The 72089-nt window shown below is 45.4% G+C and overlaps 1 protein-coding gene across 2 annotated transcripts; it reads right to left on the bottom strand.

The window, feature by feature from the left end:
- Nucleotides 1-16872: 16872 nt before the first annotated feature.
- LOC119974833 (carbonic anhydrase 4-like) lies at nt 16873-49413 on the bottom strand. Of its 2 annotated transcripts, XM_038814106.1 has the most exons (8): nt 49163-49409; nt 36094-36129; nt 32771-32938; nt 26825-26970; nt 25357-25449; nt 24752-24818; nt 20870-21030; nt 16873-18844 (listed from the first exon to the last, which is right to left on the bottom strand). In XM_038814106.1, exons 1-8 carry the CDS (start codon nt 49221-49223, stop codon nt 18668-18670), a joined length of 909 nt encoding a protein of 302 aa, XP_038670034.1. In that variant the 5' UTR covers nt 49224-49409; the 3' UTR covers nt 16873-18667. The 2 variants fall into 2 exon arrangements, with proteins under 2 accessions (XP_038670034.1, XP_038670035.1); XM_038814107.1 differs by lacking the exon at nt 32771-32938 and having other exon boundaries at nt 49163-49413.
- Nucleotides 49414-72089: the final 22676 nt, after the last annotated feature.

The raw sequence follows: 72089 nt of genomic DNA on the forward strand, positions 1-72089 counted from the left end.
CAAAAAACACTCCAGCGCCCTGGGTGCCCATTGGGCATGGAAATCCACGATGGTGACAGCAGATTCTGCAAGCTCCCTCTTCAGGGACATCCGGCTGCAAATAAAGCCACAGTAGAGGAGCAGACAGCCAGGCTGGAGGACAGCCCCATCCCCCTCGATTGCCCACTGCCTGGACCTGTTTATGGCAGGTTTGACCTGACCCCTGCCCGCATTTGTAGGTGGATTAATACCCATCTCCTGTTTAACAATACGCTTGCCTTAAAAATACAATAGCCCTTCACAATCATTTAATAAGAGTGACTGCCATTGGACATGAACAATCTAATTAATAAGACACTGCCAACTGAGTGCTCATGTAAGTCCTCAGCCTGCTACAATGTTCCAGTGAAACCCAACACAAGCTTAATAAACAGCACCTTATGATGAGGCACTTTACTTCCTTCTGGACTCAACATTTGGCTCAACAATTTCAGGCTCTGTCCTCCATTTTGATACTTCTTTTTTTGCCATGCACCTGGCTGAATCTTGTTCAGAACTGTTCATTATTCTGCCATTCGCGATCACTCTGGACAAAATACTTTGGGCTGGATTCTTCCGCTCCGCCCACCGCAAGATCGGCACGGGTGAGACGCGGACAATGGAAAAGTCCATTGACCTCGGAAGAGATTCTCCAGTCTCCCGGCGGTGCGGCCGGAGAATCCCGCCCTTTGTTTCTTTACTGCAACAACCATTACCACACCCGTTGATTTTTATTCCCGAACATCGTTGTCATTTAGTTTCTCCCACCTTCTACCCTATCCCAGATCTCCACATTTGCCCTTTCTCCATCCCTTTTCTTTTTTTTTTATAAATTTAGAGTACCCAATTATTTTTTCCAATTAAGGGGCAATTTTAGCGTGGCCAATTCACCTAAGCTGCACATCTTTTGGGTTGTGGGGGCGAAACCCACGCAGACACGGGGAGAATGTGCAAACTCCACACGGACAGTGACCCAGGGCCGGGATTTGAACCCGGGTCCTCAGCGCCGTAGGCAGCAATGCTAACCACTGTGCCACCGTGCTGCCCTTCTCCATCCCTTTTCAATGACATACAACCCATCATATTTCTGCCTTCCTTCAGTTCTGAAGGACAGTCATATTGGACTCGAAACGTCGACTCTCTTTCTTTCTCCGCAGATGCTGCCAGACCTGTTCAGCATTTCCAGCACTCTCTGCTTTTATTTTGGATTTCCAGCATTTTCAGTATTCTGCTATTATTTTAGGATGGATACGTTCTGAAGGCAAATGATGAATAGAGAGAAGACTATAGGAGAGAGGTGAAAGTTAATTTCGAGATGAGATGAGTTGACGCAGATAGTGACGCATTGACAAAGTGATGTCCAAGTTTGGAAGGTGGAAAATAGGAAGCAGGAAAGGCAAGATCAAGGAAAGAAAGGCCTAAGAGGAATCAGGAGGTGAAACATGGTGATAGAATTAATAGGTTCAGGCCCAGAGCAGGAGCCAAAATACACACACAAATATTCCTGGCAAAGATTTAAAGAGACATAATGTCTTCACAAACAAAGGACTTTCCCCTTGTATAAAATGCATGACAAATTATAGTCAGCACATTTAGTGACCTAATGTTACAGTGAAATGCTACAATATCCAATTGAACAGCTGTTAACCCATTGGTGCAAAACTTCACTGGATCAGCAAATTCATCAAACAGTGAAGCTTCCCACAAAGCAAAACTCTCGAAAATCCACAGAGGTTGTTATTCCTGTTACTGTGAGTTTGGTGCTCCATGGCTTCAGTGGGTAAAGGTTCTGACATTTGGTTTGTGCTCATTCGCTGATGTTTTCCCGGGAACTCTGCAGTGAAAACTTGGCCTTTAAATCTTGACCAGGTGACGCCTCAGATGTGAGGCTGAAATGTGATCTGAAATGATCACGCCAAAGTGATCCTCAATCTCAAAAAACTAACAGACCATTGTGATCACTACGCAGTGTGTTGGCATTCTGCGGCGCGCACATTATTTGCGTATGAGTAATTCATGTGGAGAAAATGGAGGGAGAAGAGTTTTCTCCCACTCCCTTCATGAAATGCAGGCAAGTTCAATAAATCGTTCATCAAAATGCGAGAAACAGCGGCAATGTGAACAGTTGTCAGCTACACCCGGTGGCGGTACTCATCTCTGAATCAGAGAATTGTCGGTTTAAGACCTGCTCTCAAGGCTTGAGCACATACCTTGGCGATGTGCAGCACTGGGGGAGTGCTGCACATTCCGAGTGCCATCTTTCAGTTGAAACCTTAAACAAGATTCCACCTCAGGTGAACCTGCAAACTCCAATGACACTATTTCAAAAAGGACAGGGTGAATCCCGCCCTGTCTTACCCAGCACTGAATCCTGAACCAACAAGACATCCCGGCCCAGCATACGTAGGGGAATGGGGCCGGAGAGGGCATTTCCAACTATTCTATCTCAATTTCCTGTTCATCCATGTGGCACTAAAAACAGGGGTGTGTGCTCATCCACCATCAATAAAGTTGAAGTGGTAACTCGCATTGGTCTCCTCCTCGTCTGAGATGCTCTCCGAAAAGGGGCCCAGTTTCAGAGACACAACGGGTAAGTGAGATTTTATCAACCTTTATCAGTTGATTAGGCACCCAACAATTTCCAAAAAGTCCAATAGCCACCAGATCATGGTACAAAACACTGTGGCACCATGTCTGGCCTGGGATGTATTGGTATCATGTTATTGGTCTGGGTTGATGAAATTGACTATTTCAAACAAGACGTTTAATCTTGCAGAGTGCTACTTCTGTCTGACAGCTGGCAAAAAGGTGTGGAGAAAAACTGGTCTCGTCTCTTGCTCCTGTTCACAATTGTGTGGCTTCATTGAACTTTTATGGAAAGTACTAAATCAAGTGTTTTGGCAGATTTAATAAGCCCTTCCTTTTTTATTACTATGGGCTGTAATCAAACATTGCTCAATAAATTCCGTGGTATCATCTTTTATATGGATATTCTTTATTTACTCGAATTTACTCTTTCTTTATGACCACACGATGTGTGTGACTTTGTCACCTTGATGGGTTTTCAGCACATCTCTTAAAAGAGTTACATGGCAAGGCATAAAGGAAGGTGAGCAATGTTCTGGTTAGTGCATGGGGTTGGAAGATTAGCTTCCAGTTAAACAGCACATTGAGATTGCAAAGAGTCAAATTCAGCCTTAGCCAAACAGCCAGTAAGGGTAACAATTAACAAGAGGATCGAGTTTGTCCTGAGGGCCGATCTTGAATCTAGACAGTGTTCACAAAGGACAAAAACGTCTGCAATTCTTTTTCTCTTCTTTTAATAAATCAAGGTGGAAACTATTAGGCCCCTGGAGATTTATCTTAAATTGATTATTTGTTCACTTAGATTAAATACAATAAATTCATCCTCTTGCATCGCTGGTATTCTGGCAGCTTCCTCAATTATGCAAATGGATCTAAAACATTTATTTACCCAGAACCATTTCCTTATCCACCTGCACTCACCTTTAAAAACCCCACATACTCATTTATCACCCTGTCTCTCAATTTGCTTTCAAAAATGTTGCTAACGTTTGCACGTTATGTTATAGGACTGGATTATTGAGTCATAGAACTGAATTATCAAAGAGCTTTTGCGGTGCAGGAGAGACTTAAAGGTCACGACCCCGGATGTCACATTGGATACTGATGGGATAGTTTTGAGTTTTCAAAATACCGGTGGAGGGGTTGGGATGGGGGGGGTGGAGGGGTTGTGATGGGGGGTGGAAGGGTGGGGGGGGAACATGGTGACTACCAATTAACAGCGCGCTAGCTTCCTTAAGGAATTGTTAAGGAGCCTTTCCATTAATGAGTGACCTTTTCCTTTTCTCAGCGAGTCTGAACAGAATTGGGCATGTTAGTGCGCAGCCAATCGGGTTCACCAAGGAGCCCAAGAAAATGTCTTCGGTTTTGTTCTCAACTCTAATCTGTGGAGCTAACTACCTCCCGGCTGATTTCCACTCCTAACCTTCTCTTCCAGGACTACTTTCTACCTCGTTCCATCCTCCGTGGCCTTCTGAGGAGCTGTCCACTACAAGCGTGAAGACGATACTCTGGGCTGAATAATATGTGGCTCACACCCAGAGGGGTGGGGGGGGGGCGGCTTTATTCCGTCCCCACCATCAAACTGCATTATATAAAACTGCAATCATGCAAATTCGTGCTAGAGGCTGGGTTTCTAACCCACAAGGCCAAATGTCATTTTGCAGTCACTTAATCTGTGCTGGAGGTTGTGGATCCCGGCGTCCAAAGCCTTTGCCATGACGAGGGAGCTCGCGACCACTCATTTAAAGGGTCACCTGACATCGGACATTGGCAGGTGAGTGAACAAACGTGTGCCTTCTCCATACATACAGTGAATTTATTTTGAGGGTATAATATCAGACTTGGTTTCAATCTTTTTTTGAAATGTACATGGTCCAAGTTGAACTGACCACAGATATTGTACAATTTGAACATGAACGAGCTTTCATGATCTTAACATAGAGGAGCTGTCTAGTTCTGGCATGTTTTCCTCCCTAAATGGCCGAGGCAAAGGAATGAGGGGAAAGGCAGGAAAGGACAAGGACAGCCCAAAGGTTTGATGAGGAATCCCTCCATGCCCTGGCTGTGTGCACCAGGCGAGAACAATTAAAGCCAACAGGCGGTAAGAGGAGACCTTGCTTCGTGGGACGGGCAGCCCGGGGAGGTCACCAACCTGGTCATAGTGCCTCACGCCTTGACGCAATGTTAGAAGAGGCTGGGCGACCTGTTAAAGTTGTCCAGGCTGAGAAAGTCCTCAGTATGTGCATCCTTGTGCCAGCAAACTATAGGGAAGGATCGGGAATGCTGGAGCCTTGTGAAGATGTCTGAGGTCTAAGGTAGCATTTTACAGCAATGGCACTGTTCGTAGCGTCAATGCCTCAGTGGAGTTATCATGGTAGTTCCGTGGGTGGAGTAGGGTGGAATAGCCCGTACTGATGAAGGTGCACAGTGCCTTGACTGCCAAGCATTGTGATGATCAGGCATTTCTCTGTCCCCTTGGAGGCGGAATAACATCCATAACATAACAGTGTTAGTCATTGCAATGTTACATCATGTTTCAGGAAAGATGTGCCCACAGTGTCAGGGAGTGAAGCATCCTGGAGGTGGAGGTCCAGGCCTAATGCTGGATGAGTAGGAGTTTCTCCTGCTCACCTCAGCAGAACCTGCGCAATCCATTGACCGAGCTGAGATTGGAGGCTCTGGTCAGCTTGCAAGTTGGGAAACAGATGGGGAGAGGGCAAGTGGAAGGGGGATTGATGTTTGCTATGCTTTCACAAATATAATAATTGTCACCTCAGTGCTTGAAGCCAGGGAAGCTTCCTCGTAGATACCATTTGATGTTGCTGCAAGTGTGATTTATTGGTTGAAATTCGTCATGTGAACATAGTAACACACAAGCACACACAATAGGAGCAGGAGTAGGCCACTCGGCCCCACTGCAACATTCAATAAGATTATGGCTGATTTTAATCTCCCACCTACCCCTGACACCTTTCGCTCCCTTTTTTTTTATCAGCAATCTATCTATCTTTGCCTTAAAAATAATCAAAACCTCTGCTTCCACTGTCTTTTGAGGAAAGAAGTTTCAAAGACAAACCACCCTGAGAGAAACAAATTCTTCTCATCTCTGCCTTCAATGGACCACCCTTTATTTTTAAACAGCAACCCCAGTTCTAGATTCTACCACAAGAGGAAACATCCTCTCCGCATCCACCCTGTCAAAACACCTCAGAATCTTATCTGTTTCTATCAAGTCACCCCTCACCCTTCCAACCTCTAACAGATAGAAGCCTAGCCTGTCCAATCTTTCTGCAAAAGACAACCCATGCATTCCTGGTATTAATCTAGTCAACATTCTCTGAACTGCTTCCAATGCATTGACATCCTTCCTTAAATTCGGAGACCAATACGGAACATAATACACTAGGGGCAGTACGGTAGCATTGTGGAAAACAGCTAACTGAGAATGGCTAGCCAGTGGAAACCAGAAGCGATAGAAGTTAAATCATGAAAAGCACGGTAGCATTGTGGATAGCACAATTGCTTCACAGCTCCAGGGTCCCAGGTTCGATTCCGGCTTGGGTCACTGTCTGTGCGGAGTCTGCACATCCTCCCCGTGTCTGCGTGGGTTTCCTCCGGGTGCTCCGCTTTCCTCCCACAGTCCAAAGATGTGCAGATTAGGTGGATTGGCCATGATAAATTGCCCTTAGTGTCCAAAATTGCCCTTAGCGTTGGGTGGGGTTACTGGGTTATGGGGATAGGGTGGAGGTGTTGATCTTGGGTAGGGTGCTCTTTCCAAGAGCCGGTGCGGACTCGATGGGCCGAATGGCCTCCTTCTGCACTGTAAATGTCTATCTATGTGGTCTCTTCAATTATCTGCACATTTGAAACATCACCTCCTACTTTTATATTCAACTCCCCTCGCAATAAACAACAGCGATCTATTAGCTTTCCTAATTACTTGCTGTACTGCATAACAGTCTTTCTCAATTAGTGCACGAGGACACTCCGATCCCTCTGAATCTTAGAGTTCTGCAATCTCTCATCGTTTACATAATATGCTTCTCTTCCTGCCAAAATGGACAATTTGCCCACAATATGCCCCATTTGGCAGAGCTTTGCCCACTCACTTAACTGACCTATGAATGTCTCAGCCGCACTGTGGATGGTCACCAAAGTCATCCATGGGCAAATGGTGTAGCAGACCTGGAGCTTCTCTCTTGTGCAGAAGCAAGTGAGGGGGCCGCACTATTCCAGAGCACTCGGAAACATTTGACGAAATCTCCACAATAGCCACCAAGCGAGTCGCAGGTGTAGATTTAGTGTTTCTGTTCACTATATGGGTGGGATTTACTGACTACCCCGCTGTTGTCATTAGGATTTTGCGTTGACAGCACCCCTCGTGGCCAAGAAACCCATACGCCAGCGTGGGGCCGGTATTTCCCGCCTTCGTGAACAGCCGGTAAATCCCACCCTCTGTCTCATATTGATTATGTTAATAAACCTAATGTTTACAATGCCTCATGCAGAAATTCATTCAACATGTAATTTTCCTTGAACTTCTTTTGGCAGATAAACGTGAGTTTAATAATGGGAGGCGGGGCAGGATGCTCAAATGTCAAGGACTCGAAACGGTGAATGATAAGACGCTGCCACGAATCTCACGGTCCACACGACAAAATGTTGAGGCAAATGCAGTGCCTGCATTTCTGAGGTTTGGACTTCAGAACCAATTGGAAATTTTCCTTTATCTAGGCTTCCTTTGTATCACAGCCATTCTTGCAATCACATCCCGGGTGTCACACCTCTATATCAGGGTTCCCCCCACCTCATCTTCCCCTCATCCTCAGATCAATGACTGCAATTTGTCATCCCCTCTTCCTCAAGGGCATCCTCTCTCCGAATGGTGAGGTTATGCCAAGACCATGAGTGGCACTGATAATTTTTTTAACTCAATTCATGGGATGTAGGTTTCACTGGCTAGGCCAGCATTTATTGCCCATCTCTAATTGCCCTTGAGGAGCTGGCGGTGAACTGTCTTTTTGAATCACTGCAGTCCATGTGGTGTAGGTAGGCCCACAGTGCTGTCAGAGAACGAGTTCCAGAATTTTGATCCAGTGACATTGAAGGAACGGTGATATATTTCCAAGTCAGGTTGGTGAGTGGCTTGGAGGGGAACTTCCAGGCGGTGGTGTTCCCATGTGTCAGTTGCCCTTGTCCTTCTAGATGGTAGAGGTCGTCTGAGACGCCTTGGTGAGTGACAGAGGATAGTTCTTGCCCCGAATGCCGGCTCACCAGCTGATTCGCCGGGACTGCCCTTGCCAACCCCCCACTAACAAGGTCGAGCTGCACTTAAGCTGCACTTGCTCAGCCAACCCCAGCCAGCTCTCGACAATGGTGTCGAGGAGATCAACCCCAAGATTGGCTCCCCCAATGCATTCCCCCCACCCCCACCCTCACCCTCCCATGATGGCCCACCTCTGCAGAGGATCCCCCACGCTCTGCCGAGCACTGGAGTGGCATACCCAGCACACCCGGGCTCTTTACCTGTGAGCAAAGATGGCTACTCACCTCCTCAGCTCCCCACAGAAGCTCTTCTGAGAGGTTCACGTTTTTAAAAAGGAGTACTGATTGGTGCCAACGTGATCACTTGCTGGGGAGGTCGCTGAATGACTTGTGCCCTTAGTCTCAGAAATTGAGAATTCCCCCCCATATGTTTGAGCCGGCAAGTTTGGACGTCAGGTTTAGGGGATGGGAGAAGGAGGAGCTGCAAGGGATAAGGGATTTTTTTTTGGAAGGACGATTTGCGAGCTTGGAGGAGCGGTCAGATAAATTTGGGCTTTCGCCGTTGAATGCGTTGAGGTATCTTCGCAACCTCGCAAAAAATGACCTTTCCAACATTCCCTGTGGTGCCGCCATCCTCGTCGCTGGAGAGGGTTTTTTCGCTTGCAGGGATGGGGAAGGGGAGTACCTCAGAGATTTATGGAAGGATTATGGTGGAGGACGCAGTATCGATGGAATGGATTAAGGTCAAATGGGAGGAGGATTTGGGGGTGGAATTGGAGGATGGGGTGTGGTGTGAGGCTCTGCAGAGGGTGAATGTTACATCTTTGTGTGCAAAATTAGGGTTAATACAGTTGAAGGTTGTGCATAGGGCTCATTTGACTACTTCGAGGATTAAAAGGTTGTTTGCGGGAGTGGAGGATTTAAAAAAATTACTTTTTCTTAATTTTCTAATTAAGGGGTAATTTAGCATGGCCAATCCACCTACCCTGCACATCTTTGGGTTGTAGGGGTGAGACCGACGCAGACACGGGGATAATGTGCAAACTCCGCACGGACAGTGACCCGGGTTTGGGATCGAACCCAGGTCCTCAGCGCCATGATGCAGCAGTGCTAACCACTGTGTTGCCATGCCACCCTGGAGGGAGTGGAGGATAAGTATGAACCGTGTGGTCATGTCTGGTCATGTCTTAAGCGTGGGAGGTTCTGGGTCTCCTTCTTTAGCACCATGTTGGTGATTCTGCAAACTGAAGGGAAGCCCTTGGGGGCGATATTTGGGGTATGAGACCTGCCGGAACTGCAGACTGAGGCGGGGGCTGATGTTCTGGCCTTCGTCTCACTGATTGCGGATCATGATGGGGTGGAGGTCAGACACTCCACCCAGTCCCCCGGTAAGGCTGGTGGATCTTATGGGGTTTTTATACCTCGAGAAGGTCAAGTACACCGCAAGGAGGTAATTGTGGGGTGGCAGCCGTTTATTCTGTATTTTAAAGAGCTGGTCATCATTAGTTGTGAGGAAGGGGGGGGGGGGGGGGGCATGGGAGAGGAGGGAGTTGGGAGGGCTTTTTGTTTGTTGAGGGTTTTTTCGATTAGAGGAGATGTGGGGCGGTGAGGGAATAGTTTTGGACTGTTTAGTATTGCTCTATTGCGATGTATAAAATTGAAAATGTTGAATAAATTTTTTTTCTTGAATGGTTCAGCTAGAGACGATAAATCTGGTTAACAAGATTATAGTTTTAAAAAAACAGGAACCCCCGCTGTGAAACACACGCTCCACGTGTTTTATTGCTCTCACCATGTTTAATTTGAGAGGTTAGCAAGCTTAAATATTTCATTTAATTACATTTGAATAAGGTTGGGTGGGGTCTCAGTTTCGAGCCCTGCCTGCCAGCCACAATATCTAAATCAGATGTGATGACATCAGGAATGTGACCCGATGCCAATGTGGGCAATAATATGTCGGCGCAGGGACTTAACAGTCCTATTTTCCGAAAGTTATATTCAATGCTTCATCTCCACAAGGTCTGTACGGTGGAGATTCCTACCAATACTGCCATAGACTGATGCATCTGCAACAGTTAGATTGGTGGGGATGAGGCCAAGTGTGTGTTTTAAGATCCTCGACCAGACCCCAACATTTGTTCAGCTACCAGACAAAAACTCCAAACATTTTTTTTATATCTGTAAATCTTTGAGGAAAAGATACTTCACCCCAGAGTGATGACGCTAAACAATAGGTATCTGTTCTCCTAAAGCCAAGTTTAATTTAAACACAAAATTATCCCCATTAACATCAAAGAAAATAGCTTTAAAAGTATCAGTTAAGCAGTTCATATTAAAAAGGAAACACTTACATTTACTGTCTATACCTGCGACTAACTCCAATTAAGCAACACAATTAAGGTCAAATGCAATAAATAAAATTAACAAAACAGATGTATTTGCTCAGTTGTATAGAGACATTTGGAGAGAGATACCCTTTCAGGAGCAGAAGCAGTACAACTCTGTTCGTCCTATCAGCATTTCACGAAATGAAATGAAATGAAAATGAAATGAAATGAAAATGAAATGAAATGAAAATGAAATGAAATGAAAATCGCTTATTCTCTCGAGTAGGCTTCAATGAAGTTACTGTGAAAAGCCCCTAGTCGCCACATTCCGGCGCCTGTCTGGGGAGGCTGGTATGAGAATATGCTGTTCAACTTAAAATCATTCTGTCTTGTCAGACTTAAAACCGATGACGAACTACTAAACTACAGGCTCCTCCCATCACTTACATCATCTGCATCCCACTAAGATGTTACATGACCTGATTAGCTCGGACTAAATACAACCTCTCAAATTATCTACTCTCCAGGGAATCTCCAGCAATCATAAAAATGTTCCATTCTTCCATTAGCACTCTGTATGTAAATGATTAGAATCAATCATGACCTCCCCTTTTACAACTTCCTAATTACAGCTTTAATACTAATAAACTTTATTATTGTCACAAGTAGGCTTATATTAACACTGCAATGAAATTACTGTGAAAATCTGGATACCTTAACCTAGGATCTTTAATAATATTACTGCAAAAAATATATAACTTAACCCAGATTTAATAACATTACTGCAACAGATATAAAATTTAATATGTATATCAATTTCTTACATTCATCACATTTTTTCCTTCTTATTATTTCTCACCAATCTGGACATATCTCCTTTAGGACTTGGTTAATAATGGATGTGGGTGAGGGCAGCACAGTGGCACAGTGGATAGCACTACTGTCTCTCAGCACCGAGCTCCCAGGTTCGATCGCGGCTCTGAGTCACTGTCCGTGTGGAGCTTGCACATTCTCCCCATGTTTGCATGGGTTCCACCCTCACAACCCAAAGATGTGCAGGGTAGGTGGATTGGCCACACTAAATTGTCCTTTAATTGGAAAAAAAAAATTGGACACTCTGAATGTACTTTAAAAAGTAATGGATGTGGTCATCATTGGGGCGGGATGGGGACCTGGGGCTGAAATAGTGTTCGGCAATTCGGCCAGAGAATCCCCATTCACGACCGAATGGGGGGGCATCGCCGCTTTTGCGATGCTCCACTCCGTCCAAAGCGACATTGCCTGAGGCCTGCCTCCCAATACACCACCCCCAACCGACCGAGTTCCCGATGGCGTTGGTTGTGTCTCATCCGTCGGGAACTCGGCGTGGTTGCTGCGGACTCAGTCCAGCGCCACAACAGTCGGGGGAGGGCAGATCCACCGGCAGGGAGGGCTTTGCCAGTGGCTGGGGCACTTTGAGGGTGGTCCGGGGCGCGCCAGGTAGCCAAAGGGGGTGCACTATCTCGCAGGCCGGGTCCACGAGCAGCCAGCGCCATGTTGCATGGTGCAGCCGCTGCAGGCCGCTGCTGTGCGCATGCGTGGCATGGACCCGGCAATTCTCCGGGCCAGGTGCTCGGCGCTGCCTTGATGCTAGCCCCCAGCCAAACGGAAAATCGGGGGCCGTTTTATGCCATTTTGGCTGTCATAAAACGCCACTGTTTCCACGCCGGCGAGGCCTCAAAATCGAGCCTCAAAACCGGAGGATCCAGCCCATCATTTGTTGCCCATCCCCAACTGCCCTTGAACTGACTGGCTTGCTAGGTGATTTCAGCGGGCAGTTAAGAGCCGATCACGTTACTGTTAACAGTTTCAGAAATACACCACTCAACCGTCTTTATGGAGATAAAGCATGCCCTTAATTTGGTGTATCCAGGGAGGTGGTTGGCATAGTGATATTGTCACCGGACTAGTAATCCAGAGACCCAGGTAATGCTCTGGGGTTCCGAGTTCGAATCTCACAAGGGCAGATGGTGAAATTTGAATTCAATAAAAATCTGGAATTAAAAGCCTAATGATGACCACAAAGCCATTGTCGATTGTCGTTAAAAACCCATCTGGTTCACTAATGTCCTTCATGTGACACCAGACCCACACAGCGATGTGGTGGACTCTTAACTATCCCCCACTGAAATGGCCTAACAAGCCACTCAGTTCAAGGGCAATTAGGGATCAGCAACAAATGCTAGCCCAGCCAGCAATGCCCACATCCCAAGAATGAATGTTTAAAAACTGCTCCCCGAGGACTCTGAGAATCATCCCACTGGGATTGGATCCAATCACCATCTGTCACCGGGCAGAGTACAGCATTTTGGCCAATTCAAACTGAGTCCCACCCCTTCCGTCTCTCTGTTACTGAAAAGTCTGAGGTCTCCTGTTCAAACTAGCAGAGACAGCACAGTATTCTCGCCTGTTAACTTCTGAATTCCTCACTGCTGGTTGACTTAGACATAGAACATAGTGCGGGGGCGGGGGAGACCATTCGGCCCATCGAGTCTGCACCAACCCACTTAAGCCCTCACTTCAAACCCTATCCCCGTAACCCAATAACCCCTCCTAAACTTTTTGGTCACTAGGGCAATTTATCCTGGCCAATCCACCTAACCTGCACGTCTTTGGACTGTGGGAGGAAACCGGAGCACCCGGAGGAAACCCACGCACACACGGGGAGAACATGCAGACTCTGCACAGACAGTGACCCAGCAGGGAATCAAACCTGGGACCCTGGCGCTGTGAAGCCACAGTGTTAGCCACTTGTGCTACCGTGCTGCCCATTAATCATCTGTGGATAAAAAATGATGGCAAAATAAAAGAAAGGGGAAGAGAATAAACAGGAAGGAGCCTTACAATAATTGACTTTAAATTACACCATGTTGCCAAAATGGGATTTTAACACATTTCACTGATGCTGGGTCTCCAGCAAAATGGGTTTAACGATATTGTTATGCTTCCAACCCTGTGTGCTGGCACTTTAAGGAGACCCTTTTTCTGCTGCAACATTTTATTCAAGTAACAGCTGCAGTAAACATTTTAACAATTAAGAGGAAAAGATAAGGTAATGGTGAAAATAAAGGTCATTGAAACACACCCGATTACACCAACCCACCCTCGCAGCCGGACTGCACCAACCCACCCTCGCAGCCGGACTGCACCAACCGACCCTCGCAGCCGGACTGCACCAACCCACCCTCGCAGCCGGACTGCACCAACCCACCCTCGCAGCCGGACTGCACCAACCCACCCTCGCAGCCGGACTGCACCAACCCACCCTCGCAGCCGGACTGCACCAACCCACCCTCGCAGCCGGACTGCACCAACCCACCCTCGCAGCCGGACTGCACCAACCCACCCTCGCAGCCTGACTGCACCAACCCACCCTCGCAGCCTGACTGCACCTACCCACCCTCGCAGCCTGACTGCACCAACCCACCCTCACAGCCGGACTGCACCAACCCACCCTCGCAGCCTGACTGCACATACCCACCCTCGCAGCCTGACTGCACATACCCACCCTCGCAGCCTGACTGCACATACCCACCCTCGCAGCCTGACTGCACATACCCACCCTCGCAGCCTGACTGCACATACCCACCCTCGCAGCCTGACTGCACATACCCACCCTCGCAGCCTGACTGCACATACCCACCCTCGCAGCCTGACTGCACATACCCACCCTCGCAGCCTGACTGCACATACCCACCCTTGCAGCCGGAGTTCTCCAACTCACCCTCGCAGCCTGACTGCACCAGCCCACCCTCGCGTTATCTGATTGCCTTCACATCCCCTGATTGCACCAATCCATCCTCGCAGCCCTGTACTGCTCTTCTCACCTGGTCTGGCCTTCATGGGACATCAGATCCACAGCAACGTGCTAGACTCTTAACTGCACTAGAAATCTCATTGCTCCTCCAACCCACCCCATGCATCTTCTTACTCCTTTTGAATTACCCACCGTCACATAAAACATCCAGTAATGAGTTCCATTCTCACACTACACCCGAATAAAACCTGCCATTCGCATATTTTCTTGAGCCGCTGCCTGCTAATGAAATCATAGATTTTGCTTAAACTTAAAAAAGTGAAACAATATCAGAGTCTGGCTTACTCAATAAAGGTTTTGTAACAATGAGAATATCTCTTACTAGCCAAGGGGCCCTCTAATATAATCAGTTACTTGACAAACAACTGCAGGAACCAGGTAGCTTGCACATTTCTTTATTGATTTAAAAAAAAGTCAGAAAATTAACTGGAAAAATATCTGGTTCGAAAAGTTTTAAAATATTTTTCATTTACATATCGATAGCGATAATCCAGTTCTCACTAATGTCGTGATACATCCATACTGTTAAAATTACAAACTTTTGCGAACCTTATTTACATGTTTGCATGAATTACATTTTGCAAATGTACAGAAATATTACAGGATTTCTTTACTGCTCACATATTTAAAAGAATAACAGTTCGCATTTGCCATATCTTGCCATTAACATACGACATCAAATGATACTGGCAGTAACATTTCCCCAAAACCAACCATTTTAACCTTGGTCAAACTTATGCAAACTATTCAATGAAGCCTTTGTTTATTGCTCCTAACAGTGGGACATCTCTTTTGCTTTGTTGCCACTTCACTTAAGGTTGAATACACAAGTGTTCGAAAGCAGCTGATCACAACTATGCTGCTCTTCACCAGTGTCATGTCTGCTGAAACTCTTGAAATGATTGAGGTTATGCCACTCTTTTGTACTCCCTCTTGCTCTCCTCCCCTCAAGGCTTCCGGCACAAGCCCAAATGATAGCACTGCAAGAGCCAGTGAAAAATATTTCCTTCCCCATCCAGCATGTTATCATTCACATTTATACAGGTATAGAGAATCATCAATGGCTCAGTGTTACAAAGGTTTTACAAATTAACACCTCTGTCCCATGTTTCTCAATCTGTGTAGCATGCAAGTCACTTTTTTGAGATACCAAATGAGATACCAAATTACGCGTTAACAACCGCCGTAAACAACCAGCTGTTTTGCGGTTTCTAATCACGGTAATAAGCAGTTAACTAACGCGTAACACATAACGGTCGAATACATTCTACCATTAGCCACTATGGAGAAAAGATCTGCCAAGAAATATACTGCCAAATTGAAGCTGCAAGTCATTGGCCGCAATTAGAAGATAACGTCTCAAAGTGGGTGTCTGAAAATCGGGAAAATGGTTATATTATAACTCGATCTAAAATTAGACTTTATGCTTTACGAGAAGCAAGAAAGATGGGCATTCGTGAGTTTACTGCAAGTCCTGGATGGTGTACGCGGTTCATGAAAAGACATGACTTTGTGTTAAGAAGAAAAACAAAAATTGCACAGAGACTCCCAAAAGAATAAGAAAAAGTGACTAGTTTTCAAACATTTGTAATCAAACATCGCAAAGCTAACAGCTATCAGTTATCGTACATTGGAAACATGGATGAAACACCCGTGAATTTTGATATGCCATCAAACTCAACTGTTAATAAAGTCGGTGAGAAAAGTACTTTTATCAAAACTACAGGGCATGAAAAGACACATTTTACGGTTGTACTAACGTGTATGGCAGATGGGACGAAACTTCCTCCAATGGTTATCTTTAAACGGAAATTAATGCCCAAAGTAAAATTTCCAAATGGTATCGTTGTCTATGTCCATGAAAAAGGTTGGATGAACGATAATGGTTGCAAGATTTAGCTGAAGAGAGCTTGGGAATCAAGAGCAGGTGGTTTACGACGCCCAAAAAGTTTACTTGTGTGGGATATGTTTAGGTCACATCGCGTGGATTCTGTTGTGAAAGCTGTTCGCGAATCAAACACCGATATAGCAATCGTTCCAGCTGGCTTGACTAGCGTCGTTCAGCCACTTGACGTATCCATTAATAAGCCATTTAAAGACAATATAAGAAAGAAATGGAATGACTGGATGATGGAAGGAGAGAAATCATTTACGAAGGGAGGGAATATGAAGGCTCCGGATTTGCCTCTACGGTGTTTGTGGGTAAAAGAAGCATGGGCTGAGATAGATGCAGATTTGATTGTTAAAGCATTTTAAAAATGTGGAATAGCAAATGCTTTGGATGGAAGTGAAGATGATGCTATATTCGAAGATGCAGGAGAAGAGGATGAAAATATTGAAGACCTGGAAGATGATCAGTATGACGACTGCCTCGATGAAGAAGAATTCCAAGCTTTATTTGATGATGACACTGATAGCAATGAAAGCGAATTTGACGGATATTAGTTAACCTGCAAAAGTTTGTTTTAATAGTTTTTTTATTAAAGTTTGTTAATTAACCTACATATGTATTACTGTTTTATATTTCATTATGTCCATAATAATGTCCATTTGACTTTCCGATACGGTCTGCTTAACAGCCTAATCTTGACCAGTACTTCACACCCGAAATTTTGTATCTCGCGTATCATGCGACCCCCCCAAATTCAGGTCAAAATTTAGGTCTTCAAAGGTCGCATGTTACGCGAGTATATACGGTACATATAAGTGAAAAGAGCTCCATGCTTACCCAAATTGCGTACACAGTGACGATACAAATATATTACTAAACCATCATAACCACTGTGGCACCGAGGCTTTTTGTTCTCCAATTTTGTTTAAAATTCTGAGTTACTGAGTGTACGCTAATGAGACCAGCAACATACATTCAATGGAGAGCTAACCAGGTTGGCAATTTGCTTACACTGGGACAATATCCTTCTCCCGTCTGTTTTACGAGTCACTTGCTGCCATCTGTTAGGTCTCTTGATTTACCATTCCCTGCAGATGGTTCTGGGACCCCCCCACCCAAGTCTCAGACTTCCACCAATGTAACTCTGTATCTAACTGCCATGAGGGTATGTACAAGTATCTCAGGTCAGCTTGCTCAACTGTTCTCCCTTCCCTGCCTCGCAGAGTCGCCACAACCACAACCTTGCTCGGTCGGTGCCTCTCTCCGATGGCCTGTCTGAAATTTCACACTCAGCCCCAGGAAACACGAGTCTATAAAAAGGTCAGTTACAGCACGAGCATTGCCTGGCTCAACCCACTGGAATATTAATAAGCTCTGCCAAAGTAGAGCATCATTTGGTTTAATAAAAATTGATCTAGACTGTTGAAACAAGCACATGTAACTTCTGTAATCAAATAAACTGAACAAAAAGAGAGAAAGAGCAAGCATTAGTTAACAATGGGAAATTAATATATTTAATATTCCATAACAAATGGTCATCTAGACTGAATATTTGATTCAATTTGTGCTGCTTTATGAAGGTGGTGAATATTCGATTTCAGAAAGATGCCAATATCTTTGAATTATCATGAATGACTGAACTAAAAATTAATTTTTAAGCACAAAGAAAATCTATTCGACCTATATCAGGTACTCACGAGGGATGGTACTAAATATTGAAAAATGTTTGAAGTATGTATTTAAAGAAACCAGGGCGCAATCCTCAGAATACAAGGTTGACACCCAGGGGTCTGCAAGGTGGAGAGGGTACTTCCATCTGACGGGGGTGTCAATGTTTGTTTTAAAAATCCTCATCATCCCCCTGGCTTATTTGCTAGTTATTTTAAAATCTACACCTTCTGAATACCAATCAGTACGCCAGCAGAATGTTTCTATTCATCTGCTCTTATCAAAAGCACCCATAATTGTGAACACCTTTGTTAAATCTTCCCTTAACATTCTCTGCTCAGAGGAGGTCTATTCCAGCTTCTACATGACGGAGCTCCTAATACCTGGCATCATTCTAGAAAATCTCCTCTGCACATACTGCAAAGCCTTGCGTATCAAAATAACTTCCTCAGTCCAATGGTCAAAAAATCACCATGCCCTCATTCTGCCAAGGGTGGGTGGGAATCTAATTAAAATCTACTGCCGCTAAAGATCACCCCCTCCCTCCCCCATTATCTTTGTTTACCGCTATGAAATGGTGTCTGTTGGATTGACCCACTGGACAAAACCTCTGAGATAAGAGATGGCTGGACAGCTGGTTGACGTTTCAGGAACCAAACATGGTCACTGGTTTTTTTTTTGGCAGGGTGTGGTTTATAAGTTCAAGCGCTTCATTTTCCTTCAATTTGCAATATTTTAATCTATTGTGATTATTACAGCGCTCTTCACTATTGTGTGGCATGTGTGAAAAATTGACTTCTGTTGTGAAGGGCAATAGCTTGATTGAAGCAAAACATGTTCTGATGAGGTTTCCTCTTTAAACAATGTGATGACAGGACTGACTTTATTCCCTTTTCACTTCAAAAAGTTTCCCAAATGAGAACCAAAATGTCGGTCACTGTTAATCAGTACAGATTGCGATATTTATAATGATGGTGTTCCTCTTTTAAATCCATTGGCCGGAAGAAGAAAATCCACTTTTCTTGTGACAAATGTTGTGATCTGCAGGTAGGTTGCTCAGTTGAATATAGACGTCCAGACTGCAAGCCCCACTGATAACCCTACAGCACTGAAAAGTCTGACAGCTGAACCGGTCACATAGACTGCACGATCATTTAGGTTTTGGACAGGCCTGAAGTTTAATTTCATGTGCTTTGAATCGCTGAAGTAAAGATTTTCAGAAAATGCGTTGAGCTGAAACAAAATAAAGTAAATGTTAAGTTTTCAGACGGCAATAATTTTATCTGACATGCCAGTTCTGGGGAATATTTTCTTCATATCCGTTAAGAATGCTTCAAACAATTTATTGTTGCATGGTGTGACAAATGGAGGCTTTGAGGAATATTGGATTCCAAATATTGGACAAATAAAGGGTTAAAAGCCATGGGTTATGGTGTGCTTGACTGCAGTGGTCATGTTTTTTTTTAAAATCCTGTTTTGTAGTGACTGGGAGCTTTTAGGAGCCAGAAGAATGTGCTTTTCAATCTGGGCTAAAGTATTGTGGTTTAACTGGGGACGTCCATGGAGAGTTAATTTATCTTGCAGCTTGGGGTGGATATGTCATTGCTGGGCGGTGCGAAGAGATTCAGAGAGTGTTTTTGCAAAAGCTTTGGAGAGCATTTGAAGTCTGATCTGGCAATCTTTGTTTCGACCACAAGTAAAAGCAGTTTTCTCTCAGTAGGATAATTACAAAATGAGCAATAATATTTAAAGCAGAGCAGTCTTGTCTGAGCACAAGGAAGAAGCTGAAACACGCCAGGTGAACCAGCTTTTAGAATATATTCAGCCAGAGTCTGAAGGGGTTCTAACAGGAGCCAATAAACTGTTTTGTAAAGCAAGGATTACTCTATGCCAGGTTAATTTAAAACTGAATTAAGAGCTGTATGTTTCTTTTCTTGTTGTTTAATGGAGAACTGAGTAGGATCGTTCAAGGGGTAATCGTAAACTGTTCTTCGGTGTGAAGTTTAAAAATTTAAGATTATATTTATAATATAGTTTTGTTTTTTAAAATAACAAATCACTGTTCCTATATGGAATCAATCATTCTTTCTGCACAGTCTTAGAAAATGAACTAATAAAGACAATAAAAGTTACATTTTAAAAATGGGCATTATAAACCTGCAATAAAGATTTGCATCTTATCTAAAACAGTGGCCAAAAAATCCAATCTAACAATTTATAGATCTGAAGAGATTTGCTACCATTGTCAGCAGCAACCAGTGAAAATTTGATTATATTGCTGTGGTAGTCGGTATTAGGGGTATTACGGTACCCAGGTTGATGCTGTAAGACCACTGGTGTGGGCGGTACGTGAGACAGCAATATCATTGGTGAAGCCTGCCTGCTGGTTCCGCCCAGTAAGGCGGAGTATAAGAGCCTGTGTCTCCCTAGCAGCTGCATTCTGTGCCTGCACTGCTGGGGGAAACATCTAGTCCAATAAAGCCTTAAATGGTCATCCAATCTCGCTTCTGGAGTCATTGATCGAGCATCAGTGGGATTTGATGAACATTATTCATTTGAATGGCAGAGAAAATTGGGCAAGAGTATATAAGGGGTGCCAGTCAGACGTTGTCCATTTTCACATTGCCACTGAAGTTCAAAACTCAAGGGAATGATTGTTCCAAATGAAATAAATCACGTCATTTAATGATCCGCACATTTCTCCCAATTACTTGTTCACATGATTATTCTCCTCAAATGGAATTGCTTTTCACGAAAAGCTCAAGAGCTCCTGTGAACTGAGAACATCAAGTAGCTTCACCATGAGAACTCAAAGGGACACCCACTGAGCCACACCATGACAAGCAGTTTCCTTCCAACTTGGAGTTGCAGCACACTGCAATCACTCCACAAATTAAACATAGCAAACATTTCAAAAGTTTGGCAGTTGTGGCCCTCAGAACGTTCACAGCAATCACTTGGTGAAATCCATTTGCCTGACTAATTAGGCATTAAAATCAACTGGCACCTCAGACAGTGCAGAACTCCCTCAGTAATCTTCTGAAATGCCAGCCTAAATCCTTTGCTCAATTCCTTGGAGTCTTCCTTCCCTCAAACTGGCCTCTTGTCACGCCGCAGAAAAATTGCCCCCCCCGCCCCCCCTCTTTTTTTGTCCCTTTAAGGAGATCGAAGAAAATGAGAAAAAAAATAACAGTGGAAATCTTTCTCAAGCAAGTCCTGGCAGATACTTTACCCAAGACCTCAGCACACACACCATACCTGACTCTTGCTGATAGGAATGGTTTCTTCAAATACTGTCCAGATTACTACCTGATTACAGGTGGGGGTAGTTAATGAACCACGGTAGCGGTAGTATTTATGAAGTTCTTCGTCTGGAATTATCTTACTTAATGGAAAAGGTTCCAGCCATGTCTTGTTACCTGAATAAAAATGAGCAAAGAATAAACAGCTTGAATATTAGAGAGAAATGATAATAAGGAAACATTTTGTAATTTGTGCGAAGAAGATTAGCTCATGTTAAATCCATCTTTTTATCAAAGCTATTCAGCAACTTGCTTTAGTGGGCAAACAATGTCATTAAAGCGGTGGGGGGGGGGGGGGGGGAGAAACGTGTTGAAGGTTGCCTCTTGTGGTTTGGAGTTGCTGTATAAAATAAATTCGATGAGGGTCATTTTAAACTAAAAAAAAAGGATGGGTTGTGTGAGCCCCCCCAAGAGTCTGGTTTTCCACTCAACAACAAGGCACTGGACCAAATTATCCATCATACTCTGCAGTCAGGTTGAATTCAAGTCTGGTGTGTTTCCACAGCAAGGTGATCAGCATATGTGATTGTTTGCAAGACAAGAAGTTTAGAAAGAACAAACTTCTTCAGTCGTTCTGTGCTGTACCGTTCTGTGTTCTCTAGCTTGATCTTGGTTTCGGACAAAGCTCGGCACAACATCGAGGGCTGAAGGCCTGTTCTGTGCTGTACTGTTCTATGTTCTTTAAACTGAAAGCCTCTACCAGATCAGAGGAGGTTGAACCAATAGCCAAGAGTTGCAAATAAAAAGCTATTTGACAGACCCAAGGAGCTTTGCAATCAGATTCTAAGAACTGCTGTATAACAGCTGATGTGTCAAACATTCACCGAAATCTCTCCTTCACCCTGTCTGTTAACTGCATAATGCCTGAAGAACCTGAGTAACTTTGCTGCAGCTGAATGCAAGAGCATTCTAGTGTAGGAATGTGGGGTATTGCTCCATGAAAGAGCTAAGTGCCTTTACAGCAGTGCTTGTGGGCCAGGAGCAGCATAGTATCAGATCCTCCTCCCTACAAGCACCCAGGATTTAAAGTCCTCCAACCCTCTGAAAACAAAGACAGCCTCACAATCAGGCTTGTGCCAGGACGAGGGGATCAGCATCCTACCCTGGAATTGGGGTTTGAACCCCTTCCTCCTGAGCATTCTCCACTTGATTGGAGGCCAAGGCTGTCAATCAAGCTGGCTTCCAGTTGGGAAACCAGCTTCAAACAAACAAAAAGGACACACATTAAATATTCATTGCGTGATTCTGGGTTTCCCAGACAAAATTCCTCTCTGCTACTCACAAGAGCCCAAGTAAATATTGCGGCCTGTAACCATACAGCCAGTGACAGTTAGAGGGAGTCATTATATTTACTGCAGTAAGTACAGTACTGTTACTAGAGTAGGGTTATAGAATTTCAGGTTACAGACAGAGAACGTGTCTTTGAAAAGAATATGCCTCCTCAGCAACTTGGCGCTCCTGATAATACCATTTCAAGACAAATGAAACAATACGAGTTCAGCAGTGAGAATGACAGTAGGTTTCCTTGGAATCCTTTCCTGCATCAGATTGCTTATCAACAGATCAAAACAAGGGCGAAGGGAGAAAGAGAGAAACACAAATTACTCATTTTAATTGAACAATTAATTTTCCCTGCATTATTCTCCCCCATCTCCAGGAGGTGCGGACTGTTGTATTTTATTGAATCAGCTGACTGGCGGGCTGTCTCAGAGGCAAAGGCGTTCACACCCAGACTAGCTGACAATTTGTTTTCCATGAAAGGCCTTTTTGAGATCGAATAGCCTTGAAAAATGAGAGCATCAAGGAGTCGCTCAAAAGGACAAAACAAAGAGAGGAAATCAATTAAGTGTGGATAAACGAGAAGCGGCTTGAGTACAGGTTGGAAAATGACAAAATGAAAACAGAAATTGTTGGATACAATCAGGAGATCAGAAAGCTTCATTATTCATCAGAACACAACTGATAATTCCGAATTACAGGACAGAATTTAATTCAGGGGTTCAGGATCAGTGAGGACTCCGGCCTGGCAGACATGGGAGGGCACAAATGTAGTTTGGGGTGGGGGGGGGGGGGGGGGTTGAGTGGGAGAGAGAGAGAGAGAGAGAGAGAGAGAGAGAGAGAGAGAGAGAGAGAGAGAGAGAGAGAGAGAGAGAGAGAGAGAGAGAGAGAGAGAGAGAGAGAGAGAGAGAGAGCGAGAGCGAGAGAGAGAGAGAGAGTCACAGGTGATGGGGTCAGAGGCGAGAGCAGGGTAGCAACTGCCCCCCACACCATTTTGATGCCAGGTCACATGTTCAGACATTAAGAGCCCCCCATCCCGCAAGCTAATAGGGCATAGTTTGCTTTTCTCGTTCTCTACAAAGCAATTGCTATTCCCCCCCCCCCCCCAAACTGTTGATTGAATACCAGTGGCTGCAAGATGATGGCCTTCGGACATCATCAATTGGCCACTTAAAACCTCAGTCGGTGGTGGGGCAGGAAGGTCATCCACGGGACTTCCCAATCTCGACTTAAATCAGGGCAAAGGTGGGAGGGCGACAGGTCCCCAAACGGCATCACCCTCCGTGCTCCCCCGCTGCTCCACTTGGGAGAGGGCATTAAATTCCACCCATTATTTTTCTTTCTCCTCAGTTTCTGCCTGCTTTTTCTATTATTGAATTGTGTAAACTCCCAGCACAGAACAAGGCCATTCGCTGCATTGGAGCTGCGCTAATTCTTTGAAAGGACAGTAGTGATTTGTTCCACTTCCTCATTTTTTTTTGTCTATAACCCTGTAACTTTCTCATCCTGGTTTCCAGCAATTTCTGCTTTTATCTCAGATTTTCAGAATCCACAGTATTTTACTTTTGTTTTGGAATATGTATACGATTATGGTAAATTAGGGAATTTTCAAACACAATGCAGCAGCTGTGGTGAAATGAAATGAAATGAAAATCGCTTATTGTCACAAGTAGGCTTTGAGTGAAGTTACTGTGAAAAGCCGCTAGTCGCCACCTTCCAGCGCTGTTCCGGGAATCGAACCGTGCTGCTGGCCTGCCTTGGTCTGCTTTCAAAGGCAGCGATTTAGCCCTGTGCTAAACAGCCCCAAATGTGATGTCTCCTTAGATAAAATGAGTCTGGAGCACCAGAATGTCCCAAGTTGGACCCTTGGTCAAATGTCATCAAACCTAGTTGATCTCTGCTGGGTCAATTGTACTGAGACTATAACCAGTCACCAGAGAGCAAGTTTCCCCATTAGAACTGAAGGAGCAAGGATTGAGGCAAAATGCAAGCAGGAAATTTCCAATGAGAGCAGAGAGGCAGATGGCTGAATTCGGTCAGTCTGTTGGAGACTGGCTGAGAGGTGGGAAGGCTGACAAAATTCAACAGAAAGCCATCAGATCGTGCGCCAAACACCTTCCCACCACCATGCCATTCTTGCCAGCACCAGAAAACATAGCAGGTGACCTACCTGGAGCCCAATTGCACCATTTAAGTGGCCAATTGAGCACCTCTTTCCACCTCGGCTGCCATTTTATCAGTAATGTAGGGACCTGCCAGTGCAACTGAACACCATCGGGTAAACCCTGACAGCCTTCCAATAGGCCCCAATAGGGAATGGTTGGGGGGTGGGGGGGGGGGGGGGGGGCAGCCCTTTAGAGGCACTCTTTGGCCCACCAGAGGCAATGACCACCCCCGCAGCAACGGGGTCACCTGCCCACAGCAGCCTCATAAACCACAGTCCCCCCCCATAATGATTTGAGAGACTCAGAGGGGAAAAACAAGAGAAACTTGAAGGGAATGGGAAGTACAATCAGACGGGGAAATAAATGGATATGTATACACTGTTGTTTGTACTTACCCGGATACGGAACATATTTCAGCATATCGATAAAGTCGGTGATTTTTGAATTCTTTTCAGATGATTCCTAGAATAAGATAAAGGGATAACTATAAGCCATAGCGTTGGAAGGGAAGTTTGGGGGAAGGGGGCGGTGAGATGTACAGGGGAAGCACTCCTATAATGCCTTTCCCACAAGATAGGGCCCTGAAGACTCATATCTTCACATCAGCTGGAGGCTCCTGTCACATGGCAAGAACTGTTCCTGATAAATCCAATGCTATCAGCCTTATTGCAGTATTTAAACTGCCAATCCACCTCCTGGGAGCTGGTTGGCTACCAGCCCTCGTCTCCGCTCTGTTAAGCCTAGAGGTGGCCAGAATGTTGATGGGTTCCCAATGCACTCGGAATTTGGCCTAATTTAATACATCATCCTGTCACAGCCCCCATGTGCTGAACAATAGATATAATACTATAAAAGGCATCAATTTTAATTTCCGTCAAACTAGTTTTCAACATTAAATGTCATTCCATGGTACTGCCCTTGTGACAGAGGGCAACAGTTCAAATATTTGCTGAGGTGACCTCTGCCAATGGTAATATAAATACGGAGGAACCTTACTCACCTCAAACAGGAATCCCAGCACAGCCAAACCATCATCATAATTCAAAGCTTCTGAAAAGGAAGTGTACTTTTCATTCTGGTGGACTATGTGCAACTGCAGGAAGCAAAATTAATTATGGTTACAAACGGTACAGACTGCTATACAGTAATTATAGTTTTAATAAGCTTACAGCAAGGTGGGACCAAAATCATTGTCTATTATTTTATAGCGCATAATATGATGAAGCCATTGTTGGTGTAATCTCATGTTAAGATTTGGGAATACGTTGGCCTGCGAAGAGGGCCCAGGATGGATTACTAAGCAGTCAAAATATCGGGCAACTCTCCTTGGTATTGGAGACGAGGCCACTCCATCTATCTGAATGAAATTGGGAAGGATTCTGTAATCCCAAGTATCGATTCTCCCAGTTGAACTAATTTGACTCGCTTAACATGATCTTCATTTGAAGCATAGAATCAGAAAACAAAAAATGGAGGTGCGGTCTCAAACAGAACTCTGAAGACAGTTTGAATTCCTCTCCAGCCCAACAATCTGAATAGGAAACAGATATTGGGAGTCAAAACAGAATGACATCAAGTGTGCATTACTGCCGCTCAACAGAAATATTCCAGGCTGGAAAAGTTACCAAAACGCTGGAATAAATGACTCCAACATCAAATTATTTTACCCTAAGCACCATCACCAACTTTCAAGAGAGAGGAAAAACAAAGAAGGGCAAAGATAGTGGGCAGGATTCTCTGATCCTGAGGCTTAGTGTTGATGTCGTTGTAAACGCCATCGTGTTTCCCGACAGAGTCAACATGGCCTCAGGATCAGCATTCTGGCCCTACAGGGGACCAGCACGGCACTGGAGCGACCCACGCCGCTCCAGCTGCCGATCCCGGCGTCAACTAGGCACGGGGGTCCGCACGTGCGCAGTGGCGCTGGCACCAACGCACACATGTGCAGTGGCTCCCTTCTCCGCGCCGGCCCCGGCACAACATTGCGTAGGGCTAAGGGGCTGGCGCGGAAAAAAGGAGGCCCCCAGCCCAAGAGGCCGGCTCACCGATCGGTGGGCCCTGACCGCAGGCCAGGCCACAGTGGAGGCCCCACCCCCTGGGTTGGAACCCCCCCCCCCCCCCCCTTCCACACCGAGGTCCCGCCGTGTAAGACCAGGTTAGAACGGGCGGGACTCGGGTTTTTTGTTACGGCCGCACGGCCCATCCCGGGCCGACAATCACCGGGGGAGCCCCGCAGAGCGGGCCCCCAACCGGAGCTGCGCCGACCACGCCAGCGCCAATGGTGGAGCAGAGAATCGCGTCGGGGCGGCATGGCGTGATTCGCGCTGGACACGGCAATTCTCCGGCCCGGCCCGAGAGAATCCCGCCCAGTATATTAAAATAACAAATATTCCAGCTCTTCTAAACTGGATTATGATTGGATTTTATTTTCTAGACATTCAGTTAAATTGAAGGAATTCACCTCTTACCTCCATGGGATACTGTTCCCCATCTATTGTATGCTCTGATCCAGGATGAGAATCTGTTCCCCAATGAAAGTGGAACTGGACTGCCTTGTATGTATTTGGAAGGTTTCCGCCTTTGATGGTAATATCTCCCTGCAATTTCACCTGAACTACAAACAAGAAACAACAGGAACAAATAAATCGAAAGTCAACAAAGATTACAACTGACAAACCTCAACCTTTGTTTAAAATAGCTACGCTTTGAAGTTTCAAATTAATTCTATCAATTACCAATAAAAGTTGCAATGCAGTTGTTAGACCATTACAAAAAAAATGCAAACAAAACATATAGCTTGACTATAACTGGAATTCTATGTATAGATCTAGTCCCCACATTACAAAAAGGATGTAGAGACATTGACGAAGGTGCAAAAAAAGATATCCAAATAATACCAGAACTGAGACTAAACTTATGAAGAAAGGTTGGACAAATGAGGGATTTTTTTCACAAAACAGAGAAGGCTGACAGGTGACCTTGTAGAGGTCTTTAAAATGATGAGGTTAGATAGAGGGGCAGCATGGTAGCACAGTGGGTAGCACTGTTGCTTCACAGCTCCAGGGTCCCAGGTTCAATTCCCGGTTTGGGTCACTGTCTGTGCGGAGTCTGCACGTCCTCCCCGTGTGTGCGTGGGTTTCCCCCGGGTGCTCCGGTTTCCTCCCACAGTCCAAAGATGTGCAGGTTAGGTGGATTGGCATTGCAAAATTGCCTTTAGTGTCCAAAAAGATTGGGTGGGGTTACTGGGTTACGAGGATAGGCTGGAGGTGTGGGCTTAGGTGGGGTGTATTTTCCAAGGGCCGGTGCAGACTCAATGGGCTGAATAGCCTCCTTCTGCACTGTAAATTCTATAATAGATTGAGAAGATTTTTTTCACCTCTGGGGAAATCTAAAACCAGGAACCATGACTATAAGATCAATTAAAAAAGAGAATTCTTGTAAAAGTCATTACCTTCTTGAGTGTTTAGTGAAATAACAAGTATATTTAAGGGGAAGCTAAATAAACACACCAGGGAGAAAAACCAATAAGCAGTCAAGATGATAAGTTTAGATAGAGAGGGGTGGGAGGCGGCTTGTGTGAAGCCAGAGCTGTTTTGTCAAATAGCCCATTTTTTTGCATGTAATAACCCTCACACTAGTGTCAATAAGGCAACAAGTGGACTTCCAAACTCTTCAGACTTGGCTTCTCCTGATCTTCTGGTCCTAGGGCATAATGTCAATTCTTCAAGTCTACGTCTCTGACAAGGACCTGTGTGTAGCCTATCCCACAAAGCTGCACGTGAGGCTCATGTGGGAACATGAGGTTTTTTTGCAGCATCTCTTTATGGTCATCCTTGATGGAATTAACCTGAAGTGAGAACAGGGTGAAACTAAATTCCACTCCCAACACCTCAAAATTGTACTGCACAAATATTGGCATATCCGAGTGTCTCTCATCTCAACCAATGGCAACAGTTAGTGCCGGCAGGGTTTCATGTGCACACAGCGATCTTCTTACCAACTTCTGAACACTGGTTGCATTTTAATATTGGGGAAGGAAGGATTAACACATTAAAAACAAACCGGCAATCTTGGCCATGTCCTGCAGATGGTATGCAAGCTAACAAGTTAACGAATACATAGCTTTCACTTGCTGGCGATCTTGCCTTTCTTAGTGTTGTGAAGGCTTTAATCACTGATGTACCTGGTGACGTATTTTACCAATGCACAAGGGCAGATTGAGTAGAATCCCTGCAGTTTAGGTGAATAAGAGGTGATCTGATTGAAACAGAAGATTCTGATAGGGCATGACAAATAAGAGGCTGTTTTGCCTGGCCAGAAAGTCCAGAATTAGGGAGCACTGTCCAACAATAAGAGCCACTTAAGACTGAAATAAGAGAACTTTTTCACAAAAGTTGTAAACCTTTGGAATTCTCTATCCTAGTGGGTTGTGAATATCCAGTTATTCGGGATATTCGAAGCCGAGAACAATACATTATTGGACCTGAAGGAAACAAAGGGATATAATGAGAAGGCAGGTGAAGTGCCTACTGCCCTCGGAGTTTGCAGAGGCAAGTTGCACTGGATCAAGACTTTGTAAGTGTTTGGTGGTCTTGCCAGGTGGCACGCCGACAGGCCTCAATATGGGGGTTTGAGGGGGTGGGTAGTGCATGGGATGGGCCACCCAATGCCCCCTCTGCCACTGATAAAATTGCAGTTGGGGACAGGAGCAGGCTGGTAGGCAGCAAGCATACCCTCCAAGCTGCCTCCTGTGTGAGGGCAAAATCTAGCTCCATGTTTCTTCCCATTTCACTTGTTGATGTGCCGCTAAAAAGTCGGTTACTGTTGTCACACTGTTCGTTATTTCTGGGTTTCACGTCATCTACAAATACGTGCTCTTGCCATGCTGGGGATTGTAACATATGTCTGCTGACTAAAGGGGAATCACAGTCTCAGCAGGAAGACAGACAATTGCCTGTAAATATATGTGCTGAGTTTGGTTTGTCTTTCTTATTTCCCTTTTGTTTTTGCATGGGGTTAATGCAGTACAATGCCAGCAACGCGGGTTCAATTCCCATACCAGCTTCCTCGAACAGGCGCCGGAATGTGGCGACTAAGGGCTTTTCACAGTAACTTAATTGAAGCCTGCTTGTGACAATAAGCGATTATTGTTATTATTATTATTATTATTAATTTGCATTGATATCACGGAAAACCACTCCATCCCTCCCATCAGGCTTGCTGATCTGTAATTGTCAGGTTTATCCATCCCTCCTTTGTGGAACATTTATAATCCTCCCTATCTCAGGCACCATTTCCTCCAAGGAGGAAGATTGTGGCCAAAGCCTCCCTAATGTCCACCATTACTTCCTTCAGCAACTGAGAATGCATCCCATCCAGACTCGTACAAGTATGATAGCAAGGCATGATCTTGAATCAGAAGATGTAGAATCCATATGGGTGGAGGCAAGAAATAACAAGGGGAAGGAGACACTGGTGGGAGTAGTCTATAGACCCTCCCCCCCCCCAATAGCAGTTATTCTCCAGGACAGAGAATAAATTAGAAGATATTGAGGGCATGTAAAAAAAAACAGTACATTAATCATGGGTGACTTTAATCTTCAAATTGGGAAATAAAAAATTGGCAGAGGTAGCCATGTGGAGGAATTCATAGAATAATTTTTCAGGATGGTTTCCTGGAATAAATGTGTTGTGGATTCAACCAGGGATCAGGCTATTTTGGATCTGGTAACGTGTAATGAGACAGGTTTAATAAATAATCCCAGGAGTAAATGATCCCCTAGGAAACAGTGACCATAAAAAGTTAAAGGGGCGGGATTCTCCAACCCCCCCGCTGGGTCGGAGAATCGGCAGGCGGCGGCGTGAATCCCGCCCCGCAGGCTGCCGAATTCTCCGGCGCCGGAGATTTGCCGGGGGCTGCTCACAGCGGCCCCCCCACCCCGGCAATTCTCCGGCCCGCGATGGGCCGAAGTCCCGCCCATTCTATGCAGGTCCCACCGGCGTAGATTGGCGTAGGTCCCTTACCGGCGGAACCTGGCGGTACAGGCGGGCTCCAGGGTCCTGGGGCGATTTGGCACTGGGAGATGCCCCCAAGGTGGCCCGGCCCGCGATCGGGGCCCACCGATCGGGGCCCACCGATCCACGGGCGGGCCTGTGCCATGGGGGCACTCTATTCCTATGCGCCAGCCGTGTAAGCCTCCGCGATGGCCGGTGCGAAGGTGAACCCCCCCCTGCGCATGCGCGGCGATGACGTCAGCAGCCGCTGACGCTTTCAGGCATGCGCGGATCTGCACCGGCTGGCGGAGTCCCTTCGGCCCCAGCTGGCATGGCGCCAAAGGCCTTCAAAGTCCTTCCACGCCAGCCGGTGGAGTGCAAACCACTCCGGCGCCGGTCTAGCCCCTGAAGGTGCGGAGGATTCCGCGCATTTTGGGTGGCCCGACGCCGGAGTGGTTCCCGCCACTCCACTGCGCCGTTTCTGCCCGCCCAAGGATACTATTAATAGAACATACAGTGCAGAAGGAGGCCATTCAGACCATCAAGTCTGCACCAACCCATTAAAGCCCTCACTTCCACCCTAGCCCCATAACCCAATAACCCCTCCCAAGTTATTGTGGGCAGCATGGTAGCACGGTGGTTAGCACTGTGGCTTCAAAGCTCCAGGGTCCCAGGTTCAATTCGGGCCTTGGGTGACTGTGCGGAGTCTGCACATTCTCCCAGTGTCTGCGTGGGTTTCCTCCGGGTGTTCCGGTTTCCTCTCACAGTCTAAAGATGTGCAGGTTAGGTGAATTGGCCATACTAAATTTCCCCTTAGTGTCCAAAAAGGTTAGGAGGGGTTACTGGGTTACGAGGATAGGGTGGAGGTGTGGGCTTAAGTGGGGTGGTCTTTCCAAGGATCGGTGCAGTCTTGAAGGGCCAAATAGCCTCCTTCTGCACTGTAAATTCTATGTTCCATGTTCACAACATGGTAGAATTTAGCACTCAGTTTTAGTGGGAGAAACCTGGGTCAGAAACAACTGTGCTAAACTTAAATAAGGGTAATTACAAAGGTACGAAGGCAGAGTTGGCCGGAGTGCAATGGGAAAGGTGTTTAGCAATGGCAGACAATTCTGAAAATAGCTCAGAACTCGCAACAAAAGATAAATCCCAGTGAGGAAGAAGGATTCGAGGAAGAGGATGAAGCACACATGGTTAACCAAGTCACTTAAGTATGCTATTGAACTGAAAGAAAAAACATTAAACGTAGCAAAGATTAGTGGTAAGCCAGAGAATTGGGAAAGATTTAAAAACCAACAAAAGATGACCCAAATAATAATAAGGGAGAAGATAAACTATGAAGCTAAACAAGTAGCAAGTAAAAACAGACAGTAAGAGCTTCTTTAAATATATGAAAAGGAAGAGAAGCCAAAGTGAACATAGGCCCCTTACAGAATGATAATAATAATAATCTTTATTGTCACAAGAAGGCTTACATTAACACTGCAATGAAGTTACTGTGAAAAGCCCCTAGTCACCACACTCCAGCGCCTGTTCGGGTACAGTGAAGGAGAATTCAGAATGTCCAAATTATCTAATAGCACGTCTTTCAGGACTTGTGGGAGGAAACCGGAGCACCCAGAGGAAACCCACGCAGACACGGGGAGAACATGCACACTCCGCACAAACAGTGACCCAAGACGAGAATTGAACCTGGGATTTGGCGCTGGGGAAATAATAATGGGGAACCAGGAAATGGCAGAGGTGTTAAGTAAATACCTTGCGTCAGTCTTCATGGTGGAAGACGTTAATAACATTTCAAAAATACTAAATAATCAAGGGGCAAAGGAGTGGTGGAAATAAATACACGGCACGGCGGCACCTTGGTTAGCACAACTGCCTCACAGCGCCAGAGACCCAGGTTCGATTCTGGCCTTGGGTGGCTGTTTCTGTGGGGCTGACTGTTTGTAGAGTTTGCACATTCTCCCCGTATCTATGTGGGTTTCTTCCGGATGCTCACGTTTCTTCTCACACAGTTCAAAGATGTACAGATTATGTGGGATTATGGGGTAGGGCGGGGAAATGGGCCAAGGTAGGGTGTTTTCTTCAGAGGGTCGGTTCAGACTCTATGGGCCGAATGGCCTCCTTCTGCACTCTAGGAATTCTATGGTCCTCTATTTTTAAAAACGAGAAAAAGTACGAAGAAAACTAATGGGGCTAAAGAGCCCTGGACAAGATGGGTTGTATCCTAGGCTATTGAATGAAGTAGCTACAGAGATAATGGATGCACTAGTCACAATCTTCCAAGAATCCTTTAATTCTGGAAAAGTCCTAGAGGATTGGAAAACTGCCAACGTAACACCCTTATTCAAAAAGGAAGACAGACAAAAAAAAAGGTTACTAGAGGCCAGTTAGTTTAATATGTCATTTCCAGAACTTACGTGAGTGACCATTGTTTTGCATTTCCCATTTTCTACCAGTTTTATCATAACCATTAAAGATAATGGGACTCAAGGCCCCATCAAATTGAGCTTTCTTGGTTACAATGTTGATAGGGGACTGCTTTTTCATCCCACAAATGTGATTGTCGTTCTTCCAGGTGCTGGGTCCTGGAAAAGATATAAACCCATTAACTGTACACAAAATGTATTTCTATACAACAGCGTTCAGTGTTGAGAGGTTATAGATTCATGTTCTAGTCTACAATTCAACCACCTGACCTAGGTTGACACCACAGCACAGTACAGAGGAGCTGCTACATAATGAGAAGTGTTGTTTTTAAGTAAGATATTAAATTAATAGCCTGTCTATTCAAATTATTGTAAAAGATCCCATAACACTATTTGAAGGGGAGTATGGAATCTGGATGAACATTTAGACCTCAACCAAAACAGCTCAGTTGGTCATTTATCTTATTGTTGTTTGTAAGAGTTTGATATGCACAAATTGATTGCAGCATTCCCCTAGAAAACAACAGTGACCGCATTTTAAACAAGTAAATAGCTTTAGAAGTGTTTTGGGGTACTTAATTGCTATTTATACATAATCTGGAGAAAAAAAAACCCACACTGAGCTTAATAAAACAAAAGTCAACTGCAGAGTTTGCAAGAGACAGTGGTGTACAACATTTTAAAGGAGGCAGTTAAATATTTGACGAAACATGTTAAAGGATTCAAGAACAGGAGCATGGGACTCCTGTGGATAGTTGGAGCTAGCAACGGGACTAATAATTGTCCAGACGTAATGGGGCAAAATGGTCTCCTTATATTTATGTTTCAATTGATCAGAATCAAATAAAAGCAAAATACTGCGCATGCTGGAAATTTGGTAAAAACAAAATATGCTGGAAAAACTCTGGCAGCATTTGTGTAGATGAAACCGGTTGTGTTTTGCTGCGTCGGATAACACAGGCTGCTACTTGATGCAGTCTTAACTAAAGGATGCTCGAGACCCTGAAATGAGGTCAACGTGTTTATTGAACTATTACAGTTCTCAAATGAGTTCGACTCTCTGCTAATCTAACTGTAATAACTCAGTCTAACTGTACCAGCTTGCTCTAAGCCACGTGCTGGGGTGTGATGCTGCTGATCTACCCTGCCTAACTCTCTAGATATCGGTCTGTGGAAAGAGGCAGGGTGTGAGTGGCTCATCCCTTTTATAGTGTTTATGTCATGCCCCCTTGTGGTGATGCCACCTCTTTCCTGACTGCCCATTGGTTGTGTCCTATTCTGAGTGGTCATTGGTTGCATGTTTGCATATCATGCCAAAACCGAGGCGTGGATTTTCCACGCCCTCCGTGTGTTCCTCAGCGGCGGAAGGCAACCAGTCGTTGGCCGCCAGGGGGAGATCTTCCAATCCCATTGCTGTCAATGGGGTTTCCCCATTGAATCCACCCCCCACTGCGGGGGTTCACTGCCAACTCAACCTGAAGATCCTGCTGGTGAGAACGCATGAAAAATCCCCCCCCCCACCCCACCGAGTTAACGCTACGTCTATATGACTCTTCTTTAGACCAACTTATTGGTCACAGTTGTAATTCTCAACGGAGATAAATAATTTTTAACTTTTAGCAAAATCAACAAAAATTGCAAAAGCATATTATAATCAATGACAGCTGTATCTCAGGAACTTGACTGCAGGCGATGGGGTGGAGTTATTCATGACTGCCTGCAGATCACAGAATCTTGAGCATTGCCCCTTGAAAGTAATTAGCCTGGAAATGATTGTAATATGCAACCCATTAACATACTGGCATCAAATACCTCTTTCAACTAACTTAATGGAGGTATTAATGTTGATTTTAGTTTGGCTACTGCCTTGATTTAATAATAATCTTTATTAGTGACACAAGTAGGCTTACATTAATACTGCAATGAGGTTACCGTGAAAAGCCCTTAGTTGCCACACTAAGTCGCCTGTTTGGGTACACCGAGGGAGGATTCAGAATGTCCAATCCACCCAACGGCACGTCTTTCGGAATTTGTGGGAGGAAACCGGAGCGCCCGGGAGGAAGCCCACGCAGACACGGGGAGAACGTGCAGACTCCGCACAGACAGTGACCCAAGTCGGGAATCAAACCTGGGACCCTGGAGCTGTGAAGCAACTGTGCTCACCACTGTGCTACCGTGCCTCCTGACAGAATGTAGATGTTTACATTCACACAAATTGTTTGCACGCTGGCATTGTTCACAGTCATTCCCAGGTTGTTACCAAAACAGTAAAAATATTTAAAAAGCAACAATAACTGAAAATTAAGCCAAACTGGAGGCAATTGGGAGTTTGAACTGGTTGCTCTTTTTGCAGAATGATGTGTGTTTGACATCACAGTGATGGTGGTTTACATTGTCTTCCCTATTACTTGGCAAAATGCTTCAAAATTAAAACGGTACTTGGACAATTTCTCCTCAGTCTCTTTGTGTCACCCACGCGCATCATTCAACGTATCACCTATTCCTTTGTCCGATAGTTCCAGTTTGTACTCTTGATTATGTTCCTGGGCAGCGTTGCCCTATATTAAAAAGGTGGTCTACAAATGTGAGATCTTGTTGCTGTTGAAACAATAATAAGATAGCCTTGGGCTGAAATGCTGGATTAACTTGATTACATTATTGTTATTTAGAGTCTTGTGACAGGGTTGGCTGGTAAAGGCAAAATAAATACAAGCTGGAGCTATACAGAGTAAACTTGGAAGAGAACACGCGAGTCATAAAATCATTTTGACAACCAAAACACCTTTTGAAATGAAAAAAATGAAAATCGCTTATTGTCACGAGTAGGCTTCAATGAAGTTACTGTGAAAAGCCCCTAGTCGCCACATTCCGGCGCCTGTCCGGGGAGGCTGGTACGGGAATGATTTTAAAACAAATCATACATCTGTATGTATATCAGCACCTATCTCAGAAGCCTCTTCAATGAATTCAATCAAAGTTTATTTATTTTTCTTATGAATAAAATTTTGATACTCCTCTATGTTACTGAAAATAGTCACCAAGTAAACAGCAACAACACAGTTAAGTGATTCTGATAATGTAAACCAACATCACGTGCAGTTCAGTTCAAACCCTGACAGCCCTGCTGACTTTTCTTCAAGCTGTTATCAACATTTTCTTTACAATATTTTATATCACATGAATAACAACAATCTGGATACTGATGAGAGATGTGTTAATGCATGAACGTTTAACATGTTTGTGTTGTGATAGACAAGACATTATACTACCCCTGCCTGCGGACTTCCACAAATATAGTGACTTTAACTCCTTACCACATTTGGCACTCTGGGAGTCGTAGCACCAGTGACCTAGGCAAAAACAAAAGAAACAAAATTAGTTTGTCTCTTAAATTTCCTCGAATAGTTTTGAAAGATTCTACGGTTATTTATATGGTTTTAAATCCTAGACCCCCCCCCCCCCCCCCCCCCCCCCTTCCAGGTACACAGTAGAGACCTTCACAAATTTACAACAAACTCAACTTTTCAGTCTAATTATAGCGTAAAGCTTTTTTCATTACATTAAGCTTTAGTGGTGACCGGAACTTTGTACATAAAGAATATTGCATATTTGTAAGAACTGCAGTATCATGGCTATTCTGGCATTTAGTGACATTTATACATTTATATTTTGAGTAATCGAAGTCATAAAAAGATCAATAAACCACAGCTGCTTTACCGTCAGATTTTAGAAGTATTGTCTCTGTATAAAAAGTACAAATAGAACACTTACACCAGTGTTGCTGCAAAACACTTGCATTGTGGATTGATGTAAAGAATGCGCCATACAAATTCAGAGTCCAGATTAACACACATGCAGTGTGTTGTGGGAGAATGAGTCGGAAGCTAGCCTGTAGCTTAAAACAGGTTTACTTCCAACACAGCAAAGTCAGACTCTCCTAGTTCTTCCCTTCAGCGTTCCAGCCATCCCCATTTATACTCTTTTTATTAGTCCAAGTAAAACGAATAAACAAATCCACGCCAAATTAAAGGGTAGCCCCTCAGAGATACTGCAACAAATAGAAGGCAACTCAAAGGAAACGCACCAAATTCAAATGTGATTGTCCCCATTTATAGGTGGACTGATACCCATCACAATGTAACTATCATTAACCTTTGCAACTTAATTAATAAGACTCTGACACTTTCCTCCAAAGTCTCACTTCTTTTCAGTCAAAAATTGGTTCAGGCCTTTAAGTTTGCACAACATTTTTGGCATTTTTATAGAGCAAAACCACTTCCCATCAATGTTACAGGTGTAGTGTGAATACACTCAGAATTAACTTTCATGGCCTTTACTTAATGACCCATTCACCAGACAACGATTTGTTTTCTAAATAATTCAAAATTTCTCACCATCTTGAAAACTTCACCGCTTGACGTCCTCTGTCCCGGGAGAGCAGTCCTAAGCTTTTCAAACCTCTCATTATAACTGATGCCCCCCAGCCCCGGCAACATCCTTATGAATCTCCTCCGTGTCCTCTTGAAAGTCCAATTGTAGAAGTAATGACTTGAAAAGCAGGAAAGTTGAGGGCAGCATGGTGGCGCAGTGGTTAGCTCTGCTGCCTCAAGGCATCGAGGATCCGGGTTTGCTCCCGGCCCCGGGTCACTGTCTGTGTGGAGTTTGCACATTCTTCCCAGGTCTGTGTGGGTCTTACCCCCACAACCCAAAGATAGACAAGCTCGATGGATTGGCCATGCTAAATTGCCCCTTAAAATCAGGGACAAAAAAGAATCGGGTACTCTAAATTTATCATATTTTTTTAAATGAAAAGCGTTAAACATTTACGGAACCTTGATTAGACCACATTTCAGAGAATTGTGTGCAATTATGGTTTCTACAATACAAAAAGGATTTAGAAATCCATATTTTTCAGAGCTTTCTAATCCTATTTTGTATTGTGGTAACCAGAATTGCACACAGTTCTCTTAAATGTGTTCGAACCAAGGTTCTCCAAAGGTTTAAGGTAACTTTCCTGTTTTTCAAATCCATACCTCTGCACTTAGATTTTAGTGTTTTCATACATGCTGAAGACGGAAAGCAGTTAGAAAGGGCCCTCTGGCTTCAACAGTAACTCAAATTACTATTCCACACATTTATAGAAATGGACTGAAATGCACAAGTCAGATTAACAGTTAAAGATCACAATCATTCTCAATTTCCAAACTTGTTGGGGAGTTAGGCCACATGCCTGCTAACAAAAATGCTTCAATGTTTCTATGGGATCTCCCTGATCTTGTACCATTCTTGAAAGGATAAGTGGTTGTCCTGCTCCCTGCCTCTGGAATTTGTGAATAATAAATTCATAAAACTAACTAATTTTCATAGATTTTACAGTGCAGGAGGCCATTCGGCCCATCGAGTCTGCACCGGCCCTTGGAAAGAGCACCCCACCCAAGGCAGTGACCAAAGCGGGGAGTCAAACCTGGGACCCTGGAGCTGTGAAGCAACTGTGTTAACCACTGTGCTACAGGGCTGCCCATGATGGTTTTCCCCCAGATTTTCTTCCCTCCCTACGAGGAAATGGGCAGAATGTAGATCGCTCGTGGCCTCTTAATTGGCTGCCTCCTTAAGCTCGCCATGCAATTAAGAACAGGCGGTCACCCAGTTTTCCTGGCCTAGTCACAGGGTCGGTAGATCTAGAACCTCAGCAGCCTATCTGGGAGAGCTGGCATCTGCTGAGGTAGGTAGAAGATGCGAAGGCATCTCAAAATGGAGGTGCACTCAGAAGGGGTGAAATTTTTATTTATTTTTTTTAAATTCTAGAGTGGCCAAATTGGCAGTCCCTTCCAATCGGTCTGCTGCATTCAGCTCATGCCTCCCCACGTAGCGAAAGGCTGACCCAGCGCCAGCGGAGTGCTCATGAGCTCTCTAACAGGCGCCGGAATGTGGCACGTCAGGTAACCTTTCCAGCAACGGAATGCACATCGAAGAGCGACACTATTTTCCTGGTTCCCAAGGCTCCTACCCAGGGCCGGCCCAAGGCACCGGCAACTCGGGCAGTCGCCCGGGGCGCCATGTGCTAGGGGGCGCCAGAGACTCGGGTCCCGCGCATGCGCAGTTGGGCCGGTGCCAACCTCGGGCCGGCCCCGCACCCCCTCCCCTCCCCCCCCACGGCCCCCCTCCCTCCCCCCCCCTCCCTCCCCCCCCCCTCCCCTCCCTCCCCCCCCCCCGGCCCCCCTCCCCCCCCCGGCCCCCCTCCCCCCCCCCCCCGGCCCCCCTCCCTCCCCCCCCCTCCCTCCCCCCCCCCTCCCCTCCCTCCCCCCCCCCCGGCCCCCCTCCCCCCCCGGCCCCCCTCCCCCCCCCTCCCCTCCCTCCCCCCCCCCCCCCCGGCCCCCCGGCCCCCCCCCCCCCGGCCCCCCCCCCCCCCCCGGCCCCCCCCCCCCCCCCCCCCGGAAGGGCGCCAAAGTTCAGCTTGCCCGGGGCGCCAGCAACCCTAGGGCCGGCGCTGCTCCTACCAGACCCAAGACAATTCCGCCCAGTGGAGGCAACCCACATGGACTCACCTTTGCTGTCAGCTGCACACTTGTGTCAAACTTCAGGTAGTTTATTTTTTAATTAACAGCAAGAAAAGACCAAATCTCAAGGGGTTCATTGTTACTTTTATACAACATTTATATCACTAATTTAGTTGCAAGCAGAATTGCCAAGTTGCATTATTGCAAGATTTACTAGTAATTGTTCACCGTTTCCCAATTTTAAATGAGGAAATGGTAAATAACAGGATCTGAAAGGTTTAATTCAATCTCAGACAAATGGCCCAGCTCTGATTGGCTAGCTTTCTTCCAAATATGCTATGGTCAGGTAATTGTGGGTGTGTCACATATTACAGCACCTGGAACTGAACTTTGTGAAACATTCTGGATCAGAAATTCACAATACTTTCAAATTACTATTATAATCCTGTGATTTATGCTTTCTTTTTACTTATTGCTCCGTAGTTCTACCAGTCCCCTCTATGTTACCCGTTTCCACTGTCAGTTTTGTATGTGGCCCATTTAATGTCCAAATGGCCATTAAATAAATGCCAGTTTTACTTACATTGTAGCAAAGGGAGACTTTTCAATGGATGTTTACATGCATTCCATAGGATCCCAACAGTGCAGAAGGAGGACATTCAGCCCATCGAGTCTGCAATAGTCTGAAAGAGCACCTGACCTTGGCCCTCGCCCCCGCCTTTTTCCCATAACCCGAACTAACCTTTGGACACTAAGGGACAACTTAGCACGGCCGACCCACCTAACCTGAACTGTGGGAGGAACCGGAGCAGCCGGAGGAAACCCGCGCAGACACGGGGGGGGGGGGGGGGGGACGTGCAAACTGCACGCAGACAGTCACCCAAAGCCGGAATCAAACCCAGGTCCCTGACGCTGTGAGGCAACAGTGCTAACCATTGTGCCACCATGCCGCGCCTTGATAAACAGAAAAAAAAAGAATGCTGAAGAAAAAAGACCAGGTCGGTTTAAACAGCACCAAGGGAGGAAAAACACACAACTGAAAATTTAAAGACAAGAGTGAGAATGATATAGTAAAAAAATACTAGTTGGCTGAGTTTAGCTGTGTTCCCTTTTAAACTGGGTCAAGTGTGTTTCTAGTACTCGAAGAAAAACATGGCACTTATTTATAATTTAAAAGCTCACTTGCTCGAAAATTAGAGAGTGACTAAATAATGCAAATTAGAAAGAAAATCTCATTCACCCAGTCTGAGACTGCATTCCTCTGAGCTCTCGTACAACAGTGCCTTTCAGCTATCGCGGACTAATTAAATTACCCACACCACAGAGAAAAAAAAAATCTGGTTTTCCTTTTGAAAGGTATGATCAAAATACATGAGATATTCCATCATTTGCAACCCAATCAATAACATTCCAAGAAAAAAATATATACTTGTTTGAAGTTATGCGCACACAGGACACACACAAAAACATACATTTTGTCTGGCAATGGTTTTGCTAACAGCTGCAACAAAAAATTGAAAACTATGCTGCATCAAAGTACTCAAGTATCTTGAAACAATTTCTTCTTTGCTCTAAAACACAGATCAGATTTGCATAACAATAATACAATGGGTATGCAAACTATTTATATCCTAGGACTGTGAAAGATAGTCTGTCAAAGAGCATCAATTATTTAGACTTTCGCATGTTCTATGTTGTGGCTAATTTTCATGCTGCCTCTGGACCAAACTAAGCTTCTGTAAATTATGCTGCTTAATTGTTGCAATATTGCTCTATCTCATGCTTGACTATTAAATTATTGAACAAAAGTAAAGACAGACAAAACAGGACTGGCATATAACATCTGGATTAATCCATTCAGTTTATCGTTTCTCTTCTAAATTTTTCATGCTGATCTTTCTTCCTTTCCTATGTGATGTCTTGATCTTGTTGGGGTACGCAGGAAAGATAGTTTTCAGGAGCTCATCCAAGTGATTATTCTTTTTTTAAATTTTAGAGTAGCCAATTATTTTTTCCGATTAAGGGGCAATTTAGCACGGCGAATCCACCTAACCTGCACATCTTTGGGTGGGTTGTGGGGGTGAAACCCACGCAGACACGGGGAGAACGTGCAAACTCCACACGGACAGTGACCCAGGGCCGGGATTCGAACCCGGGTCCTCAGCGCCATAGGCAGCAATGCTAACCACTGTGCCACCGTGCTGCCCTTCCAAGTGATTATTCTGCCTCATCTTAGAAAACAGAGCCACAAATACTCAGGAGACTGAGAACATGTTCCCTATATTTTTGGTTGAGGCCATTCCCTCCTCCCCACCGGCTCTAAATTATCCCTAATGCCTTTATCATTTCTTTATTTTATGGTTCTATCTCCATTGATGGTGACTATTGGCCTTTCAACCAGAGAAGCTATCAAAGGTCAGTCCATTTCTATGTGCACCCGCTTCTGCATACAACAATATTTTAATTTATATTGTGTCTTCAATACAATGAAATGTCCCAGTATGCTTCACAAGAGCATTTTTAAAATATAAATTTAGAGTACCCAATTATTTTTTTTCCCCAATTAAGGGACAATTTAGTGTGGCCAACCATTTAACCGGCATCTTTGGGTTGTGGGGGTGAGACCTACACAGACACAAGGAGAATGTGTAAACTCCACACAGACAGTGACCTGGGGACGGGAACGAACTCGGGCCCTCAGCGCCGTATGCAGCAGTGCTAACCACTGCGCCACCTTCACAAGAGCATTATAAAACAGAAGATGGCTTGATCAAAAGTTAAGTTTTAAGGAATGCCTTGAAGGAGGCAAGCGAACGAGAGAGGCAGAGAGGAATACCAGAGCTTTGGGCCTCAGTAGCTAAAGTAACAGTCACCAGAGGTGGAAGTGTTAGAATTGAAGATGTAGAAGAGACCAGAATTGGGTAAGTGCAGATATGCTGGAGGAGATTACACAGATTTGGAGGGATTTGAAAACAAGAATGAGAAATTTAAAATTAAGACTTGGCTTGACCGGGAGCCAGTTTAGGGCAGTGAAAACAAGAGGACGGACACGGGGAGAAGGATTTTGGATGACCTCCAGTTTACGGAGGGTAGAATGTGGGAGACCAGCCAGGATCATGTTAGAAAAAATTAACAAAGGCAGAAATGAAGGTTTCAGCAGCTGATGGGGTAGGGGTGAAGTCAGGAGATTTTACACATTCCTTTTTCAACTGAGGTCACCGAATAGAAAGCAGGATCAGGAATCCCAGATGATTTTCCCTTTCTCTCACTCATTCTATTATCACTAATTGCCACCCCTTCTTTTCTGGGTCCTCGATATATTTTCAATATATTCCCCTCATGTTCTTTTATTGAATCACTTATTAATTCCTTTAACTTCCTTGGCTTCAATTTATAGTATTGTTTATCCTATTCCTTCCCTGTCAGGTTTTTAATGTGTTCTTTCTTTCACTTTACCATGAGCATTATTTTTCATTTCCTCCAGTGTGGTTTCAATTTGTTTCAAGAGTAAACAGCCCAAGAAATTTTTTAAATCGTTGTCCTTAAATGTTTTGTTTTCTTCCATACAGCTAACCCTTCGATCTTCCCATTGTACTGTTTTCGTACAATATCTCATCTTCTCAAAAGTTTATTTTCCCAAAGCACATTTCTGAATGGTTCTCATCTGTTCGGTCATCATGTCAACCTAAAATTGAACAGCTTTGTGATCACTCGGCTCCAGGTGTCCACATGCTCTAACATGGCGTATTACTCTCTCTCCATCAGTTAGAAGTGAAACCAATACTCTCTCCCCCACCTCCCTGCAAACTTTGTTTTTTCAACTAGTGAAGAAACGCTTATTGAAATAAATCAAAAAAGCTACCTCATTCATACAGATCGTTCCCACTACAATATCAGTCAGTGCCAGAATGATTACAATCCCAAATCATTACAACTCTGGCTTTAGCATTCATTGTTTTTAATGAATTCCTACAGAATACCCATCCAGCTCCACCTTACTTATTGTGGTCTTTTAACATGTGCCCACCGCTAGAAACTCTATTTTGTACTTTCCAGATGCACTCACTGTGCCAATTTCCAGCTCCTCTCAGCAACATACTAATCATTTTTGATACATGCAATTCGTGAAATAAAGAAAATCTAAAGGTGCGATACCCCTTCAGCCAAGATTCTACCTACAAGGACATCCAGTAGCTCCTAATTTACCATTACTCATCCATTTTATCCCTTATGTTTCAGGATACGTACAAATGCTTCTTAAATATCTGTGGTGCCGTCCTGCTCTGTGTTGCAGTTTCTTCCCGATTACTTGTCCGCAGATTATTCAGACACTTTTCAGCTAACTGCCCTGGCAGGTCAGCAGCCACCTTAGATTAGCTGCGAACAAAAAAACGTCCAGCTACTTGTCTTGGCAAGACTCCAGGTGTTTGTTGTTTGTCACATTTAACGGTCCACAAGAAATCATATTGTCACGACATTAATGCAGAGTGCCCCGCTGTAATTTCTCTCTATGCCTTTGCATTCAGAAAGTATTTCCCAGAGTGCCATGCCTAATGTCATGTGCTACAAAGCAAGAAGCGAAGTCTTGTCAACACTAAAGGCAGCCTAAATAATCAGGGAAGTTACCGGCTTACGTAATGCTATCTTTGACTTACATCAGTTTAAATTTGCTGTCGGCTTAAGCACTTGTTGATGATGGATTGTTCTATAAATGGGATATTGATCTCTGGCCTTCCACAGAGCAGACACCCAACACCTACACTGACTGGGAATTGACATTGAAGAACTGACCTTTCGTGTATATGTACCCGGAAGTTCTCGTTGCAAGCCAAGAAGACACTGCTAAACGTTCCCAATTTATTGTATTATAGAGCTGCCTTTGTGGCTTATACTGTTTATTCTGCTCAAGCTGCAGGAAATGTTTGACAATCCTAAAATAACTGCATTCAGAGTAGCTCAAAAGTTGCATTCATTCAAACTAGAGATGTCAGCTTTGGCTCAGTGGCGTCACTCTTGGCTCGGAGTCAAAGGGTTGTGGGTTTAGGTCCCATTCCAAAGACTGGAACACATAATCTGTGCTGACACTTCAGTGCTGTGCTGAAAGGGGATGCAGATTACAGGGGAGACGTTGAACTGAGGCCACGTCTGTCCTGCAAAGGTTGATGTAAGAGATTCCATGATGCTATTTTACCTAGAATTTGAAGAGTAGGGGAAGCTTGCTCCAGCATCCTAATGGGTACTTATTTCTCAACCAGCATTATCAAAATGGGTGATCAGATTATCGCCTTGCTGTTTGCAAGACCTTATTGTACATCGGTTGGCCATGATGCTTCCTCCATTACAACAGTGATTACGTGTCAAAGTACTTCATTAGATTGCTTTGCAATGTGCTAAAGCCTTGAAAGCCACGATAAAACCATGATTTCCTTTTTAACTACATTTCGCATCCTGACATATGTCTTTGAGCCTATGTGAATATCTAATCACATTTCTATTATTTCAGTCCTCTAATATAAATAAGATAATAAATGAGAAGTGCAACTCAAACAAACAGGCATCCTAAACAGATGATGTAGAAATTTAAAGGACAGGCATGCAAAATTATTTTGCGCTGTCAAATTCCAGTGTTAAGTACCAACTGCAAAGTGTCAAAGTGACCTATAAGATTAAAAAATAACATTTAGACAAGTGAAAGAGGGGACGTACTTTCCCATTTCATAGAGAGATAGGAGGATTGTCCCTGCAAATACTTGGTGTACTATTTATAATGATGAACTCAAGTAAAACAATGTAAAACTGGGAAGCAATTTAAAAGCACCACCTAAAATAATCCCTAGGGATACATATCCAGAAACATTGATAGCAAACATTAGGTACAGTGAAGCACAAAATAACTGAGGTATAATTTATAGCACAGGTAGGCTCCTGAGCCCACCACTGTTTTTCCAGCATGCCAGCTTCCCCTCACTCTTCTCACCCCACCCTGTGAATACACACTAATTACTCTCTCCCTCATTTGTCTATCTGGCTTCCTCATAAAGCAGCACGGTAGCATAGTGGTGAGCACAATTGCTTCACAGCTCCAGGGTCCTAGGTTTGATTCCCGGCTTGGGTCACTGTCTGTGCGGAGTCTGCACGTTCTCCCCATGTCTGCGTGGGTTTCCTCCGGGTGCTCTGGTTTCCTCCCACAGTCCAAAGATGTGCAGGTTAGGTGGATTGGCCACGATGCCCTTAGTGTCCAAAATTGCTCTTAGTGTTGGGTGGGGTTACTGGGTTATGGGGATAGGGTGGGGTTGTGGGCTTGGGTAGGGTGCTCTTTCCAAGAGCCGGTGCAGACTCGATGGGCCGAATGGCCTCCTTCTGCACTGTAAATTCAATGATCTATGAAATTCTATGATCTATGATAAACACATCTACGTATTTGCCTGAACCACTCTGTGATAGCAAGTTCCACATTCTCATTGCTGTCAAAATAAAAATATTTTGCCCGAATTAGGTATGACATGAATTTGTGTCTTATCACATTTTAGCCTCTATTTTTGGACTCACTCACAAGTGAAAACGTAGTTTCCATGTTTACTGGTTCAAACCCCTTCAAAATATTAAAGACTTCTTTCGGGGTCCCTTCTGGGTCTTCTTACACAAGAGCAGTGCTCAGAACTGTTTATAATAATCTTTATTATTGCCAAAAGTAGGCTTACATTAACACTGCAATGAAGTTACTGTGAAAAACTCCTAGTCGCCACACTCTAGCACCTGTTCGGGTACAGAGAGAGAGAATTCAGAATCTCCAATTCACCTAACAAGCACGTCTTTCGTAACTTGTGGGAGGAAACATGGGCACCCAGAGGAAACCCTCGCAGACTGGGGAGAATGTGCGGACAGACAGTGACCCAAGCCAGGAATTGAATCTGGGACTCTGGCACTTTATTGGCAGCAGTAAAATCACTGTTGAACTTTCTCCGCTCAGTGCTTCTAGAATCATGGAATTTACAGTGCAGAAGGAGGCCATTCGGTCCATTGAGTCTGCACTCTACCCATGTCCAACCTGCACTATCCCCATAACCTACCCATCTCTGAACACTCAAGGGGCAATTTAGCATGGCCAATCCACCTAACCTGCACATCTTTGGACTGTGGGAAGAAACCGGAGAGCCCGGAGGAAACCCACGCCGGCACAGGGAGAAAGTGAAAACTCCACACAGTCACCAGAGGCCAGAATTGAACCCGGGACCCTGGAGCTGTGAGGCAGCAGTGCTAGCCACTGTGCCACCATACCACCCATTTGTCCAGTAACTTATTACATCTCAAACCACTTCACACAATTAATTATTTATGGTGTCCAGTGGCTATTTCTACATCAGGTGGCCTCTAAGTGTTTAATATCCGAAGCTTATTTAATTTAGCGATTTGATACTAACAGCTTCTCCAAACAGGCTGGCAAACCGCATATGTTGTCATAAAAAGGAAGAGAGCCATTCTGTATCGCTGCTGCACACCTCCCTCCTGGAGACTGTCTCAACAAGGCCTGAAAGTAACTGACTCACTCTCCCAGATATAATTTGTAGAAAGGGACTGGGAGAAACGGGAGTACTGCACCAAAAATATTTTGAATCTGATGCTGGGAATGTGTTGACATGGTGTCAGATATGATGCAATAGGTATTGGAGAACCGTGCAATTGAATTGTTGAGGAGGCTGGCGCCCGATTTTTGCACTCCCCTGCACCAACCCAAAGCCCAGAGGGAGCCTGCAGTTCTCTACTTTCATGGAGTGAACATTTGCAATGTGTGAATCTGAACTGTAAATGGACAATCAACCATAGAGCCAGATACTATTTCCCCTGCCCAACCCCTCAACCTGACAATCAGGCAGCACGGTAGCATAGTGATTTGCATGGTTGCTTCACAGCGCTAGGGTCCCGGGTTCGATTCCCGGCTTGGGTCACTGTCTGTGCGGAGTCCGCACGTTCTCCCCGTGTCTGCGTGGGTTTCCTCCGGGCGCTCCGGTTTCCTCCCACAAGTCCCGAAAGACGTGCTTGTTAGGAGAATTGGACATTCTGAATTCTCCCTCAGTGTATCCGAACAGGTGCCGGAGTGTGGCGACTGGGGGATTTTCACAGTAACTTAATTGCTAATGTAAGCCTACTTTGTGACACTAATAAAGATTTTGTTTTTTAATTTTAAAACAGGCTTCAGTCACTGGGATGTTGATCGTTTCCGCTTCCCAAGCCCAGGGTTTACTGAGGTCGATATTCTTTGGCCTGACTGGAGGTCAGCACAGAAGAAACCCGAGTGGGCAATTTCATAAGGGCTGAAGCTATTTCGATTTCCAGAGAACCCTTGGACGAGGTGTAATGAGAAAGAACTGGGGTGGGGAGGGTTGGGCTTTTACTCTCTCAGGCTGTTAATGTTACCAGGGACAACCGTGCCCACCCAACATGAGCTGTATCATGGGGCTTCTAACAAATACCTGCAAAGGGGGGGGGGGGGGGTGGGGGGGGGGGTGAGAGAGGACGGTCCCCCCCCCCCCCCCCCCCCCCCAGGAGATGCGAACAGCTGCTTGGAGTCGAACCTGCCGGTGCAACATGGTGACAAGACGTTGTGGGGGGAAGTGAGCAGGGATGAAAGAGCTTCAGGCAGCCCAAGTGGCACAGTACATTCCCCACACTGCTGTTCCCAGTAAAGTGCACTGTCAGGGGAGCTACCTCGCAGTGGACAGCTGCTGCTGCTTCTTGAGCACAGAGGAGCTCTCTGTCCCAATTGTTCTTGAAAGTAACAACAACAAAAAAAGAACTCCGTTTCAAAGAAAAGCTTCTGGTGAAACAATATACCGCGCAACCATTCAGCAACCCGGCTAACAGCTTTCTAAATAATCCTGTGGTCATTTCCAGTCAGGTATAATAATAATAATAATAATCTTTGCTAGTTTCAGTACTGTTTTAAAAGTTGATAAATAGATCCTTCGACAAGGCAAACACTGCTAACACTGACATTTATATCTGCAGAATCGTGTTACGGTATATGTAACATTTTTTATTGCACCTGCTAATATTGTAGTGAGTTTGAGGCGGGTGACTATTAATAAAGGGATCAAGGGTTATGGCGAAGAGAATGGGGGGGGGGGGGGGTGAGAAAAATATCAGCCACGATTGAATGGCCTAATTCTGCTCCTATTTCTGATGATCTTATTGGGATAACATGAAGTGGGATTTTCTGCATTGCCTTGACCAGTGCCATTTTGCTGACCGCCTTTGTTCCACTCGGGGGCAAAACAAAAAATACATTTTTGTTAACAGATCCGAGAGATGCGTGTGTGTGTGTGTGTGACCAGGGACTGAACTCAATGCCAGTCAGTAGCTGCAGGCAGACGGGCAGCAATGGTACAGAACGCAGCAAACTCTTCCACAGAAATGAAGCGGCCACACATCATTCAAATAGTTCTGGTCACAGGATGGCGAACAGGGTCTATAGTATCAAAAGAAAAGTATTTACCAGCTCCCGGTTACAGCCAGAAAGCTTTTTGATCCTAGCCTGTTTAATGCAATGTGAACACTTGTCCGATTCACTCTCAAGTTGATCTCGCTGCAATAAAGAGGAATTCACACAGATTGGAAGGCGGGACAGGGCAGGAGATGCGCCGCTATTCCAACCCCGTTTCCCGGGTAGATTTTGCAGTTTCATTGAGCTCAGTCTCTGGGACTCCCCTGTTTCAACAGTCGCTATGTCCCGGTCACTGCGGTACTCCCAGCTTAATAAGAAAAATGCTGATCAGCAGCATAAATCATCGGGAACAGTTCAAGGACGCGCTATCCCGTTCATTATTCCCAATGAAAAGGGGGGGAAAGTGGGACAAATTGAACCAATTTAAACGAATTGGACACTTACCTGTTGCAATGATCGGATAGGGCGAACAGAGGCTGATGAGTAAAAATGTCAATGGGTACATTGTCCTCTTCCCCCGTGCGTCTCCCACTCCGTGTCACACACGAGAAAAAAAAAATTTGACGGGTGCAATAATTTTTGCAGTAACTGAGCGATGGCTGCAGTGCGGGGCTTTTTATTTCTGCCCAGGGAACAGTCAGACCTGCCGCAGGGAGGCGAGCTCCTCCCCCTGGATCCACCTCTCTTGCACATTTCCTTCCGAATGGACTCAGGAACAGGGCGCAATGCGGGAGGAGTTTGCATTTTTTTTTGGACCATGTTAATTCCGGGGAGTGGGTGGAATTAGTGCAATTTCACATTCCTCACGAGGTTCCCAGCAGCGACTTGGAAATTGGACAGATCTCCAGCATTTACCAATTGCAGGTTCTATGTCAAGATGCAGAATCCTATCAAAGCTGCTTTTTGCAGCCGCATCTCGCCTTATTGCTCACTTTTTTTAAAAACCCAGAAAATTAATACAATATGGTCAGAAGGTTAAACGGATAGGTAGATCATAGGCTGTGAAAATGAGCAGCAAGAACAATCTCTGGTTTTCACAGTAACTTCGTTGCAGTAAACCTACTTGTGACACAAATAAAGATTCTTGGATTATTATTATTGATGTTGTTATCGTTCATTGCACCGGGCAGAACAATCACTTATTGCCAAATGAGAAAGCGATTGGGGTAAGGATCGGACAGTTGTAGGTGACTTTACGTTCTGTCCTTTACTTTGCTATTTGTTTTTTTTTAAATCTCTGCATGAAGCATTTCGGATTCTGACCTTGCCATCAGAATAATTGCTGATCTATTTATATTTGAGAATGTTCCCGAGATCTCTGTGATGAGTCCTGACTGATCCAAGCCTCGTTACTCGGCACACGCTGGGCCCACCGAATGCGTTTTAATTAGAATGCATTAAATTGAAACTTAAAACTCAGGAATATTTCACGCCACTGGTGCTTGAATCACTGTGGACCTAAAGTTCCGCCTGATGACACTTAGCTTGCGAGGTTCTGCCGAAAGCTGGGAGAAGGGACACAGAAGGGAAATTATTCATAGATCGCACTGAACTATTAAAATTCCGCGGCCTCGCTTTTTGAATGGTGTCTGGGCTATTTGGTGCAAAACCGCACATAATCTCAATTTCCGAGCCAGCTTCACTGAAAGTGGAATATTCCCAGTTTTGAGGGCGCTGTTTTGTGACACATGTTCCTCGGGACAGCTACATGTTTGCCCGTGAATATCTGAACTAATAACTCACAGCGGAGAAGTGAGTTTTGATCTTGGAAAGTTGTGTTACGCGACATTATCACATGATGGTGCTCAGATTAAATTCTTCTGTTGTAGACGATAAGAGATGCGATTTATTACAAAAATCAGCCGTCCCGTCCCCCCCCCCCCCTCCTCATCATTGTCTCCACTTCACCCACCCTATCTATTTCCTGGTCCAAGTTGTCCTTTGTCACACTGCTTACCCCTGTTCTGTTATTACCACATTCTGATCTCTTAATAAAAGTAAATTACGGATGCTGGAATCTGAAACCAAAGAGAAAATGGTGCAAACATCTCAGCAGGTCTAACAGCATCTGTAGGGAGAGAAAAGCGCTAACGTTTCGAGTCCAGATTGTCAAAGCTAACAGACAGAGGGAGTGGGAAATATTTATACTGTGGAGTGAGATTGAAAGATGAGCCATCTCCCTCATCTTTCATTCTCACTCCACAGTATAAATATTTCCCACTTTCTCTGTCAGCTTTGACAAGGAGTCATTGGACTAGAAACGTTAGCTCTTTTCTCTCCCTACAGATGCTGCCACACCTGCTGAGATTTTCCAGCATTTTCGTTCTGATCTCTGTCAGTGCCCTTCTTAGCCTTGAGCACCAGTTGCATTCTCTTTGTCTTTTCTGTCCACGGAATCTTTGTCAATCTTAATCTTAGCCTTGAGCACCAGTTGCATTCCCTTTGTCGTTTCTGTCCATGGAATCATTGTCAATCTTCATCTATCGCTGGTTCCCTATCCCCCCCCCCACCCCACCCCACCCACACACACACACACACACACACAACAGTATAAACCTCATCCTATTTCCAGTTCTCTCCAACTTTTGACAAATACTCATCCAGATTCGAAACGTTAGCTCCCTTCTCTCTCCAGAGATGCTATCAGAACTGCTGCGCTCGTCCAGCATGTTTTGTTTTTATGAAATGAAAATGAAAATGGCTTATTGTCACGAGTAGGCTTCAAATGAAGTTACTGGGAAAAGCCCCTAGTCGCCACATTCCGGCATCTGTTCAGGGAGGCTGTTACGGGAATCGAACCGTGCTGCTGGCCTGCTTTCAAAGCCAGCAATTTAGCGTTGTGCTAAACAGCCCCTTATTACATAGGTCAGCATTTTTATTAGAATCACAATGGGATGTATACGATATGCATGTGTTAAAAATTCATAGAATAATACTGTAGAGCATATTTCCAGTCAATCGTCTTGGCCACGAGTGGGATGAATTTTCATGTAACGTATTTTGTATGATACGGTTAACAGATGAATGATTAAATGTAAAACAATGAATATTAAATATGAATTTTAATTTTAGCTACGTTAAATTGCCATTTTTCACCAATGGAGCTATTGGTACTGAATTTAGCCACTGTTGCACTGAAGCTAAACTACAAAAAAATGAAAATAAGAAATGAGAGAAAGTTGTTCACCTCATCAACACCATTTCTTCCAATGGATCACACCCAACTCGCATTTTAACGCTTCAAAACCTTTGTTTGGCTGTCAGGCAGATTTTCCCAAAGAATGGAAAGCTCAGAGATTTCTAATGGTGCACAAAGATGGAACCAATTGAATGGAAATGTTAGGATATAAATTAACTTTGCAATCAACATTAGTTAACTCCAGCCTCAGCTCATCTGCTGCTAATGGGCAGCTCATGGGCAGCACGGTAGCATTGTGGATAGCACAATTGCTTCACAGCTCCAGGGTCCCAGGTTCGATTCCGGCTTGGGTCACTGTCTGTGCGGAGTCTGCACATCCTCCCCGTGTGTGCGTGGGTTTCCTCCGGGTGCTCCGGTTTCCTCCCACAGTCCAAAGATGTGCAGGTTAGGTGGATTGGCCATGATAAATTCCCCTTAGTGTCCAAAATTGCTCTTAGTTTTGGGTGGGGTTACTGGGTTATGGAGATAGGGTGGAGGTGTTGACCTTGGGTAGGGTGCTCTTTCCAAGAGCCGGTGCGGACTCGATGGGCCAAATGGCCTCCTTCTGCACTGTAAATTCTATGGTAAAACCCTCAGTTATGTCTTTGTTACCTAGAGTCTTGACTATTCCAACGCACCCCTGGCTGGTCTTCCATATTCTACCTGCTGCAAATTTGAGGTAATTCAAAATTCTCCTGCCCCTAAATCACAATGTTACAGAGTGTCATTTCGAGTACAAAGTGTTCTAAGTAATTGTTTTACTGGCATCTGTTGAGGGTTCTGAGCAGGTGGGGGCTTTTCAGTCTGCAAGATGGCACCTGTAAGCAAGACCTCTTTTACCAGAGTTCCTGCTTTCATAGTTATTACTGTTACTACTGTTCTGCTGAGTTACTGTTACTGTTACATTTCGTTATTTGTTTTTAGAAAGAAGTTCCTTCTTTTAAACCATGCATCTGACTACCTCCTTTGTGCTCTCAAGTTACCACATCTTTTTGGCGATGTGGAGAAAATGGCAAGAAGATAAATCCCAGTTTTTCGATGTTCAGGGTGACAAGGTTGCATGCAGTGAGCACCTAGATTTCATCATGAGTTTATTCAGCAGGATTTCAAGTTAGCAGCACCAAGGCTATGTTCGGGGTAGTTGGTGAGTTCGATGAGAGAAGTGAGGACTCGGCTGAATACGTGGAGAGGTTGCAACATTTCTTCTAAGCAAATGCAAGATGAGGTAAAAGAGTGTTTGAATCTCCTGAGTGCGTGTGGGGCAAAGACTTGTAAGTTAGGAGGGATCTGGCCATGCCACAGAAGGCAGGTAAGATTTGATTTGTAGCTTTGGTGGCTCTAGTGCAGAATCACCATAACCTTAAGTCCCCAGTGATCATTCAAAGATTCAAATTTTATAACCATTTTCAAAAAGCAGGTCAATCGGTAGCTATCTGTGTGGCAGAATGACACCCGCTTTCAGAACACTGTGATTTCGGGGCAGTTTTAGAAGATATGCTCAGATATAGGCTGGTATGTGGCATTAATGAGGACTACATTTAGTGTTGGATGTTGGGTGAAGGCACATTGAAGGCTTGGAAATTTTACAGGGCATGGAAATGGCTGCCAGTAATTTTAGAGATATTCAGAAGGCTAATGTTGGTGCCGAACGAAGGAGCTGCATCCACTGAAGAAAGAGGTTGCAAGCAAAAAGGTGAAAACAGTGGAGTGTTTTAGTTGTGGTGAATCATTGCAAACTTATGGATGCTGTTTGTCACCAGTGCAACAAGAAGGGACATTTAGCGAAGAAATTAAGGGGTGCAATGAGCAAGGCGAAGGTTGAGCAAGAAATTTAAATTTGAAGAAGCCTCAAACAGATACGCATCATTTAGACAACTCAGAGGAGCAAGCGTATGACATGTTTAATGTGAGTGAGACCAAACATAGTCTATTTTTACTACCATGGTGGTCGATGGTAAGCAAATCAAGATAGAGGTGAACACAGGAGACCCTGTGTTCGTAATTGGTCAAGAGACCTACAAGTCGATATTGGACTCTAACTGAGCCCCAACCTTTACACTGGAGAGCCCATACCTTTGCTCGGGGTGTTGGAAGTCCATATTGCATATTGTTATGGGAGCGGCATTTTCAGAACCCCAAAATGTATCATGGAGTTCAACCAACCTCTCCCTTTAATGTATTGTTGCTTTTGAAGCACACGGCTTGGTCTCCAGGTGTGGTATTACAATTATGGACACGTGGGTTTTTAAACACAAAACAATGTTTATTCCATGAATTCAACTTAACCTTTTTAAATAATCATTGGATCCCGAACACCCCTTACTTCAAAGATAACCCCGAAAATAATACAACACAAAATAACCCCTCTAAATGTTCCTTCAAACCTCCAAAAGACGTAACACCTTTAAACAGAAACACATCAGGTTAAAGACATTACTACTGTATTATGAGTTTAAATCACCCAAATGATTCAGTGATAGTCTTTCCTGGCAGAGATCACTGCAGATCCAGCTTACTGCAAACATAGACACACCCAAAACTCTTTTTTTTCATGCAGCTCTCTCAGCAAACCAGCCAGGCACTTTTCAGCTGCTCTCTCAAACTCAAACTAAAAGCAGAAGTGAGCTCAACTCAGCTACCCCCACCCTCTGACATCACTTCAGTAATATGAGCTGCTCCATTTCTTAAAGATACATTGCTTAAACATCCATTTCTTAAAGGTACTCTCACGTGACAATATAATAGTCAAGAATCAAAGTCACGCCTCCTTGTGGTCAAAAGGAAGGGGCCAAATTTGCGAGGGTGTGACTGGCTCAGCAAAATTCCACTGAACTGGGGCAAGATAAAGTACACGGAGGTGATTGAGGATGTTGTATCCGGATGTGTTCATGGATGAACTGTGTGGTACTACTGTGTGGTACTACTGTGAAGTTGTACATAGATCCTCAGGCTACTCCTCGCTTTTTCAAGTCCAGGACAGTGCCCTATGCCATGAGGAAAGTGGAGGGGGAGATGGAATAGCTGCAAACGTTTGGAATCATTGAGCCTATTCAGTTTTCTCAATGGGCAGCTCCAATTGTTCCTGTCCTGAAAAATTATGGTACGATGCCCATATGTGGTGACTATAAACTCACAATTAACCAAGTTAGATGCTTATCCATTACCTACAGTGGAAGATTTATTTTTAACCCTTGCAGGATATGCCCAACATGAGCCAGGCATATCAACAACTCTTGCGAGAGAAAGATTCAAAACTGCACGTGACCATCAACACACATAAAGGGTTGTTTAAGTACAATCATTTAGTCTTTGGCATATCCTCCAGTCCGACAATCTTTCAGAGGACGATGGACAACCTGATACAAGGCATTCCTCAGGTTGCAGTCTACTTCGATGACATCTTAATTACAGGGAAGAGGATAGGCACCTCAGTAATCTGAGTCAAGTTTTTAAAAGGTTTTAAGAGGTGGGACTGCATCTGAAGGGGAGCAAGTGCATTTTCCAGGCACAAAGTGGAGAGTATCTAGGCAACAGAATCACTGAAGAAGGCTTATCTCCCATGGAGAAGAGAATTTGTGCCACTAAGGAATCTCTGGAGTCCAAGAATGAATTAGCTCCGGTCATTTTTGGGCTTGGTGAACTATTATGGAAAGTTTTTGTCAGACCTGTCAACAGAGAGGGTTCCACTGTGTCTACTTCGGCACAAAGAAACCAAATGGAAGTTGGGGTTCACACAAAAGAAAGCTTTCAAAGGTGTGAAAGCGCTTCTGCAATCGGCTAATTTGCTAGTCCATTTTGATTCAGAGAGGGAACTTATCCTGTTGTGCGATGCCTCAACCTACAGTGTGGGGGTGGTACTTACTCATTTAATGGAGGACGGGTCTGGAGAACCCATTGGTCAAGTTTACATTAGGAACTTTGGTACTAACCAGAGGTGGTTACCAGGAATAATTTTAAACCAAAGTCATCCAGTATCTTGGACCATGATACTGCAATCATGGAAGAGTTGTTCTTGGCCACCAAGACCATATTCCGCTTATGTTATGACTCAGAGTCAGGAAGAGTCAGCAATTGTTAAAGATAATGTGGCAGAAGGTAATGCTGCTGTGAGTGTTCATCAGGAAGTTGTTTCGGTGTTTCCAGGTTAGCCAGTTGACTCTGCTGGGGGAGTAGAAGAGGAACATTCATGTTCAGATTCTCAATTAACCTCTTCACTGGGCGGTATAGAACTTAGAACATAGAACAGTACAGCACAGAAAAGGCCCTTCGCCCCTCGATGTTGTGCCGAGCTTTGTCCGAAATCAAGATCAAGCTATCCCACTCCCTGTCATTGTGATGTATGGTAGCACAGCCATTAGCACAGTTGCTTCACAACTCCAGGGTCACAGGTTCGATTCCCGGCTTGGATCACTGTTGGTGCGGAGTCTGCATGTTCTCCCCATGTCTGTGGGGGTTTCTCCTGGGAGCTCCAGTTTCCTCTCACAGTCCAAAGATGTGCAAGTTAGGTAGGTTGGCCATGCTAAAATGCCCTTAGTGTCCAAAATGGTTGGGTGGGTTACTGGATTACGGCTATAGGTTGGAGACGTGGGCTAGGGTAAGCTGCTCTTTCCTAGGGCCAGTGCAGACTCGATGGGCCGAACGATCTCCTTCTGCACTGTAACTTCTATGATTCTATGATTCCAGATCAGTCATTACAAGATTCATCAGTGGTATTGCATAGGTCGCAATACAATTGCAAAGCTCCTGACAGACTTTCACGTAGTTAATGTTTATTTTTGTCCTGGTGGGCAATTGAAATTTAAAGGGGGAGTGGGAAGCGCCATTCTAAGTACAGAGTGTTCTTATAACTCTTCCTCGTTTGCAATCGTTTTACTGGCGTGTGATGAGGGTTCTAAGCTTGTGCGAACTTTGGCGGATTTTTCAGTCTGCAAGATGGTGACTTGTCAGCAAGATCTATTTTACTAGTGCTCCTGTTTTCATAGTTATCACTGTTACCACTTCTGCTGAGTTTCTGTTATTGTTAAATGTCATTATTTATTTATATAACAAAGTTCCTTCTTTTAAACAACGCATTCAGCAAACAACTTTGTGGTCGCAATTTGCCACACACACCAAATCCTTTTTATCTCCCATTCCTGTGCTCGCTGACTTCCACTGTGTCCTGGTTAAATAAGGCATCGATTTTAAAATTCTCACCCTTGTTTTCGACCTCCCCTTAGGTCATCCCTCCCTATCTCTGTAATCCCCTTCAATCCCAAATGCCTAAAATTGTTTTTGCTCAGCTCCACCATTAGGGGATGTGTCTTCAATCCCAAATGCCTAAAACTGCTTTTGTTAAGCATCCCAGATTTTAATCTCTCCAACATTGTAGTGTTGTGTCTTCAGCTGCCACAGCCGTCAGCTGTGAAATTTCCTCATCTGTCTTATCACTTTTCAAACAAGTCTTAACATCTATCTTTTTGACCATCTTTAGGTCACCTGCACCTAATACGAACTACATCCCCCCCCCCCCCCCCCCCCCCCACCCCACGCCTTATGGGGCTCCAAGTCAAACTTGTCCAGTAATGTTGCAGGGAAGCCACAGAATTGTTACAGGGCAGTAGGAAGCCATTTGATCCATTCTGTCTGCACAAGCTCTCCAAATGGACACAATGGCTCACTGCCATTCCCCTGCCTTTTCCCCGTACCCCTGCACATTGTTTCTATTCAAATAATCATCTAATGCCCTTTTTTAGTGCCTTAATTGAAGCTGCCTCCACCACACTTCCAAGCAGTACATTCCAGAGCCCAGCCACTCGGGTGTGAAAAAGCTTTCTCGTACAGTGCATTTGCCTTCTTTTGCAAATCACTTTAAATGTGTGCCTTTACTTTCTCAATCCTTTAGTGAGGGGGAACAGTTTCTCCCTATCTACTCTGGCCTTGAACACCTCTGTCAAATCTCCTCTTAGTTTTCTCTCCAAGTAGAAGTCCCAACCTCTCCAATCTATCCTCATAACTGAAGTTTCTTATCCCTGGGACATATAGACCTCTTCTGCATTCTTTCCAAGACATTCATATCCTTCCTCTAGTGTGGCACCAGAATATTCCAGTGGAGGTCTAATTGGTGTCTTGTATAAATTCAGCATAACCTCTTTGCTGTATGCCTCTATTAATAAAGGCCAAGATATATGTTTTATTAACTGCTCTCTCCATCTGTCCTGCCACCGTCAATGATCTGTGCACATATATACCCAGGGCCCTCTGCTCCTGTAACATCCCCTTAAGAATGTTACCCCTCATTTTATATTATATCTCCATGTTCTTCCACCTAAATGAATCACATCAAATTTCTCCACATTGAACTTCATCTGCCACCTATCTGCCCACTCCACCAGCTTGTCTATGTCCTTTTGAAATTCTACACTGCCCCTTTCAGTTTATAATACTTCCAAGTTTTGTTTCATTTGCAAATGTCGAAACTGCACACCGAGATCTAGATCATTAATATGTTAGGGTCAGGGTTTAGAGAACCCCAAAGTGTATCATGGAGTTCACCTGATCCACAACTTTTAATAGGTTGTGGTACGGGGAGCACACGGCCCACTCTACAACTGTGGTACTTCAGAAATGATCAAGTATTTTTTAAAACAGCAAAACAATGTTTATTCTATGAACTCACGATAACCTTTCTAAAACAAACAGTGAACATCTTAGCAACCAGTAAATCAAAGATAACCCCCAAAGAATACAACACTAAGTAACCTGTAAGCTGTCCTTTTAACATCCAAAAGATTTAACAAACCTTTAAACAGGAGCACATTAGGTTTACCTAATCTACTGAGAACATTAATAATTCTGAATTCACCAAATAATCCAGAGATAGACTTTGGATGGCAGAGAGACCAGCAGTACAGCTGCTTTGTTTGACTTCAGCTGCAACACTCAAACACGAAACCAAAAGACCCAGATGTCATAATATACATCCATGTATATGATGGAGTGTAGACAGGCAGCGATTGACACACAGAATGACCAGTGAGCACACAGAACACAGCAGCCAATCACCAGACAGGACACGAGCACTATAAAGCCAGAGGGCACCAGTTTTGCTGCTCTCTCGGGATCCAGCCTCTGAAACAGTCAGAGCTTGTGAGCAGCAGCTAGAACATACACCATATGGTAGTCAGTTAGTCTGGTCAGGCTAGCCTCAGGTCTCCAGTCAAATCAGCATAGTGTCAACCAACAGTTGGACATGTAATGTAGTTAGATGTTAAATAAAATCGTGTTGCAGCTCATCAAGTGTTGGAAGCCTATTTCTCTCTACACTGCTTCAAACGCAGTCCACATAGACCCAGCTTACCCAACACATTATGGTACCAGGTCTGGATGTTGCGAATTGACAGACTCACCTTGAGGTAATCTGCCTTGATCAGCGATCAGCCATCCGGTAACATGGACAACCTCCTCCGCAACTCCGCATCGCCGGCAACCTCGGTGCAAACTGGAAGATTTTCAAGCAGAAGGTCCAACTATATCTTGAAGCCACAGACCTCAAAGCCGCATCAGATGCCAGGAAGGTCGCACTATTCCTTTCTACAGCCGGTGACCACGCTATTCACATCTACAACTCCCGTACATTTGCTGAAGACGAAGACAAGACGAAATTTAAAAAGGTCCTGCAGAAGTTCGACAGCCACTGCGACATTGAGGTGAATGAAAGCTTTGAACGGTACATTTTCCAGCAGCGGCTTCAGGGTAAGGATGAACCTTTTCAGTCCTTTTTAACCCATCTCCGCATCCTCGCGCAGTCATGCAACTATGACTCGACAACTGATTCCATGATCCGGGATCAGATCGTTTTCGGGGTCCACTCCGATTCCCTTCGCCAGCAGCTCCTGTAAGTTAAGCAGTTCACCCTCACCATCGAAACGTGCGTTCTCCACGAGCATGTTAACATCCAGTGCTCCCACATCAGGGCGGCAGAAACGGCAAAGCTAAACCACCACGAGGCAGAATGGGTGCAGGCCGTCACACAAATGCAGGGCCTGAGTCTTGATGAGAGTGCCCATTTTGCGCGCTTTTCCCGGGTTCCAGCACATGCGCGCCACGACCGAGGGGACGGCAAGACCGACGACCAGCCTGCGCAGGTGTGCACGTCATTCGACTGCACTGCGCATGCGCGTTGGTGCACGGAACGCGCTGACGTCGGCGTCATGACGTGTCCGAATTGTGGCTCCGTCCATTTAAAGCGGCAATGTCCGGCAAAATCACGACGCTGTCTCCAGTGTGGCAAGCTTGGCCACTACGCAGCCCTTTGCAGATCTGCTCCACTGCCCAGCATCCAGCGATCCCAGCCACGGTGCAGAAGCGACCGCTCAGTACAGCAGGCCGTGACAGACTCCAACCCCGACAGCCCGCCAGGTCCTGATGCTGAGTGCCTTAAATCCCCATTCCGGGTGGGCATCATTATGAAGCATACGCAGCCTCTCTCAACGATGGTGAAGCACCTCCCAATCCTGAGCGTTGATCCGGAAGACGAGTGGTGTGCTACCCTTACTGTTAACAAGGCTCACATCTGTTTCAAGCTGGACACCGGTGCTTCAGCAAACCTCATTTCAAAATCTGACCTCGACACCATCCGCGTCAGACCAAGCATTCTTCCACCGGCCTCCCAGCTCCTCGACTACAATGGCAATGCCATTGCTGCCAGTGGCTCATGCCAGCTTGGGGTGTCGAATAGGTCTTTGAAAGTGACGCTGCGATTTGAAATCTTTGGACCCGACAGAGCTTCCCTGCTCGGTGCTCAGGCCTGCAAACTCCTGAACCTGGTTCAACGAGTCCACATCATGTCATCCGCACAGGCAACGGCCTCACCTGATGAAAACGTCCAGGCTCAACTTGATGACATCATAGCGCAGTACCATAGCGTGTTCGAAGGTATGGGCACACTCCCATACCAATACAAAATCCTACTGAAGCCAAACGCCACCCCCGTGGTTCACGCACCGCGTCGGGTGCTGGCACCCCTCAAGGACGCCCTCAAGCAGCAGCTGCAAGACCTCTAGGACCAGGGCGTCATATCGAAGGTCACGGAACCCACGGACTGGGTTAGCTCCATGGTTTGCGTAAAGAAGGCATCAGGGGAACTTAAAATCTGTATCGACCCCAAATATTTAAACCACAACATCATGAGGGAACATTACCCAATACCAAAACGAGAAGAGTTAACCAGCGAGATGGCTCATGCCAAATTCTTCACCAAGCTGGACGCCTCCAAGGGGTTCTGGCAAATACAGCTGGACGCGTCCAGTCGCAAGCTGTGCACATTCAATACCCCGTTCGGTCGCCACTGCTACAACCGAATGCCCTTTGGCATCATCTCTGCCTCAGAGGTATTTCACCGCATAATGGAACAAATGATGGAGGGCATCGAGGGGGTGCGAGTGTATGTCGACGATGTCATAATCTGGTCCACAACTCCTCAAGAACACATCGGTCGCCTCAAGCGGGTGTTCCGCAGGATCTGCGAGCATGGCCTCCGACTCAACAGAGCCAAATGCTCATTCGGTCAACCAGAATTCGTCGCCCGCCTCAGAGACTAAATTTATAGACTGACTGTTGCATAACCTTGTTATCTCATCGTTTTGACATCTGTACATATCGTTTTTTTTCTCATGTTTTATCTGTCCTCTATCTGCACCAGACACCTTCCCATGTATATAAGTTAGCATGTTCTGTATATAGTCAAATATCTGTACACATCTCCATGCACACACACCTCAATATTTATTACCAGAACTCATATTTATTTTAAAAGGGGGGAGATGTCATAATATACATCCATGTATATAATGGAGTGCAGACAGGCAGTGATTGACACACAGGATGACCAGTGAGCACACAGAACACAGCAGCCAATAACCAGACAGGACACGACCACTATAAAGCCAGAGGGCACCGGTTTTCCTGCTCTCTCGGGATCCAGCCTCTGAGACAGTCAGAGCTCGTGAGCAGCAGCCAGTACAAACACCATGTGGTAGTCAGTTAGTCTGGTCAGGCTAGCCTCAGGTCTCCAGTCAAGTCAGCATAGTGTCAACCCACAGTTAAGTATGTAATATAGTTAGATGTTAAATAAAATTGTGTTGCATCTCATTAAGTGTTGGAAGCCTATTTCTCTCCACACTGCTTCAAACGCAGTCCACATAGACCCAGCTTATCCAACACATCACCAGACACACCCAAGCGTTTCTCACAGTGAAACTAAAAAGCAGAACCAGAGCTCAGCTCCACCCACACTCATCACTGCAGTAACATGAGCAGCTAACCATTTCTTAAAGTGACATTCTCATGAAAAATATATCAGGAAAAACAAGAGTAGGTCCCAATGTCTACTCCTGGGAAACACCACAACAAACCTTCCTCCAACCTGAAAAATATCCATTGGGTTGTTGCTACTTTAGAGGTGCTATACAAATGCAAGTCATTTATTATTGTTGAAGGCATTGACTACTTTCTAGGGGCCAACTGCATTCTGGTATCACACCTCAGTGACCGTTGTTCATCTGAGTGTTGACGGACAGCTTGAAAATTGGAGTCGAAATTCCTGTCCTGCTCCATCACTTGATGGCCAAGGACATGTATGTTCACAAGGCAGTCAAACAGGTTTGTTATCAAACTGCACACCCTTCCAAGAGCGGGAGCATCTCCTGGGCAGCCATGCCCCATGTGGATTGGGATTCCACAAGCTCTGTAAAAGCCTGGGACTTTGCCTTTACCTGGCGCCTATTAATAGTGTATCACCTCAGATCAGGTAATTCCGCCAACATTTTCCTGCTCTGAATGGTTCAGTTACTCATTGGACACATTCACTAATCCACAGGAAGGCTCACCTTTCAAAGGGAGCACAACCACGCTCCTGTACCACTCCTAACTTGGGTAAAGTCAGCAACCCCTGGCAAAATTACAGAACGTGGAGATGCCGGCGTTGGAATGGGGTGGGCACAGTAAGAAGTCTTACAACACCAGGTTAAAATCCGACAGATTTGTTTGGAATCACTAGCTTTCGGAGCGCAGCTCCTTCCTCAGGTGAGCGGACAACTACAGAAGCTTTGTGTTCGTCAACTTGGCCAAGAAAAGAACTGTCCCAAGATGATGGTCTAATTTTCTTTTCTTCAAAATCCACCTGACAGCTTCACATTCCTCCTGGGGTTGATTTTTTTTTTTTTGCTGTGTTTTGGGGAACTTTCTGATCCCGAAGCAGCAACAGAATTTGAGATCTGATTTAGAGTTTCCCATTTTCTGCAGCCGCCACACTGACATACATCAACAATAAGTTGTATACATGTCCAATCTTGTCAATAGGCGTATTAATATAGTATTTACTTCCTGCATAGCAGATCATTCTCCGGTGACTTCCCATTCCTTCCCCCCACCACCCTCCCTTCCGTTTCATCAACATTTGGTTTTAAAACAAATACAATCCAAATAAACAATGTCCTTTCCAGTCGAGTGAAAATAAAGCCCCTCGCATTGGCTCCACCGACTTGGTGGACAGGAACATCTCACTTTCAATGACTCCTTGAATTAATAACCTAGACGAATGGATCCGAAATGTTGACACCGTTTTGAGACAGCAACATTGATCAGTGGGGTTGCTGGTGTCTTTAGAATCAGTGTTGTTATTACTGTCATTCTTTATTCCAAAGGTGTTGAGAGAGATGCATAGCGACCTCTAGAGACCGATGGTAACTCGGTGTCTGATTGCTACACCAACAAGTTACATTCATGTAGCACCTGTATCGTAACAAAGGTTTTCAAGGTGTTTTCCACGGGTACTAAGATGGTTTTGTTTTGGGGGGAGAGCTCCTGAGGAGAGGAAAAAGTAGCCATCTGACAAGATACATATGCAAGAAACTTTGGCTTATTATGATATCTCCTCTACATCATAGAATCGTTACAGTGTTAAAGGGAGGGGAGGGAGGAGGGTTACAACCACTGTTGTGATTCCCTTCTGTTGTCAATATACGTGTAGGTTCCGGGCGGCATGATAGCACAGTGGTTAGCACTGCTGCTTCACAGTGCCAAGGTCCCCGGTTCGCCTCCCGGCGTGGGTCACTGTCTGTGCGGAGTCTGCACGTTCTCCCCGTGTCTGCGTGGGGTTTCCTCCGGCTGCTCCGGTTTCCTCCAAGTCTCGAAAGACGTGCTTGTTAGGTGAATTGGACATTCTGAATTCTCCCCTCAATGTACCCGAATGTGGCGACTATTCTTCATTGCAGTGTTAATGTAAGCCTACTTGTGACAATAAAGATTATTATTATCGCGTTGTTTTGTAAATTGTTGGACACAAATTATGAAAACTCAATAAAAATATTTGCAAAACATAAAGGGCGAGATTCTCCGCAAATGCGGAGAATCGTAAAGGCTGCCGTGGGACAGGCCGTGACCCATGGCAGCCTTCACACCCACTTCCGGGGCCGATTCTCCCCCCCCCCGGGCGGGGCTAGGAGCGCGGCCCCGTGCGTCAAGGCGGCGCGGCCTTGACGACGGTCGTCAAGGCCGCACGTCAAGCGTCACGCCGGCTGACGCGGCCGATGACGTCAGCCGCGCATGCACAGGTTGGACAACGCCAACCCGCGCATGCGCAGTTGGCGTCTTTTCCCTCAGCCGCCCCGCAAGATGTGAAGATGATACTGTGGGGCGGCGGAGGGGAAAGATTACGTCCGTTAGGATGCACGGCCCGCAATCGGTGGGCACTGATCGCGGGCCTATGCCCCCCTTGGCACTGGGCCGTGGTACTGCCATGCCAATCGGGCCCCCAGATCCCCCAAACAGGCATCTGGCACCCGTTTCACGACGGCAGCGAGCAGGTGTGTTTGCTGCCGTGTTGAAACGGGCGTGATGGCCTGGCCGCTCGGCCCATCGGCCTCGGAGAATCGCCGCTCGCTGTAAAAAACGGCGAGCGGCGATTCGTGGCGTGGGTCGGGCGTGGGGGGGGGGGCGAGAATAGCGGGAGGGCGTGAAAAATGTCGGGAGGCCCTCCCGCTATTCTCCCACCCGGTGTGGGGGGCGGAGAATCGCGCCCAAAGAATCTCTACAGTGCAGAAGTCTCCACCAGCCCTCCAAAAGAGCACTCTGTCCAGGTCCACCCACCCGTCCTAGCCCTGTAACTTAACCTACACATCTTTGGACACTGAGGGACAATTTTAGCATGGCCGATCCAGCTAATCTGCCCATCTTTGGACTGTGGGAGGAAACCGGGGCAACCGGGGGAAACCCACGTAGACTCGGGGAGAATGTTCAAACTCCACACAGCTAGTCGCTCAAGGCTGGAATTGAACCTGGGTCCCTGGCGCTGATGCAACGGTGCTAACCACTGTGCATTCATCTGCATTAAATGTGCGGTGCCAGAAAGCTTTGCAAAATGAAAGGGTGGACAAACTGTGTTTCCAATTATCCGGGCCGGTGGGGGGGGTCCCTGGTCCCTGGTCCCTGGTCCCCCTGTATTTCTAAAGTGCCTTTCACAATCTTAGGATTCCCAAAGCACTTTCACAACCAACAGAAGTACTTTCAATATGAAATGACTCTTGTAATGTGGGGTAAGTCTATGAACATATTAGGAGCTGGTTTAGGCCATTCGGCCCCTCAAACCTGCACCGCCATTTAATAAGATCATGGCTGATCCGATTTTAATCTCAACTCCACATTCCCCCCTACCCCGAATAACCTTTCACCCCATGCTTGTCAAGAATCTATCGCCCTCTGCCTTAAATATTCAAGACTCTGCTTCCACTGCCCTTTGAGGAAGAGAGTTCCAGAGACTTATTGCTCTCTGAGGAAAAAATCGCCTAATCCTTGTCTTAATTGGCGATTCCTTATTTTTCAACAGTGACCCTCGATTCTCCCACAAGCGGAAGCATTCTTTCCACATGCACCCTGTTGATTACCCCCTTCACCCTTCACAGTTGCCAAACTGCCTTCCCCGTAGACAGATCGAACCTTGCCTGTAACTCCTCTCTCCTCACCAGAAGATCCTCTGCACACCTCCCACCTATTTCCAAAATCTCCTCGACCAACTGTTGCCGTTCCTCCCTCGCCTCCCTATCCACCTCACCCCTCACTTCCACCTTCAACGCTTCCCATACCGCTGACGGTGAAACTTCCCCATTACGATTAAACCACACGTAATCTTCGATCACCTCCCCCATTTTAATACAAAGATTCAGGTCAACCAACAGTCCCACATCTAACCTCCACACCAACCTTTGGACTGACCCCTTCTCCAGGACCACGTCCACCCAACGTGGAGCATGGTCTGAGATCACAATTGCCGATTGCTCTGTCTTCCTCACCTCGGCTAACAGTGCCTTTCCCATTGCAAAAAAAATCGATCCTTGAGTGCACCTTGTGCACAGGCAAAAAGAATGAGAACTCCCCGTCCTGCAGATGCAAGATCCTATCCAACACTCTGTTCCTGTCCACCCGCACCCCCCCCCCCCCCCCCCCCCCCCCCGCCAAGTATCAACTCGTAAGCGTCCAAATTCAGAATGGCGGCCAGTGTTTTCTTCATAAACCTCATCCCAATTTCGAGCATATACGCTAACCAGCAACACCAACCACCCCTCCAATGCACCCGTTATATCACTCCCTTGATCAGCCACCACCTTGTCCATCTGGAACCTCACCCTCTTACCCACCAGGATCGCAACCCCCGCCGTGCCTGCTGTCAAAGCCCCAGTGAAACACCTGGCTCACCGAGCCCTTCCTCAGCCTCACCTGGCCTTTCATCCTCAGATGGGTCTCCTGCAACAGCACCAACGGTTTTTAAACTCTTCAAGTGCAAGAAAACTCTCATTCTTTTCACTGGTCCCACCCAGCCTTCGCACGTTCCACATCACGGCCCTGACCAGGGGTCTCGCACCCAAAGCTGCCCCCCCCCCCTCGCCCGACCCTCCTATCCGCCAGCCCTGACCCCTGTCAACGTCAGCCCCATGCCCCTCCCACTTCCCAGAATCCCCCCAACCACTTCCTCTTGAAAACATCTCACCCACTATCGTCCCCATCCCTCCACCATTCACACGTTCCAGGCTCATCAAACGTTGTCCATATAGGACCTAACGACCATTGCAGCACCCCACCCACCCACCCCCCCACCCATCTCACTCCCATTCATTAGCCAACCTGCATTTGCTGATGAGGTGGCCCCTGCCGGAGCCCCATCCCCCAGACAGAAGCAATACCAACACCCAATCCCTCTACGGCCAAACCTTCCAAACTCCCCACCACACAAACCCAGCACGATAAAGCACTCAAAACCCCAGCCAATCCCGCCAAACCCTCAAACCTTCTCCTCCCCACGACAAGACCAAAAATAAACAACCCCCGCATAACAAGAAAAACGAGAGGGGAGACGCATCAAAAAAATAGAAAAGAAAAAAGATAATCAAATAATATTTTTATTAGTGTCACAAGTAGGCTTACATTAACACTACAATGAAGTTACTGTGAAAAGCCCCTAGTCGCCACACTCCGGTGCCTGCTCGGGTACACGGAGGGAGAATTCTGAATGCCCAATTCACCTAATAGCACGTCTTTCGGGACTTGTGGGAGGAAGCTGGAACCACCAGGAGGAAACCCACACAAACACTGTCAACATCATCAAAGTCCAAACTCACCTCTGTCTCATTCCTTCAGCCTTCACGAACACCTCCGCCTCCTCCGCCATCTCAGAATAAAAGTCCTTTGAGTTGTGAGTCACCATCAGCTTCGCTGGAGCGACCACTCCATACAAACCTCACGTTGCTACTATACAACGCCACCTTCACCCAATCAAAGGCCGCCCACCTTCTCGCCAGCTCTGCCGTAGGGTCTTGGTATATTCGAATACCAGTACATACCCACTTCACCTCTCGAGTCTGCTTCACCCATCTCAAGACCTTCTCCTTCACCTGGTAGCAGATTATCACAGCCCTCAGGGGTTTATTCAGCTTTGGCTTCAGCCAGAGCGACTGATGGGCCCTGTCCAACTCTTAATGGGAGGGGTCCTCCTCCTCCCCCAACAGCACGGTAGCATAGTGGTTAGCACTATGGCTTCACAGCGCCAGGGTCGCAGGTTCGATTCCCGGCTTGGGTCACTATCTGTGTGGAGTCTGCACGTTCTACATGTCTACATGGGTTTCCTCCGGATGCTCTGGTTTCCTCCCACAAGTCCCGAAAGACGTGCTGTTAATGAATTTGAACTTTCTGAATTTTCCCCCCGTGTACCCGAACAGGCGCCAGAATGTGGCGACTAGGGGCTTTTCACAGTAACTTCATTGCAGTGTTAATGTAAGCCCACTTGTGACAATAAAGATTATTATTAACTTAGTGAACACCTCCACAAAGTACTCTGTCGGCCTCCGGCCCTCCACCCTCACAGGCAATCCCATGGTCCGCAGAGTCTGCCTTTGTGTTCTCCAGGTCCTCCACCTTGGCTGTCAGCCCTTTATTGCTCCACCACCCTCACCCATCGAGGTGAACTGGTCACTGTGCTGCCGCAATGTCTCCTCCACCCACTTTAACACTTCTCCTTGCTCCTGCACCTCTGTCAATGCCTCAGTCAAAGCTGCCTTTATCGGGGCAAGGGTCTCATCTACCCACTCTGTGAGCGAGGTCATCATCTCTTTCCGATGCATTTTGAGGTGCTTGGAGAACAGCTGCTCAATCCCCTCTGACACCACTTCAATCAGCTTTTCCACCATCACGGGAGCGGCCCCTCCCAACAAACTAGCACCCACCACCTTTCCTCCTATTGGACTCACAACCACAGTCACCGACGGACTTTCGCTCGCCCCCTTCCTCCCCTGATTCTGGAACTTCGACATTCCACAACCTCCTCAGACCTTCCAACACCTAATCATTCATAAAATCCCCCAAAAACTCAGCATTAAGGGGCCAAAAACCAGAAACTCTAGCAGGAACCACCCAGTGTGCGACCTCCACCTACATGTCACCACCGGAAGCATCAACTAATAAATAAATAAGGGTAAATGTTGTTATTCTAGTGCACCCAGGGATGAGTGAATGAAATTTTCTGCTTTAATGCTAAGCTAACAGGACAAATCATCCAAAACACAAAGTCATAAAGCCTTGCAACACAGAAAGAGGCCCTTCGGCCCATTGTGTCTGCGCCAGCCTGTTGCCTTTTTTACCTACTGTAAATATGGCAGTCAATGCGGTTGCCCTCCTTTCTTTTGGATATCAATATTCTATTGCTCAGAGTCGCCAGGTATCGAATGATACCACCACAAGGTTCAACCGGCTATCAATCAAAGAGCCAAACACCAGTTAGTTCAAGGTCAAGGGTACTTTATTTACACACACAATTAGTCATGCAACATAAACACTACTAGTTAAACTACACCTATTGAAATGAATGAAATGAAAATCGCTTATTGACACGAGTAGGCTCCAAATGAAGTTACTGTGAAAAGCCCCTAGTCGCCACATTCCGGCGCCTGTTCGGGAAGGCTGTTACGGGAATCGAACCGTGCTGCTGGCCTGCCTTGGTCTGCTTTTAGCCCAGCGATTTAGCCCAGTGTGCTAAACAGCCCCTGACAACCTGTACTTAACTTCAGGCACCCAGCTTAGGTCCAAGGAACAGTGGCCGTTGTTTGATTCTGGATCTATCGGGTCTGTAGAAGTAACTGCTGCTCAGCTGGGCTCATCCGTCTGGTAGTGGGCCTTGAACTTGGACTTGTTTCTGGTGATGCTGCAATTGGAAATAGATGTTGCCGGAGCGCCAGGTCCAAGAGAGGCCGAACACATGGTGGACTCTCTTTTTATGCTGGGGGTTTTCACGCTCTTTTGGGCGGTCCTTCAGTTTGGACCCCACTAATTGGGTACTTCCTGATCATATCGATTCGAACCAATAAATGGGCGGGTGCCTAGATGGGCTGGGCGTGTCGCAAGCGGTCATTGACCCTGTTGTTTATGCTTCCCTAGAACAGGGAGTGGCGCCGAAATGTCTGGGACTGTACTGGTCGCCCAAGTACCAGTCCTTTGTCTGGCGGAGATGGGCCGTCAAATGCTAATCGGTCGGGGTTTCGATTCCGTCTGGACTCCTTACTCCACAAATATACATTTTCAGGCTCTGAGCCTGCCTGAAACTCGCATTGCCCATTTTACCCGCTATGCTTTGCGAGCTTCTCTGGTCCTGGTTGTAAGTGCCCATCCCAGACGGCTACAAACCGTCAACCACCTTTCTATTCTAATCCCACTTTCCAGCACTTATCCGTAGCTTTGTGTGCTGTGGCATTTCAAATCCTCATCTAAATGTTTCTTCAATGTTGTGAGTGTTCCCACCTCTACCACCCTTTCAAGCTGTGAGTTCCAGGTCCCACCACCTGCTGGGTGAAAAAAGGTTTCCCTCAAACCCACTCTGCATCTCCTGCCCCTTACTTAAATATATGCCATTATTGACCCCTCTCTACGGGGAAAAGTTTCTTCATATCCATATCAAAGCTACTTGGGCACATGTCAAACCAGAATAAGGTAACTACGATATTGTGTTAGCTGAAGCTTCTGGGTTAGGCGTCTAATGTTTTCTGAACCAGTATCAGGCTCTGAGCCTGGCTGCTTATGTTGTAAGCTATAATTTATTTAACCTTTTGGTTCAGTGGTTTTTTACGACTAAAACTAAATGATTGCTTTGAAATTCGTTCCTATTCCACAAAATTCTCAGTTCTACATTAAATCTCACACCAAAAATAAAAAGTATTCCGGTCATTTCAGAAGAAAATGTTCTGTGATGGAGAATTATTGGGGGCAACATCAGCTCACAGTGATATCAAGATGGAAGCACCACAGGGCAGCATAGTGGCGCAGTGTTCAGTACAGCTGCCTCATGGCGCCGAGGTCCCAGGTTCGATTCTGGGTCATTGTCCGTGTGGATTTTGCACATTCTCCCAGTGTTTGCATGGGTTTCGCCCCCACAAACCAAAGATGTGCAGGGTAGGTGGATTGGCCACACTAAATTGCCCCTTAATTGGAAAAAATGAACTGGGTACTCTAAATTTTAAAAAAAGATGAAAATACCACGGTAATCTTCAAACTAAATGCTGAATATGCTGGAAATATGCAACAGGTTGACCAACATCTAAAAATGGAAAAGAAAGGTCAATGTTTCAGGGAAAAACTCTTGTGCCTTGCGATCTCTGTGAATATATTAAATTGCATAATCGGTTAGCACCTCCACAAAGAGAGTATAAAAATAATTTGATACAAGTTTTTGTGATGATATGCATGAAGCAGTTATGTACATAATGTTATGCACGACGTTCGACCTCTAGGTGGCAGTGTTAACCCATCACATGACCCTGGGTTTGAGGAGTTGGTAGTAGGTCTTGCTAGGGGACAGTCGTATATTGCAGGAGCTCTACAATAGTTGATTAGTGTTAGTAGCTTATTATTTTATTTACCTTAGTTATCTTAAGCACGCAATTGTTTAATAATAAATTATTTAAACTAGGTGTTTTGCAGTTCATCATTTACTTTGGTAAGTCTACAGAGCATGACAGTTTTTACAATAGTACTTAAATAATCTATTGGGATTTAGTAGTTTTGACTATTGGACTATACTCCTCCATTATCCTATCTATTGTGCCCCAGATGGCCAGCCAGTCTGCCACACATTTCCTGTTTTTAATTCCATTTTCAGCTTTGACATCTTTACATGTGGATTCATAAACCCTTTACTAAACTCAGCACTATCCGTTCATTCATTTCCCCTGAGTAAGTATAATACTCCAGATTCTTAAATGTTTGGTATTTTGCATTATGCTCCACGCCCATTTTATTTTACATTTGCTAATCGCGAGGTGGTTATAGAGGAGCGAGAATAATTGGCCCATCTTGGCCAATAATTGGCTCCTCCACCCTTTACTTTGAAAGATGATTTACACTCACCTGTCTCAACATGCACTGTTTACGGAATGAGTTTTAAAGTTGTTGAAATGAAACGAACGCATGCTCCACATTCTGACAAACATGGCCACTGGGAAAGGGCAGGTCACTGGTTTAGTGAGTAACTGAACCAATTATATATCAAGAGGAACCCAGGGGTAATTTTGGTCTGTGCAGATTTAGCAGATCTGGGAGGAAGCAGTAGGAAAACTATAATTAGTCTCAACCATCCTGAATTAAAGATAAGACAGTTCAAGGGACCTATTCCTGCTAGAA

The sequence above is a fragment of the Scyliorhinus canicula genome, chromosome 12, assembly GCF_902713615.1.
Source record: "Scyliorhinus canicula chromosome 12, sScyCan1.1, whole genome shotgun sequence".
In the NCBI taxonomy this organism is placed as follows: domain Eukaryota; kingdom Metazoa; phylum Chordata; class Chondrichthyes; order Carcharhiniformes; family Scyliorhinidae; genus Scyliorhinus; species Scyliorhinus canicula.

Coding starts and splice junctions, on each gene's coding strand:
- LOC119974833 (XM_038814106.1), bottom strand. CDS start 49,223: ATGTACCCATTGACATTTTTACTCATCAGCCTCTGTTCGCCCTATCCG. Junction 24,819..25,356: donor TGCTGGGATTCCTGTTTGAG/GTGAGTAAGGTT, acceptor ATCTTATTCTAG/GAATCATCTGAAAAGAATTC. Junction 21,031..24,751: donor GAAATATGTTCCGTATCCGG/GTAAGTACAAAC, acceptor ATTTTTATTCAG/GTAACAAGACATGGCTGGAA.